Source organism: Oncorhynchus clarkii, chromosome 3 (genome assembly GCF_045791955.1).
Source record: "Oncorhynchus clarkii lewisi isolate Uvic-CL-2024 chromosome 3, UVic_Ocla_1.0, whole genome shotgun sequence".
Taxonomy (NCBI): Eukaryota; Metazoa; Chordata; class Actinopteri; order Salmoniformes; family Salmonidae; genus Oncorhynchus; species Oncorhynchus clarkii.
The window spans coordinates 26,376,121-26,448,209 of NC_092149.1; the positions used below are offsets into that span (position 1 = coordinate 26,376,121).

The 72,089-nt window shown below is 42.3% G+C and overlaps 1 protein-coding gene and 1 pseudogene across 1 annotated transcript in view; both read right to left on the minus strand.

Moving 5' to 3' along the window:
* LOC139405855 (calbindin-like) overlaps window positions 1–6,158 on the minus strand; it is a 25,148-nt gene extending 18,990 nt beyond the window's left edge. Inside the window, exons 1-2 of the mRNA XM_071148291.1 lie at window positions 6,006–6,158; window positions 5,443–5,519 (exon numbers count right to left, since the gene is read on the minus strand). Coding sequence (XP_071004392.1) covers window positions 5,443–5,519; window positions 6,006–6,084 — 156 coding nt within the window. The 5' untranslated portion in view covers window positions 6,085–6,158. The remainder of the gene's footprint in view (window positions 1–5,442; window positions 5,520–6,005) is intronic.
* An 11,414-nt stretch (window positions 6,159–17,572) lies between these two features.
* LOC139385299 (purine nucleoside phosphorylase-like) lies at window positions 17,573–46,358 on the minus strand (annotated as a pseudogene).
* Between the last annotated feature and the right edge of the window lie 25,731 nt (window positions 46,359–72,089).

Genomic DNA, 72,089 nt, shown 5'->3' on the forward strand with positions numbered 1-72,089 from the left:
CCTCCCTGTGGCAACAGAGGAGCGCATTCAGCAGCATGCGACCATGTTGCAACGTCTGGGCACCGCCATGGATTGCGTGCTGCAGACGATGGATCGTTGGGAGAGAGGAGGAGGATTTCCAGCGCCTCCACCAGCGCCACTACCGCCGACCCCACTGTCCACCTCTCCTTCACCTGGTCCCAGCGGGATTCGGCTCGCGCTCCCGAGTGAGTATGATGGGATGGCTGCCGGATGCCATGGGTTCCTAATACAGCTGGAGCTCTACCTGGCGACCGTCCACCCAGCTCCTTTGGGACGTGAGAGCGTGTCCGCCCTCATCTCCTGCCTCTCAGGCAAAGCCCTGGAGTGGGTATGGAGTGAGGGAGACGCGGCGTTGGACCATTTTGCAGAGTTCACGACTGTTCCACCTGAGGCTGGGGACGAGGAGCGCGCAGGATTTTGCATTGGACTTGACCGCCAGCGCGGGATGGAACGACAGGGCCCTGATCAATCACTACCAGTGCAATCTGTGCGAGGACGTCCGTCGGGAGTTGGCCTGCCGAGACACCACCCTCACATTGGACCAGCTGGTGGACCTGTCCATCCGACTGGACAACCTGCTGACTACCCGCGGACATCCGGATCGGGGCCTGTTAGTTCCATCCCCCAGCACCTCCGCTCCGACGCCCATGGAGCTGGGAGGTGCTGCACTTAGGGCGACGGGAGGAGGGGCCATTCCCTGCACCATCTGTGGCCGCAGAGGGCACACTGCTGGTCGGTGCTGGTGGGGTTCGTCAGGGAGTCGAGGCAGCAGGCAGGGCACTCTCGTGTCACCCCAGGTGAGTTGGCACCAGGCTCACCCAGAGCCCCTTGTTGCTCACATGTATGTGTTTATTTCATTTCCTGAGTTTTCCCCGCATTCCCAGCATAAGGCGCTCGTAGATTCAGGCGCAGCTGGGAATTTTATTGACCGTTCATTTGCCCATAGTTTAGGGATCCCCCTTGTTCCTGTGGATATGCCCTTCCCTGTGCACGCCCTAGATAGTCGACCATTAGGGTCAGGGCTGATTAGGGAGGCCACCGCTCTACTAGACGTGGTTACGCAGGAGGGTCACAAGGAGAGAATCAGTCTCTTCCTTATTGATTCTCCTGCGTTTCCCGTGGTGCTGGGCTTACCCTGGTTGGCCTGTCATAACCCCACTATTTTGTGGCAACAGAGGGCTCTCAAGGGGTGGTCACGAGAGTGCTCAGGGAGGTGTGTGGGGGTTTCCATCGGTGCGACTACGGTGGAAAGTCCAGACCAGGTCTCCACCGTGCGCATCCCCTCAGAATATGCCGATTTGGCTCTCACCTTCTAAATTACCACCCCATCGACGGGGGGATTGTGCGATAAAGCTCCTGGTAGACGCAGTACTTCCCAGGAGTCACGTGTATCCCCTGTCACAGGAGGAGACGGCGGCTGGGGCAGGGATACATTCGACCCTCCACTTCACCTGCCTCCTCGAGTTTATTTTTTGTGAAGAAGAAGGATGGGGGTCTGCGCCCATGTATTGACTATCGAGGGATCAATCAAATCACAGTGACATATAGCTACCCGCTGCCTCTCATCGCCAATGTGATCGAGTCAATGCACGGGGCGTGCTTCTTCACAAAATTGGATCGCAGGAGCGCTTACAACCTGGTGCATATCCGGGAGGGGGACGAGTGGAAGACGGCATTTAGTACCACCTCAGGGCACTATGAGTACCTCGTCATGCCGTATGGGTTGATGAATGCTCCATCAGTCTTCCAGGCCTTTGTTGATGAGATTTTCCGGGACCTGCACGGGCAGGGTGTAGTGGTGTATATCGACGACATTCTGATATACTCCGCTACACGCGCCGAGCATGTGTCCCTGGTGCGCAGGGTGCTTGGTCGACTGCTGGAGCATGACCTGTACGTCAAGGATGAGAAATGTCTGTTCTTCCAACATTCAGTCTCCTTCCTAGGGTATCGCATTTCCACTTCAGGGGTGGAGATGGAGAGTGACCGCATTGGAGCCGTGCGTAATTGGCCGACTCCCACTACGGTAAAGGACGTGCAGCGGTTTCTAGGGTTTGCCAAATACTACCGGAGGTTTATCTGGGGTTTTGGTCAGGTAGCAACTCCCATTACCTCACTGCTGAAGGCGGGACTGGTGTGGCTGCAGTGGTCAGCTGAGGCGGACAGGGCTTTTGGTCACCTGAAGGCTCTGTTTACCTCGGCTCCCGTGCTGGCTCATCCGGATCCCTCTTTGGCATTCATAGTGGAGGTGGACGCGTCCGAGGCTGGGATAGGAGCCATGCTCTCTCAACTCTCGGGCACACCACCAAAGCTCCGCCCCTGTGCTTTCTTTTCGAAGAAGCTCAGCGCTGGCGGAGTGAAACTATGATGTGGGGGACCGGGAGCTGTTGGCTGTTGTCAAGGCTCTGAAGGCGTGGAGACATTGGCTTGAGGGGGCTAAACACCCTTTTCTCATCTGGACTGATCACCGCAATCTGGAGTATATCCGGGCTGCGAGGAGACTGAACACTCGCCAGGCGAGGTGGGCCATGGTTTTTACATGTTTTGTTTTCACTCTATCCTACAGACCAGATTCCCAGAATGCTAAGGCAGACATACTGTCCCGGATGTATGACACGGAGGCGCGGTCCACGGATCACACTCCCATACTTCTAGCCTTTTGCCTGGTGGCACCGGTGGTGTGGGAGCTTGCCGCGGACATCGAGCGGGCGTTACGCACAGAGCCCACTCCCCCCCAGTGTCCAGCTGGACGCCTGTATGTTCCGTCTGCTGTCCGCGACCGGTTGATCTATTGGGCCCACACGTCACCCTAGTCTGGTCACCCTGGCATCGGTCGGACGGTGCGTTGCCTTAGTGGGAAGTACTGGTGGTCCACCTTGGCCAAGGACGTGAGGGTTTATGTTTCCTCCTGCTAGGTGTGTGCCCAGTGCAAGGCTCCCTGGCACCTGCCCAGAGGGAAGTTTCAACCCCTACCCGTTCCACAACGGTTGTGGTCGCACCTGTCGGTGGACTTCCTGATGGATCTTCCTCCGTCACAGGGCAACACCACGATCCTGGTCGTTGTGGATCGTTTTTTTAAGTCCTGCCGTTTCCTCCCTTTGCCCGGTCTCCCTACGGCCCTACAGACTGCGGAGGCCCTGTTTACACACGTCTTCTGACACTATGGGGTGCCTGAGGCCATAGTTTCTGATCAGGGTCCCCAATTAACGCCCAGGGTCTGGAGAGCGTTCATGGAACGTCTGGTGGTCTTGGTCAGCCTCACCTCAGGCTTTCACCCCGAAAGTAACGGGCAGGTGGAGAGAGTAAACCAGGATGTGAGTAAACCTGCCCCTGGGCAGAGATGGCCCAAAACTCACTCTGCCACTCCTCCACTAACCTCTCTCTTTTCCAGTGCGTACTGGGGTATCAGCCGGTTCTGGCACCGTGGCATCAGAGCCAGATCGAAGCTCCTGCGGTGGAGGAATGGTTTAAGCGCTCGGAGGAAACCTGGGACGCCGCCCATGCACCTACAACGGTCCGTAAAGACGAACGCCGACCGCCACCGCAGCGAGGCCCCGGTGTTCGCACCGGGGGACCGGGTCTGGCTCTCGACCCGAAACCTGCTCCTCCGCCTGCCCGGCCGGAAGCTGGGTCTGTGGTTTGTGGGGCCATTCAAGGTCCTGAGGAGACTGAACGAGGTGTGCCACAGGTTACAGATTCCCCCAGATTACTATATTATTCCCTTGTTCCATGTGTCTCTCCTCAGGCCGGTGGTGGCTGGTCCACTCCTGGAGTCTGAGGTGCGGGAGGTTCCTCCGCCCCCTCTGGACATCGAGGGTGCCCCGGTATATGCTCTTCGAGCCATCCTGGACTCGAGGCGTCGGGCGAGGGGCCTTCAGTACCTCGTGGAGCGGGAGGGGTACGGTCCGGAGGAGAGATGCTGGGTGCCGGTGGAGGACGTTTTAGACCCTTCGTTGCTGCGGGAGTTCCACCGTCTTCATCCGGATCGCCCTGCGCCTTGTCCTCCGGGTCGTCCCCGAGGTCGGTGTCGGCGTGCTGCTGGAGCCGCGCATCGAGGGGGGGGGGGGGGGGTACTGTTCCAGAACCTGTTCATGGAGTATTTTTAGAATCCAAAATTATACATTAGTTTGCTAGTTCATCTGGTTAGCTATTTTTCAGGTTCATTGACCATGAATATATGGTATAACTTGTTTTCTCAAAATGTTATTAATACAACTCCAATCTGCAGTCGACATCAGGAAATGATTTGAGAGCACTAGTTAGATCCAAAAGAGGTTTGTACGCTTTGACTGAGCCAGACATAAGTTTACCAGGTTTCAGTGAAGCGATTGTATTGGCAGTCCACTACAACATACCAGATAGGTTCTTGATTAGCAAGGGGTAGTCAGTGTATAATTTCATTGTGTATTTTTATAACCTTTATTTAACTAACACAGTTAAGAACAAATTCTTATTTTCAATGACGGCCTGGGAACAGTGGGTTAACTGCCTGTTCAGGGGCAGAACGACAATCTTGTCAGCTCGGGGGTTTGAACTTGCACCCTCCTGGTTACTAGTCCAACGCTCTAACCACTAGGCTACCCTGCCACCCCAAAAACACAGTTTGAGATCATTGTGAGGGGATTTCGCCAGTGGTTGGAAGGGAGAATTGTGCTTCCAGGGAAAATGTTGTCCATGGCTGCAACAGTAACCAAGGGAGGTGGTGCTTAGCGAAGGGTCAATTAAGAACGACCAGTTTCACAATATCACGACAGTACTTTAAAATGGAAGCTCAGTGAAGCATTATATGAAATGCACCATTTCCATCTCTTGAGAAAACCCTATCTTCATTGAACCAACAAGAAATCTAAAATATGCATTTAGTCTCTTCTGTAAATTAAATGTTCTCAATGACATGCCCTGTGCTGCATTTTATAATCCAACCTTTTGATTATTCTAGTAAAAAAAACCATTAAAGATGACTGATTATTATTACACAGCAAATAGCACTAATATGAGTGATGAGGATGTTGACAAGACAACATTATGTCACGGCTGAAACAGACACAAAACTTGTAGGGTGTGCACATAATACCAGCATCAGTGTTAAAACTGCTTGGTGCCTGTAATGTCTGGTGCACTGAGTTCTCTTTCTCCCCACCACACTTACCCCAATCTCTCTCTCTCGCTCTCTCTCACACATTCACACACACACAATGTTTTAACTTGAAAGCTTTCAACTGTGGCACCACCAGTAGCCTAATCACAATGTCTATATGTCTAGCCTACTGTATGGCCTATCTGATGAAAGTAATTCGAATGAGGGTCATACCTAATGCATTTAAAAACTAGATAACAGTTCAGTCTGAGAAGACAATTAGTTGTCAGGCCGACTGCCGGTACATTCAAGTTTTAAAGTTTAAAATAATTCAGTTTACTTACAAGTCCTGCCTGTTTTCGAGCTTGCTGAAGTTCTTTTATAAAACTCTGCAACTCCTTCCCTTCAATATATCCATTACCTGCAAGAAGTAAGCACCAAATCAATCAAAGACATGCGTAAAGTAGCCTACATTAAGTTTAAGAATATAACGCACAGGATCAAATCCATCATTTGCCGTTTCATGACAGCTGTATGACTGAATCATACTTTGACGGAATCATATTTTTAGTGCCTAAACCTATCACAATATTATAATCATATTTTCCAGTCATATATAGTTTTGTAAATATTGATATTTCGCTATAAAATGGTGGTTAATGGTTCTAAATCAATTATTTGTCAATCCAATTTGTCAATGGATAAAGTTGAGAGAACAAATGTCACACAAATGTCAGTCTTGACAGCTAAATCGACTGTTTCATTCAATATAGGCTACTACATATTTTCGAAAACCCGCTAAAAAGCGCAAATGGTCTATGAGGGTCTTTGGCGCAACACTTCCCAAAAATCGTTTTACTTCAGTGCCATCCCAACGAATAATCCACAATCTTAAGGAATAAGTTACCATCGTTATCATAATGGTGAAAAATATCCAGGAACTGTGATGCAGAGATCTCTACTCCTTGCAGGTACGCGTTTGCCATCTCGGGTTACGTTTGGGGACGGGAGCGCGTACCAGATAGCTGCACTGGCCGAGGATCTGCAATGAATTGGACGCTTTGATCAGTCGGTGCCCGGTATTTAAAGGAAGCACTATCACGCTAATCTTTAACTGTCGCCCCTCCGTCCCCGATGTTGGGAAACTAGCCAAACGCGCAAGTCACCTCCTCTCTTCCCGCCGCAGGAATAGAGCGTGCTCAGCAGCACGTTGACGCGCGCCAGGGGGCACGGAGACGTGAGATCCATTTAAATGAGCACCCGCTCTTCGTGCTTTTCATTTCCCCCTCCAGATAAACGCTCTATCCGACAAACGTGTAGAAGTTGTTCAACCAAATACTATCTCACCCCCCCCCCCCCCCCCCCCCCCCCCCCCCCCCCCCTCTTCTTTATTCTGGCATTTAAGGGCCATCCTAGGGCTCTATATGAAATAAAACCCATAAATGGATTATGGAGTAGCAAAATTACATAATCTTCAAAATAAGAAAAAAAGGACAGAAAGGATGCTTTGAAATGCGAATTCCTGGCTTGGACCCTCCATGATAGTTGGGCTGATTCAACTCCCTGTCTAACTATGGAGATTTAGGATTTGGTTTCTTACTTTTACATTTAATTTAGATTTTTTGTTGTACTGGGTGGTGCCACTCATTAGAGAAGACTGTTGACTGCTGCCTCATAATGTGTGTTTACAGGGAAATGGGACACATAGTCCACACAATCAATAACAATTCAGTGCATGAGGTGGCTTTGGGAGATGGGGAAATGGAATAGAATAAAGTGAAGATATTACCTTCAATAAGTTGTTACTTGTGAGTGTGAGTGAGTGTGAGTGAGCGACAACAGAAAGATGGAACTTCAATATGGATGGCGGTGGTCAATGAATGCTATGGAGAGTCATTGTACCCCAGCGTATAAATGCAGCACAGGTCTATGACTTGTATGGCTTCATACAGCATTGTATCACAAAGTTAATTCTATATGAATGCATTATGAAGAGGGTTATGTCTCTTTTTCAGATTGTCCATAGCTTGAATGGGATAGTTGTACACTATAGTACAGTGCCTTCAGAAAGTATTCCTATCCCTTGACTTATTCCACTTTTTGTTACAGCCTGAATTTAACATTGATTAAATATACATTTTTCTCACCCATCTACACAAAAATACCCCACAACGACAAAGTGAAAACATGTTTTTTTTTAAATTGTTGCAAATTATATTGAAAATGAAATACAGAACTATCTAAGTTGCATAAGTATTCACATCCCTGAGTCAATGCTTTGTAGAAGCACCCTTGGCTGTGAGTCTTTCTGGGCAAGACTCTTAAAAGCTTTCCACACCTGAATTTTGCCCATTATTCTTTTCAAAATTCTTCAAGCTCTGTCAAATTGGTTGTTGATCATTGCTAGACAACCATTTTCAGGTCTTGCCATAGATTTTCAAGTAGATTTAAGTCAAAACTATAACTCAGCCACTCAGGGACATTCACTGCCTTCTTGGTAAGCAACTCCCGTGTAGATTTGGCCTTGTGTTTCAGGCTATTGTCCTGCTGAAAGGTGAATTCATCTCCCAGTGTTAAAGTTTTAAAGTCACCATTGGCCTCATGGGGAAATCCCTGAGCGGTTTCATCCTCTCCGGCAACTGAGTTAGAAAGGACACCTGTATCTTTGTAGTGACTGGGTGTATTGATACACCGTCCAAAGTGTAATTAATAACTTCAGCATGCTCAAATTCAATGTCTGTTAAAAACATTTTCTTAACGAAATCAAATTTGATTTATTAGCAGATATTATTACAGGTGTAGGAAAATGCTTGTGTTCTATCAATAGGTGCCCCTATTTGCGAGGCATTGGAAAACCTCACTGGTCTTTGTGGTTGAATCTGTGTTCGAAATTCACTGCTTGACTGAGGAACCTTAGAGATAATTGTATGTGTGGAGTATAGAGATGAGTTAGTCATTCAAAAATCTTTTTAAACACTTTTATTTCACACAGAGTGAGTGCATGCATCTTATTATGTGACTTGTTAAGCACATTTTTACTCCTGATCTTATTTAGGCTTGCCATAACAAAGGAGTTGGATACTTAATGACTCAACACATTTCAGCTTTTCATTTTTAATTAATTTGTAAAAATATTTTAAAAAACTAATTCCACTTTGACATTATGGGGTATTGTGTGTAGGTCAGTGACAAAATAATCACAATTTAATATATTTTTAATTCAGGCTGTAATAGAACAAAATGTGGAAGAAGTCAAAGGGTATGAATACTTTCTGCCAGTTGCTTCAAAGTCCTTTCTGTAAATGAGCAAAATTAATAAAAGGTGTTATGATGATGATGATGATGATGCTTATCATGGTTCAGCTTGTTCCGGTTCCCGGGGCCTCCACTCTCATCACACTGTCTCTTCCCTTTCCCATCAGTCACTGAGACAGGATATGACATTGTCATTCATCATTATAAACTAGGTGGTTCGAGCCCTGAATGCTGACTGGCTGAAGCCGTGATATATCAGACTGTATACCATGGGTACAACAAAACATTTATTTATTACTGCTCTAATTATGTTGGTAACCAGTTTATAAAAGCAATAATGCACCTCGGTGGTTTGTGATATATGGCCAATATACCACAGCTAAGGGCTGTGTCCAGGCACTCCGCGATGCGTCGTGCATAAGAACAGCCCTTAGTCGTGGTATATTGGCCATGTACCACACCTCCTCGGGCCTTATTGCATAATTATAACACCTCTTGTCCATGTGCCTTAACACAGCCTTATGACAGTGCCACACTTTTGGGTAGAAAGATTGTAGATACTTTAGTTAGTTCGAACAAACAGGCATGCACACACACTCTCAAAATGTTCTTCTCCGTTCCCTTGTAAAATGTACTCTTAGCTCTGCCTGCGGTCAGTCTCCAGAGATATGGTCCAGTCTAATCACCCTGTGCTGCGGGTTCCCAGTGTGGGGTCGAGAATCCGCAGGCAGCCAAGGTCGGCGTGTAATAGCACTGCATGGGAACTGGCATAGCTTTTTAAGGAGCGCTTTTACAACAACCCCACCACCACCTATCATAAATGGACCCTATAATGGCACCATGCAGGGTTCCCATTCTGAGGCATCATGAGTGGAGTAATGGGGAAACAGCTCTCCCCTTGGTTCATGGAACAGAGAGCACAGACATGAAGGATGAGGAGGGAGTTCATGTATCATTTAGGTTTTGTCCCCTCCCCCACCCCCACCATGGCAGTGAAAGTAAATGTATTTCTAACATTTAAGCAGGAGCAGGAACCCTGGCTAGCAACTCATTTGCATTTTAAGAAGGAAGCTTTAGGAATATGAACATTTCAGCCAATTTCATATTGTTTTTAAATGATAAGAATGGATTACATTTTCTTGTAATCTAAATTCCATTACTCCACAAGAGTGTGGAAATGTTCATATAATTTTGCTGTGAAGTTTAGAGCTTGCCTAGGACAACCCATATTTTCTTCGAGCTGTAGTGTACAACCATTTAGAAATATTATGAATTGCTTATACTGTATGTCAATTGTATTGCTTTAATTTGTTGGCATTTTCCCCACATTTAATCATTTGTGGAAACAAAACAATAACAGCATTTCCTTTCTCATGATTGGTTCAGGGCCAGAGCTTCTGTCTTGTCTGCTCATGGTTCTCACACTGTATTTGTTTTGTGTTGATATTAGCTCCTATCTTGTTATTACAACACATTCCAGCTACTTACTGCTACTTAGTGTGGCCACATGCACTCTGTCACCCGAGAGTGTAATTGTGCTCCATCTGTTTCTGATGACACCTTGTACCAGACAAACAGAGGACCTGGCTTCAGCCCCATCGCGACCTCTCACCCCTACGGCTCTTCCTCGGATGGTCAACCAATGGGTGTCCAACTATTCTGCTTGACAGTCATAATGTCATAGGTTTGGGCTTTGACTTGATTGGAGGGTTTGGATTCGCTTTCCATTTGTAATCTCTCTCTCCTGTAATATTCCTACTGTTGACTTCAATATATTACAACATGGAACTGTTGTTTATGAGACATGGCTCGAATGGAACATCTACTGTTTTTTTCACTATGAGTTTTAATAGGAATTATGTGTTCACCCTGCCTAAGCTTCTAATTGAACACATGCAATAAAGCATAGCCTTTCTCAGAGAAGGGAGTGAGTAGACTTCATGGTGTAGAAATTTGAATTAAAGTATCAAACTGATATTCATGGTAGATTTTCAATTCCCATCATACCACAATGAAAAAAAACGATTTAATTAACATATGCCTACTAGAGCTACCAGTTACTGGTGCTGACCTCATACATTTTCAATGGTCCTACACACTACGTAAAACCTACCACCCATTTTCAAAACATTTCACAGTTCAGAGCAGTTTGTCACGGAAAATGATTACACAAATTACTCAATTGTCAAAAAGAATGCTATAAAATTATAATAGACCTGCATTGTAACGAGGTTGACATTTAAAGGTAATTTCAGTTTCAGCCTACATATGCAGCGTTTACTACAATGAATGCTGTCTCCGCGAGAAGGGGGTTGTTGTATCCCAATATGACGACCGGAGTATGGGCGTGTGGAAAAGAGTGGGTGTGTCGAAAGGGTGGTGAATTGCGTGTTTTGAAAGTTAAAAAAATATATACTATTTTATATTGAAGTGTTAATAACAGGAAAATGTTACAACATGTTGAGGAGGAGAGGATGGGGAGGGGGGTTTACTGGTGGGTGCGCTGGCAGTATGTGTGTGTTGTTTGTGTATATGTGTGTGACTGCAGCACATTGGCAATATGGTACATGCCCGTGGCAGTCTGTCTCGAGCGTCGCCACATTTCACACAGGGTCATCTGTGAGACAACATGTAGCTAGGGCTAATTATGAAGAATGAATAGCCAGTGAAATGTCACATGTAAACAAACGATCTACATTAAAGAAGCCCCATGTAGCAAGAACATTAGCCTAGTGATTTATCATTTTAAAATGGGGATTTAATGCAAGAATACCCAGAATCATAGCATGATATCCAATGTTTAAATGTTACCCAAATAATATAATGAAATTACTTTGTATGTCAGAATAGCGATGACGAGTCAATGCTTTCATAAGGTTGTCGCACACTATGCTGCATAAATTTACATGGATAATAAATGGAAATTGGTCAAATGGTCTGATTTACCTAAAGTGTGTGCTCTACATAAGCTTGTATATTGACAGACCTCACAGATTATGTGGAGAGTGTAATCTGGTGTTAAGTGCAGTTTGTGCTGATGAGATGCTGTATTCTACAGACCCGCAGTGACACGCCATTACCTCCACACCCTCACCACAACGTGTTCTGCATTCTAAACAAGCATTTTGCTACACCAGCAATAACATCTGCTAAACACGTGTGTGAGACCAATACAATTGGATTTGATTAGAATACATTCCTCTGTATAATAACAAATACATCATTCTGTATCAATGTACTGCATTTGTAGAGGAAAGCTTTACTTCTAATTACTCTGAAAAATGACTTCACTTGAGATATGCACTTGTTAACGAATACTTCATTGACTTGATCGGGATGTGTTATAGGGCTGTTTTACAAAAACTATAACTGTCTTTTTATGCTGAGCTCAGAGAACTTTACACAATCTTGAGGTTCATTCATAGACAACTTCTTTACGTCCCAGTACATATCCCAGTCCACAGTTTATGCAGACAATAAAACACCTGTACTTGTGCTTGCCAACACATTTTGCAGCAGCTGGGGAGTTTCCCAGACTAATCTGTAATTCAACAGTTTTCTAGTTATTGTTCAACTCAGAGAGATACCTAATCTAGTGTCTGGATGGAGTGGAGTGCACTGGCTGTCCAGAAATCCTGACTAACTGTCCCCTTTGAGAATTGTATCTTACGCGCACGGTATAAATCCGAGGCCGCTGAACAGCATTTAGGGCTGCCTGTGACATTCAGTTCCCGTTGGCTCCTCCAGACAATTTGGCACAGACTCCAACCAGAGTAACCAATCCCTCTAGGGGTAACGAAGAAATGGTGGCAACAGCACATTAGAGTCTTAGGGCTCGATTCAATCCGTATCGCAGAAGATCTGCATTGTAACGTGGTTGACATTTAAAGGTAATTTCTGTTTCAGCCTACATATGCTGTGTTTACCATAAATGCTGTCTCCGCGAAAACACAGTAACATGATATTTTGTTTGGGAGTATTGTGCTCCACTCAGCTGAGGAGCTGTTTACTCCGCTCATACAGGAGTAATAAAGTCCTAGTTCGCAAATTTAGTTTAAAAATCAATATATATTTTAAATTAAAATTGAGATTTTCCAGCACTCCTCGTTCCCACGGCTACGGTAACATTGCCTTTAAATGTCAATCGAGTTACAAGGCAGATCTTCCACGCTACGGATTGAACCAAGCCCTTATTCATCCCTCCATGCACCATCCAGCGTTTTTCTTTCTCTTAGAGTACGAGAGGCTTTTTGCTTGACTAAGATTGACTAGCGTCAGGATGCCCTTGGGGGTTAAAGGTCATTCAAGGTTTAACCTCGGCCCATAGATTGGGTCAGCTCAGAGGAGGTGCGAGAGCCCCAGGGAGCTTTGACAAAGTGGCAGCATTTTCCTGTGGAGTCGCACTGGTGAGATGCATTTTCTATTTTGCATAAATCTGGTTGGCCCGTGCTGTGGCTTCACTTGCTGTATGACACTCAGAGGAAAACTGTGGAGGTTACAGCATCTGACACACTTGTTAATATGGCATCATTTTTATTTATTTATTTTATCTTTATTTAACTAGGCAAGTCAGTTAAGAACAAATTCTTATTTTCAATGACAGCCTAGGAACAGTGGGTTAACTGCCTGTTCAGTGGCAGAACGACAGATTTGTACCCAGTCAGCTCGGGGGTTTGAACTTGCAACCTTCTGGTTCCTAGTCCAACGCTCTAACCACATCATCATGTGGTGTTACTTAAGGGAAGGCGCAAACTTCTATTGACAAGACAGGTGAATGGCCATACTAGTAATGGGAATCGTTGTCAGCCATATTGCTTTCCATTTAATGAATCATGACTTCTGCATAATCTTTATAGACCATTATAATATATCCAGTACATATATATGCAATTTAGCAGATGCTTTTATCCAAAGCAACTTAGTCATGCGTGCATATGTTTCACATGTGGCTGGTCCTGGGAAACAAACCCACTACCCTGGTGTTACAAGAGCCCTGCTCTACTAATTGAGCTACAAAGGACCATTGAATGAAATGTAGGGATTTAATCTGATCATAGGCATTGTGGCTTTTAAAGGAAATTTTCCCGCGTTTGCAGGGAACCCATTCACGGTAAACACTGCATATGTTGGTTCAATCGGAAATTGCCTTTCCAAACTCGCAATTGTATTGAATCCCTGCCTAAATGGGATGGCTATAGATACCTAACTAACAGACAGACGTTTGGTTTAAGTTGACTTTTTAGGCTCTGTCTTCTCTGGCACAAATTAGGAAGAGCCTATTTGATTAATTTTATTTATCTGAATGTATTTTGTTGATGTCTGTAAACAGAAAGTCCCCATTGTTTATTTTATTTAACTTGGAAAGTCAGTTAAGAACAAATTCTTATTTACCATGACGGCCTACCCCGGCCAAACCCTAACCTGGACGACACTGGGCCAATTGTGTGGCGCCCTATAGGACTCCCAATCACGGCCGGTTGTGATACAGCCTGGAATCAATTCAGGGTCTGTAGTGACTCCTCTCGCACTGAGATGCAGTGCTTAGACTGCTGCACCACTCAGGAGCCCCTGTATGATTCTGTCTCTGTAACGAAATTCGTCCTCCTCTAACGAGGAGTATGAGAGATCGGACCAATGTGCAGCGTGGTAAGTGTACGTCATTTTTAATGGAAAATCACTGAACACGAAACAGTTCTGTATGGAGAAAACACAGACACAGAAAACAATCACCCACAACTAAAATGGGGAAAACAGGCTAAGTATGATTCTCAATCAGAGACAACGAACGACACCTGCCTCTGATTGAGAACCATACCAGGCCAAACACATAAATACTACATAGAAAAAAGAACATAGACTACCCACCCCAACTCACGCCCTGACCAAACTAACACAAAGACATAAACAAAGACACTAAGATCAGAACGTGACAGACTTGTGGAGTCCCCTTTTAACGTTGAACTGGAAAATTTCACAACTAATTTGAAATGAGGTTGAACCGAGTGCACAACAAAATAATAACAAGCTTGTGATTAGTCAATTAGTCAGTGTAATGTATTCTCTGTGAATTTGTTGTTTTTTCCCCCCTGTTCAGAGCAATATGTTGTTGAAGTTGTTACACAGAACCCAAACCGGCTGCGCGTGTGCGCTATCGTGCATACATTTATTTTGCCCCCCCACACCAAACGCGATCACGACACACAGGTTAAAATATCAAAACAAACTCTGAACCAATGACATTAACTTGGGGACAGATCAAAAATAATTTGTATGGCAATTTAGCTAGTTAGCTTGCACTTGCTAGCTAATTCGTCCTATTTAGCTAGCTTGCTGTTGCTAGCTAATTTGTCCTGGGATATAAACATTTAGTTGTTATTTTACCTAAAATGCACTAGCTCCTCTACTCCGCCAATTAATCCACACATAAAATGGCTAACCGAATCGCTTCTAGTCATCTCTCCTCCTTCCAGGCTTTATCATCTTTGAACTTATATGGTGATTGGCATCTAAACTTTCATAGTATTACCACAACTACCGGCAAAACATTTAGTCTTTCAATCACCCACGTGGGTATAACCAATGAGGAGATGGCACGTGGGTACCTGTTTCTATAAACCAATGAGGAGATGGGAGAGGCAGAACTTTCAGCGTGATCTGCGCCAGAAATAGAAAGGAGTTCTATTTTAGCCCTTAGCATGTTAGCGCACGCGAGCAGTGTGGGTGCAATAATTGAATAACATGGATTTCTACATTTATTTTGCGACGCTCGCACGACGCTCGTCCGGTCTGGTCAGCATGTTAGGACATGTCCCATTCTACATACTGATATTACCAGGTTTTCACCACTAGATAGTACTGTTCCTGCTGTTAGGAACAGCACCATCCTACTCTTCGGAAGTGCACCCCCCTAAACAACAAAATACCCTGTAAGGGGTTTATGGACAAGGAATGATTGCCACATTAGCCTGTTAATAAATTCACTTTCCCTTTGGATTTTAAGGTAATAGTTCTGGTGTAATTACAATAATTTGCTAATTATTCATGTTGCCGATTTTAATGGGGTCTTTTGTAATACTGGAGAACATTTGTATTCCTTGGTAATGACTGGAAGGCAAGGAGGAACCTGGCACTATTCATTCTCATGAGAGGATGACAATCGAAAGGGAAGATTTAGATTGAAAGCCTTGTCCTCCCGGCCTTGTTTTGGCCTTATAACAGAGTTTCTAAATGAACAGGGTGTGAAAAGCCACTGATGTATCTTAATGATGTCTTAAGGATGACAGGAGATTCATATTATGATTAGTTTACTAATAGTGTATTAGCTACTTCATAGTACACTCAGCTAAGCAGGTCCCAGGACTAAATAGTCAACCATACTGCTCCAATATTGTACACTATTGCTCTGCATACACATTTCAATACTCAGAAATGAGGTGGAGATGTGTATTTTAGTTTCCTCTCACAACAATGATTAGATCAATCAGATGTGTTAGTTCAGCCGTATACACAAAGCCACCTGGCCATATAATCTTGTTATTTGTGATCAAAAAGGTCTAAACTGATCCTAGATCACAATCCTACACTTTGTGGATATGGGCCCTGGACTGACTGTAACAACAGAGGCCCTGCATGACCAGAATCAGCCACCCTGGTCTTGTCTATTGTACACAATGAGCGATGATTGTCTCTTCAAGCTTAGCACTGTCTCAGGGGAGGGCTACGTTTCTTCTACTGTCTCCTCTATTACTAGCCAATGTACAAGGTCAGAACTCCTTGAATATCCAATGTGATTATATCCACGTTTACTTTGAGCCTGACCCTGAGTAGGTTTAACCTTGGTTTACCCCATTTTTACACACACAAGTGCACTACATTTGAGTTATTTAGCAGACACTCTTATTCAGAACAATTTACAGGAGCAATTAGGATTAATTGCCTTGCTCAAGGGCACATCAGCAGATTTTTCACCTTGTCGGCTCGGGAACACGAACCAGCTGCCTTTCAGTTACTGGCCCAACGCTCTTATCCCCTAGTCTACGTGCCGCCCTACTAGTCACACGCATGCACTGACGAACACACACAGACACAAATAAACACACTAAAAGTCTGTCTATGATCTACATCTACTGTATGTTTATTTATATATGTATCTATATATTTACAATGGGAAAACAGGGAAAACCTTGTAATGAACAGGGTTCTCTGAACTTATCGCTACGGTGCAGAAGGTACCACTGCACCATATTGGCAGAGGAGTGAAAGATGGCAGTGTTTTCTTATAGATGAATGCACTTCAATTTACTGTAAGGCAAGGCAAGGCAGTGAACAGAGCGTTTGCTTTGGCAAGATACCAAGTTTTCCTGTACATTTTTTCTGTTGCTGTGTAAATTCTTACAACAAACATATTATTTCTACATGAGCTCTCACTGTTTTTGCAGTCATACTAACTCGCAACACAGTAGTCGTTAAGCATGAAAAGTCATTTTTCATCAACTCTATGAAACAGACTCGTGTTATGTGGTAAACACAATGAAGCACAGAAATAATAGTTTGATTCTCGTTCTAAACAGTGAGGGGATAACAAAGAAGAAAGCACTGTATAATCATATTAATCTAGGACGTGTTTTTTCTGTCACTAGCTCTGAATAGCAGGAGGAATTTGAAGAGAAAATAACCACCACCTGTATATTTGTTCAGTTGCATGTCTTTTTGCCCAGTATTTGTCAGGAAATGATCTTTTCTGATTGGAGGCTTTTCACACTTATTTTCGGGAGAAAAACATTTTGTGGAATTAATGTATAATCTCTCTCTCTCTCTCTCTGAATATCCTTAGGTAAGGAAAGGGAAAGGGGGATACCTAGGTTGGGTTAAATGTGGAAGATATTCATGTGTTCAGTTGTACAACTGGTAGTGGCCCCTCTTCAGCTGATGTTAAATAGGATCATTACATATTCTCATGTCAGTGCCCTATCATCAAATAAGCATTTACATTTAACAGACTGGTTCTTGTGTAAAAAACAACAACTTTAGGACATTTTATTAAGCTATTGACTAAACACTTTCATCATGGGTGGTTGATTTTTGTTAAGATTCACAGTGAATGATATGTACGTGTGTATGTGTGCACATGTCAGTGTACATTTCTGTGTGTGTCTGTGTGTGAGAGAGAGTGTGCTTCAACATTAGAGTATGTCTCTCTATCTCCATCCCACTCCCCCTTCAGTTGACGTTGATGCCCTCGTCCAGCTGGTGGGAGCGGGCGATAAGTGTGTTAAGCATCATCTGCAGATGTTCCGCCCTCATCTTGCTGATCTCCAGGACCTCCTAATGGGTCACCTTCTCCTCACGGCTGTAGTCCAGGGAGACCTTCACAATGATAATAAGAATACACTAAGATGCTCCTGTAGCATACTTAATAACTAGTCAACAGATGACAGAATAGATACGCTGAGCTGTTCACAGTGTGTGCAGATAAGGTACATAAAACGATATACAGCAATAAGATGAGTGAGAGACCAAAGACCCTCAGACCACTGAGGCCACTGCTACCTCTAGGATCGTACTCATGCCTAAGGGGGTAGAGGAAAGGGGATGGGGAGAGCAGCCAGGGACACGAGGGTGACGGTGAGGGGCAGAGAGAAAAAAAAAGGCAAAATATCCAACAGGGTTGTGGGTGGCACTGGGTCATGGTTGTGTGTATGTGGATTATACTATTCTGCATCATTAATAACCCCCTCTGTGTACTGTCCCCTGAGCTTTGGTCCCATTCCCTGAGCTTTGGTCCCATTCCCTGAGCTTTGGTCCCATTCCCTGAGCTTTGGTCCCATTCCCAGTATTTAATGGGAACACGGGCCAGATCTTACACATCATTAAAACAATGATAAAAACATGGATACAATTTACACAAGTACATACCGTATGAATACAACGACAAAACATGTTTTACAGGCATAACCAGAAAGCATATGAATTCAAAATTCTTATTAAACCAACATATTAAATAACTCAAACAGAGCCTCCACTAAGCTGAAACTCAAGCAAGGTAAAGAAAAAACACCATATAGAAAATTATGGATTGGCAGAGCTGAACTGGAATAAGAACACACTCACAGGAGTAATAACTCAATAGGTCACCAAAACAAGGAACCAAAATCACTTTTCTTTGTCATCGCTTGGCTACAACAACAACAACAAGCTCTTAAGGTAACAAGTCGTCAAAATCCATGTTCTTACAGGGAGTGGATAATGAAAGAGGTCATGCCTTAGTTCTGCCCACTGTCCATTGTTATGGATATTTGTTTGTGTTGTATTTTGATCTGGGATCAAATCATCAGACCAATTAGCGTCACAGCATGTAGCAGCCTGTTGGTCTATCTGTTGACCTAATCGCTAAGTTAATTAGCATGCGGCGGCTCTGTTAGCAGAGCTAGCGCCATCATTTATTAACGAGCTCAGCAGGGTTTTTTTTACGAGGGAGGTCCAATTAGAGCAGTGTTAATGAACTAGAAAGGGGAAAAGGAGAGTGAGCAAGCCTCGTCTGTGTTTATATCGTTGTTAAACCATGTTGTGGGCTGGTGGTCACTTGGCTCTGATAAAATATCCCCTTCCTGAGAAGATGCTTGATCTTGATCCAGCATTTTGAACCACAAGTTATATTAAATATCTAGCTATTGTCCCTTTAAACTTTAATTGAACATTTCCTAACATTATTTGTAATTTTTCGCTCAAGTCATAACCAGTTCTGGTAATGAAAATCTGTTTGTGGTTGTACCTCGTAGGCCTGTGTTGTCTCCACTCACCCACAGAGTCGCACCCCAAAACCTGCAACATGCGTGTCTCAGCGATGGTCTCGAAGTTGGGCCCGCTCACCATGCAGTACACCCCTTCCCGCACAAAGTTAGTTTAGTCCAGCTCATGACTGATATCCAGAGCTAGCTTCCTCAGGTCGTTACTGTAGGCATCTGACATGCAGGGGAACCGGATCCCAAACCTGGAGCAGAGCACAGCCCAAACAATACTGGCTTATCGATGGGACAAATGGAGGGAATACTATTGCAATGCATCTCTCCTAATCTACCAATAATCTGCTACTATTAATAATATGAATAATACTGTAATATAATACAGTAATATGATAATATACAGAGAATACAGGCAACTGCCAACATAAAGGCAACATAAAGTGTCTTAATAGGGTTTTGGGCCACCACGAGCAGGAACAGCTTCAATGCACTTTGGCATAGATTCTAGAAGTGTCTGAAACTTTATTGGAGGAATGCAACACCATTCTTCCACGAGAAATTCCATCATTTGGTGTTTTGTTGATGGTGGTGGAAAACGCTGTCCCAGGCAATGCTACAGAATTCCCCTTAAGTGTTTTATTGGGTTGAGATCTGGTGACTGAGAACGCCATGACACGCGGTTTACATCGTTTTCATGCTAATCAAACTATCCAGTGACCGACCACTCGTGTCCTGTGGGTGGGGGCCATGTCATCCTATTGGGACAGAGCCACGGTATCCAAAATAATAGTCTGAAAGCATTTTTCTACATGACCCTAAGCATGATTGGATGTTAATTGCTTAATGAACTCAGAAACCACACCTATGTGGAAGCACTTCCTTTCAATATACTTTGTATTCCTGATTTACTCAAGAGTTTCCATTATTTTGGCAGTTACCTGTAGCTCTCTGAGCACAATGCTTGGAAATCACTTTACTAGTCAACATACAGTGTATTTGTCATGAATCTACAACCTCCGAGCTGTAAAGGAAAAATAAGTATTAAAGGTTCCGTGTAATACATGCGGGCAGCAGGTAGCCTAGTGGTTGCAGCGCTGGGCCAGTAACTGAAAGGTTGCTAGATTGAATCTCAGAGTTGACAAGGTAAAAATCTGTTGCTCTGTCCATGAACAAGGCAGTTAACCCACTGTTCCTTGGCAGTCATTGTAAATAAGAATTTGTTCTTAACTGACTTGCCTAGTTAAAATAAATGTGAGCAAGTAGATTACTTGAAGGCTATGTATTGCTTCCTCTTCCTGGGATTATTTCAGTTCTCTCACTGACTGCAACCCTCTCTCTTTCCATCTCTCCTCCCACCTTTGTGCTTCAGACTGTACTACATTTTTCACTCTCCCCCGCCCATTCCACCCACCCCTCTCCCTGTCCCTCTTCCTTGCCTCTCTCCATCTCTCTGCCTGTATCGTTCATCATTGTAGCAGCACAGTGGGTTCTGTGCCCTCCCACAACCCTCTCCCTCTCTCCTTACCTCCCCTCTCTACCCCTATCTTTCTGTCTCGCTGTCTGTGGTTGTACCGTTCATCATTGGGGCCGCACAGAGGGTGCTGGCCGGCGAAGCCTGGCACATTAATGTGGTCCTTAATGAGCATGATGTCGCCCACTTTGAAGTCCGGACACAGGCCTCCTGAGGCGTTAGTCACAATGAGCGTCTCCACGCCCAACAGCTTGAAGATCCCCACTGGGAATGTGACCCGGTGAAGAAGAGTGGGGGATGGAGAATGAGAGGAGAGAAATATAGGTGGGGAGAGAGTCAGAGAGAGAACTCAAGAGAAAGATATGAGTATACAGGAGGGGAGGAGAAAGGAATGGACAAGTCAACAGGAAGGGAGTTAGAGAGAAAGGGAGGGAGAGAAATAGAGAAGAGGGGAAATGACGTGAGAGGTGAAGAGAATGCTACCAACACTTTATTGTACCATTAAGGGGAAGAGGAGAAATGAGACATAAAACGTTTGTATTATTCTCGGACAACTCTTGGACCATTCTTGGTCATCTCCAGCACCAGTAATACACAAGATGTGCATACAATCTGCCACAAGCATGCAGCCACGACTTGTAACTCTGTCTCACACACACTTCTCTTTGGGGGGTCTATGAATTCAGGATCTTGATATAGAAATGCCCAATAAGGTACAGATTTGGATCTTCATTTGATCACTCTGTTGCAGGAGAACTTTCCTGAAATGCAGGAAATTTAAAACTTGTAGTGTATTTCAGTGCAGCAATAAACACATGTTCATTTAAGTTTATTCACCAGAGTGCTGTCCTATTTTTGCTCTTTGCATTCATTATAATCCACATAAGAATTCACATTTCCTGTTGCTGCAGATCCAACATCTGTAAGTCAGACCATTGACAGACACACACGGCACCACTAGTGCAACATCCATGAACAGGGTTTGCGTGTGTGTGAGTGTACAGTGACTCATGAAAATGCACATTTTTGTCAGTTTGCAAGCTAGGAGTGTATACATGTTTACCTGAATTAAACATGCATCCCAATAACACTCAGTATGCTCCAATAACAACCACTATACAATACAGAACTAGCGCCAAGGCTAACTCCAGCTGCATGCTAGCAGTTTGTATGAAAGGCACCACTCACAGAGGGAGAGGAGGTCAGGGAGGGCTAACAAAGCAAGCCAGCTAATTAACCTTGCCATGCATCTCCTACGGACACACTGAGATGAGAGAGATAACAGCTCACACCCTGATTGCAAATCAGGGGGAGGGAGGGAGGGAGAGAGCGCTTGTGTGAGTGTGAGTGCGATTCAACAAAACAAAACCATGTTGCTTTTCTGCTATGTACCAGGCACTTGATGTCAAAACCCACGGATAAAAGTGTATCATAAAAGAAAGTGTATGAAAAGGGAGATATAAAATTGGTAGAAAACGAGTAGCATCACCAGCCTTGATATTGACTGAGTTCTCGCTGCAACATGTCTGCATTTGTTTTGTCTTTACGTAAAGTCTTGTGAGAGTGGTGCGATGTTGGTGTCGGAGGTGTCAGATACAATGACTCATGGATGTGTCCCTGGGCTGATGGAGTGTATGGACACCCTGGTGTCCCTGTCACACATGCTGGACTGCTGTCCGGTAATGTTGGGAAAGAAATGGAGCAGAACAGGGAAGACATGGAGAGGTGTGTGGAGATGAGAGTAGAGAGTGTGAGATTGTGTGGTTGTGGTGGGGGGGAAGAGAAATTAAGAGAGAGAGAGAAAAAAAGGGAGAGAATGAGGGGGCAGATGGCAGGCTGAAACCACAGCTGTATCGGTTGCATGTGCCCGGGTAAATTTAGTAGAAATCAATTTGTCGCCTTGTCTGGTGTACTGAGCCATAGGAAAGCGGGCCAACATCCACTTTAATCACACCTGTTCTTCTCTAACACCTTACACGTTTTGCTGCATGCTCAGTCAGCCCTAGGAAACCTATCTACCATGAGTAGGGTTGCAAAGCTACCGAAATGTTCTGTCATTTTGTTAATAATTAACAGCAAATCTATAGCAATCTATTGTTAACTTTGGTAATTTATACATGAATAACAAAAAAAATGTATTCATATAAACGATTCATTTATTATATCTGTGCTGATATTGTTCATGAGTGTCTAGTAGATAGACCATATGGTTCAAGAGAAAATATCTGAATGAAAAAAGCATCTAATCAACAATGGCATTATTTTCAATTAACTCTGCAACTCTTCCAACTATTGACTTTTTTCACAACTGCAGCCAGCTTGATGGCAAAACATTGACAAGTCTTATAGCAACTTACAGTAGTGAGTGGATCAATTTGAATACTTTTTCGTACTGGTCCCCCATGGGAATCGAATCCACAACCCATGCTCTACCAAATGAGCCACACGGGACACTAAATTCATGGTTTATAGGATAGTGTTTTACAGATTTGTCATTCCATTTTTTTTACAATTGTAAAATTATACGTGATAAGGCCGAACAGGGGCCAGATATTGTTACAGACACCTGTGATAATCTTAAGTACCCAAAAGTGCCACTAGATTTCTTGTGACAGATTACATAAAATCATTAAAAGATACCAAAATTCTGGTAGTTTAATGGTAAACTTCTAAAGTTTCCAATAATATCCCGTCCCTTTGCAACCCTAACTGTGACAGTGCTCACCTATGGGCTGCATCTCAAGAGTGTAAAGTTATTTCCTCTCCTTTGGGTCCTCACCTACATCTACTCTGATCTGAACAGAATTGACAGGTGAAAACAATATTGTGGATGTCAGAATAGAGAAACAGCCCATAGGTGATAAGACATTGATCTAGAGGGCATCATTTGGTCTGTTGTTCTTTCTGTCTCCCTATAAACTGTCACCAAAGCCTCTTGTGGTGTAAGATACTTCTGTATGTCCAATGGTGAGGCTGTAACCTTGCGGTGTGAGATACTTCTGTATGTCCAATGGTGAGGCTGTAACCTTGCGGTGTAAGATACTTCTGTATGTCCAATGGTGAGGCTGTAACCTTGCGGTGTAAGATACTTCTGTATGTCCAATGGTGAGGCTGTAACCTAAGCCCTCCTCTGTGGTCACAGTCAATTGCATTTATGTTCTCTTAACCAAAACAGTGGAAGGAAAGGACTCATGTAACTCTGGAGTGACATAAATACGCAGTGTTACAACTGATTCACTGGTTGATTGGGGCTGTAAGTCGTGACCAAGCAAAAACCTACATATAGGAAGTTGCTACATTGAAATACTTGTATATACAGTGCCTTGCGAAAGTATTCGGCCCCCTTGAACTTTGCGACCTTTTGCCACATTTCAGGCTTCAAACATAAAGATATAAAACTGTATTTTTTTGTGAAGAATCAACAACAAGTGGGAGACAATCATGAAGTGGAACGACATTTATTGGATATTTCAAACTTCTTTAACAAATCAAAAACTGAAAAATTGGGCGTGCAAAATTATTCAGCCCCTTTACTTTCAGTGCAGCAAACTCTCTCCAGAAGTTCAGTGAGGATCTCTGAATGATCCAATGTTGAACTAAATGACTAATGATGATAAATACAATCCACCTGTGTGTAATCATGTCTCCGTATAAATGCACCTGCACTGTGATAGTCTCAGAGGTCTGTTAAAAGCACAGAGAGCATTATGAAGAACAAGGAACACACCAGGCAGGTCCGAGATACTGTTGTGAAGAAGTTTAAAGCCGGATTTGGATACAAAAATATTTCCCAAGCTTTAAACATCCCAAGGAGCACTGTGCATGCGATAATATTGAAATGGAAGGAGTATCAGACCACTGCAAATCTACCAAGACCTGGCCGTCCCTCTAAACTTTCAGCTCATACAAGGAGAAGACTGATCAGAGATGCAGCCAAGAGGCCCATGATCACTCTGGATGAACTGCAGAGATCTACAGCTGAGGTGGGAGACTCTGTCCATAGGACAACAATCAGTCGTATATTGCACAAATCTGGCCTTTATGGAAGAGTGGCAAGAAGAAAGCCATTTCTTAAAGATAACCATAAAAAAGTGTTGTTTAAAGTTTGCCACAAGCCACCTGGGAGACACACCAAACATGTGGAAGAAGGTGCTCTGGTCAGATGAAACCAAAATTGAACTTTTTGGCAACAATGCAAAACGTTATGTTTGGCGTAAAAGCAACACAGCTCATCACACTGAACACACCATCCCTACTGTCAAACATGGTGGTGGCAGCATCATGGTTTGGGCCTGCTTTTCTTCAGCAGGGACAGGGAAGATGGTTAAAATTGATGGTAAGATGGATGGAGCCAAATACAGGACCATTCTGGAAGAAAACCTATTGGAGTCTGCAAAAGACCTGAGACTGGGATGGAGATTATTCTTCCAACAAGACAATGATCCAAAACATAAAGCAAAATCTACAATGGAATGGTTCAAAAATAAACATATCCAGGTGTTAGAATGGCCAAGTCAAAGTCCAGACCTGAATCCAATCAAGAATCTGTGGAAAGAACTGAAAACTGCTGTTCACAAATGCTCTCCATCCAACCTCACTGAGCTCGAGCTGTTTTGCAAGGAGGAATGGGAAAAAATGTCAGTCTTTCGATGTGCAAAACTGATAGAGACATACCCCAAGCGACTTACAGCTGTAATCGCAGCAAAAGGTGGCGCTACAAAGTATTAACTTAAGGGGGCTGAATAATTTTGCACGCCCAATTTCAGTTTTTGATTTGTTAAAAAAGTTTGAAATATCCAATAAATGTCGTTCCACTTCATGATTGTGTCCCACTTGTTGTTGATTCTTCACAAAAAAATACAGTTTTATATCTTTATGTTTGAAGCCTGAAATGTGGCAAAAGGTCACAAAGTTCAAGGGGGCCGAATACTTCCGCAAGGCACTGTACAAATAAGACAAGCGTCACAACACAGGTGAACGGCTGTTGGTACATACCTCTCATCCACTCAACATTTGGTCCAACATCCTTACAAGCTGTTTGAGAAAATTGCTTCATTCTTAAATTACATTACAGTTTCTGAAAAATAGTACATTCCATTGACATTTTGTTCAATTCACACCGAATGACCCAACAATGACCTCATTGCTGCCAGGGATATTTTTAAGAAACAAGGCCCAGATCAATGGCGACCCTGTCCTAAACTTTGTTAAAATATACAGCGTTCTGCAGAGTCAGCAGTTCCCAGGCTGGTTTCAGTTATCGTCTTCCTGCCTACCACTTTCCTGATTGTGACAGAAAGTTAATGGGCCAAGGCCGGCGATGCCAGCCACTCTCTGTTATACAAATAGGAGGAGTGCTCCTTCAGTTAACATGACCTTGTTGAGCCACAATGGAGAGTTTTTAGCATAGCACTCCAAAAGAAAGGACCCATTTCGTTTCACTCTTTTCCTTCTTTATGATGGCTAATATAAGCAAAGCGCACACACTGGTGATGAATATTTCAAAACATCCGGTGTCACCGTAGTGGAAATGTGTAAGGGTTATAGATGAGCAAGGACTGGGTTGAATCCATGGAGGCTATGGATATTGATGGTTAAAATAATCTGATGTTTCCCTGATCTCAAAGGAAAGGGTAGAGCAGCAAGGTAAAAGAGTAGAAAGACTAGTAGTGTATAGCAAATGTCTTAATGTTGGATGTTTAAAATGTAGCTTATATAAACTAATATAGATAACAAATGGGGCCTTTCGTAGCTCAGTTTGTAGGTCAGTTGGTAGAGCGTGCATCTTGTAATATCAGGGTAGTGGGTTTGATTCCTGGGACCACCCATATACGTAAAATGTATGCCTGCATGACTGCAAGTCACTTTGAATAAAAATAATCTGCTAAATGGCATAGATTACCTGTTCATTGGTCAGATACTCTACTTGGACTTACCTTACAGAGTGAATAGCCCTCGTAGAGATGGAATCTTCCTTGCATGAAGATGCAGGACTTGCCTTTTAGAATACCAGACACCCCTCATGACCCAGGACTGCGAAAGACACAGAACACAAGTATATTCTGTCACGGGAGGTTAGTGATACAGCATGTCTCATGTAGGGTTAGAAAATACAAACTGTGAATTCATGTTTTATTGATGTTTAATTTCACAGAAGATGTCCGATTTGTGTTGTTCATACTCCACGCATGAGAGAGTCCTATAGAAGTCAAATACTACTGCTGTATTGAAATATACTCTGCATGGACCACTGTTGTAATGATCGGGCAGTGAGTTGGAAGCAGGGGAAACATTTTAATAAAACAACATAACCAAGAATATGCCACTAACATAAGACAGTACGCCGATACACAAGAACAATACCAACCGGTGAGAGAAAATGGGAGAGTGACATATAAAGGGGAGGAGATGATGAATGTAATGGAGTCCAGGTGTGAATCATAATGATTCACAGGTGTGTGTAATGATGAGTGTCAGGTGTGCTTAATGATGAATCCTGGGACCGGTGGTAAGTATTCTGGCGACGTCGTACAGGAGCAGGAGCAGACGTGACAACTGTGTACTTACATACAATGGGACCTTTCCTCTATATGCTGTAGTAGATATTCAAAATGCATGGGTTATGGAATATGAATAAGATAAGTATGTTTGCATTTGAAAATAAATAATAGAACAGATCCCAAAGCCTATATTTTATCAATAAGGCCAGAGGAAGTGTGCTATATGACCAATATACCACGGCTAAGGGCTGTTCTAAAGCACGACACAATGTGGCGTGCCTGGAAACAGCCATTTGCCATGGTGTATTGGCCATAACCCACCAATCCCTGAGGTGCCTTATTGCTATTATAAACTGGTTACCAATGTAATTAGAACAGTACAAACAAATGTTTTTGCCATACCAGTGTGTGGTTTGAGCTCTGAATGTTGATTGGCTGATAGCCATGGTATATCAGACTGTATCCCTCGGGGATGACAAAACATTTACTTTTACTGCTCTAATTACGTTGGTAACCAGTTTATAATAGCAATAAGGCACCATGGGGGTTTGTGGTATATGGCCAATATATCACAGCTAAGGGCTGTGTCCATTTACTCTGCAATGCGTTGTGCCTAGGAACAGTCCTTAGCCGTGGTATATTGGCCATATACCATACCCCCTCGTGCCTTATTGCTTAAAAATACCACGGCTTTCAGCCAATCAGCATTCATGGCTTGAACCACTCGGTTTATAATCTCCCATAGATCACACATAGGCTATATAAAGTCATTCGGGAAAGTATTCAGACCCCTTGACCTTTTCCACACTTTGTTACATTACAGCCTTATTCTAAAATGTATTAAATTGTTCCCCCCCCCCCTCATTAATCAACACACAATACCCCATAATAACAAATCCAAAACATGTTTTGAAATTTTTGCAAATTCATTACAAATAAAAAAATGTAAATATCACATTTACGTCAGTAGTCAGACCCTTCACTCAGTACTTTGTTGAAGCACCTTTGGTAGCGATTACAGCCTCAAGTCTTCTTGGGTATGACGCTACAAGCTTGGTACACCTATATTTGGGGAGTTTCTCCCATTTATCTCTGCAGATCCTGTCAAGCTCTGTCAGGTTGGATGGGGAGTGTCGCTGCACAGCTATTTTCAGATCTCTCCAGAGATGTTCTATCGGGTTCAAGTCCGGGTTCTGGCTGGGCCACACAAGGACATTCAGAGACTTGTCCTGAAGCCACTCCTGCGTTGTCTTGGATGTGTGCTTAGAATCGTTGTCTTGTTGGAAGGTGAAGTTTTACCCCAGTCTGAGGTCCTGAGTGCTCTTGAACAGGTTTTCATCAAGGATCTCACTGTACTTTGCGCCGTTCATCTTTACCTCAATCCTGGCTAGTCACCCAGTCCCTGCCGCTGAAAAACATCCCTGCAGCATGATGCTGCCACCACTGTGCTTCACCGTAGGGATGGTGTCAGGTTTCATCCAGACGTGACGCTTGGCATTCAGGACAAAATATTAAAACTTGGTTTCATCAGACCAGAGAGTTCTTTAGGTGCCTCTTTAGGGGCCTCTTGGTAACTCCAAGCGGGCTGTCATGTGCCTTTTAGTGAGGAGTGGCTTCCGTCTGGCCGCTCTACCATAAAGGCCTGATTGGTGGAGTGCTGCAGAGATGGTTGTCCTTCTGGAAGGTTCTCCCATCTCCACATAGGAACTCTGGAACTCTGTCAGAGTGACCATTGGGTTCTTGGTCACCTCCCTGACCAAGGCCCTTCTCCCCCAATTTCTCAGTTTGGCCAGGTGGCCAGCTCTAGGAAGAGTCTTGATGGAGGCCACTGTGTTCTTGGGGGATCTTCAATGCTGCAGACATTTTTTGGTACCGTTCCCCAGATAGCTTCAACCTCATGGCTTGGTTTTTGCTCTGACATGCACTGTCAACTGTGGGACCTTATATAGACCAGTGTGTGCCTTTACAAATCATGTCCAATCAATTGAATTTACCACAGATGGACTCCAATCAAGTTGTAGAAACATCTCAAGGATGATCAATGGAAACAGGATGCACCTGAGCTCAATTTCAAATCTCATAGCAATCAGTCTGAGTATTTCTGTAAATAAGGTATCTGTTTTTATTCTGAATAAATTAGCAAAAATGGCTAAAACCCGTTTTTGCTTTGTCATGATGGAGTATTGTGTATAGATTGATCAGGAAAACATTTAATTTACTCCATTTTAGAATAAGGCCTGAACGCAACAAAATGTGGATAAAGTCAAGGGTTCTGAATGCTACCCGAATGCACTGCAGTACTCAGTAGAGCATGCAGTGTAGGAACAGTATCTGTGCTATTGAAATAAAAGTGTAAGTCATCCGCTGACAAATGTCAACTGTCATTGTCTGTTTAGTACCCTTCTTTATAGTGGGAATGATGGCTGAGACTACAGCAGAGTTGTGCTCGGTGGTATGGAGATTATGTTAATTTGATCCTGAGTTAAATCAGGAGGCAATTTGTGGAAAAGTGCTGCGTAGTGAGATAGGACCTGAATAATTACAACATTGTTTAGAGAAGTGACTTTCTTCTCCTCCGTCAGAGGTTGACGGATGGCCGAGGGAAGTTTAGGTGGAGGATGGTGTCAGTTATTACTCTGTCCATTGAAGTTACTTCAGAATCCATTCCATTGCTGCATTAACTTGGTTATGTGAGCCTTTACTTGGAAGCTGCTATGTATTCTGTTGTGTGGATTTGATTACATCTGACCCTATGTTTTTACAGGTTATTGGATAGCCACATTTTCTTTGATTTGTTTGCTGATACAGGTTCACACAGCATAGCACCTGTTCACAGGCAAACACCAATATTTGTATTGTCTAAAATCACACTCATTTGGAATGTTTACAAATCATTTTGCTCTCCTTTTAATTTACCTAAAAACAAGAAGTCTAGTGCTGCACTGAACATTGATTAGTGTTTTCAATGGGCTTCTTCTCTCTGACAAGCTTAAATTAACCAGAAGACAATTGGAAAGACTGCAACACAAACCAAACCTGAAGTGAAGATAATAAAACAAATGTCAGCTCTGTCTAATGATGATTGTCAAATAATGTTATTTCTAGGCTTCCCATTTGTTTATTTATGATGCTATTGTTGTCCAAAACACAACAAAAACTTTTCTGCAAAGCCAAAGACCCACCTTCCTCTCATAATAATAGGAAAGTGAACATTTGAGTGCTTATGCAGACGTTTTATATTCACCTCCACATGATGAATGTTTAAATATGTCCATGAGATCCTAATAAGAATTCCATGTGGAAGATATTAGGGCCTATTTTTACTCCAGTTCTAATATTTTATTCATGGGGCGTAGTTATTCATTCTTGGTTCATATTCCCGATAGCTGGTTATGATTTGTTAAGCCAAGCAACATTTTGACAAACACACACAGAAATCCCAAATGCATTTCAGTAAGTAAATAATAAACTACTTAGCTGCAATGGTGTGTCAACGGAATCATTGAGGGAAAATGTAAATTCCTCTGCTGTGCAGGCATAATTAAGAGCACTACTCAGGTTCACCTGATGTTTGGGAGAATCAATGAACAAGCTAATTGGGGTGAAGTGATGTTTACAGAGAGGCGTTGCCTATTAAATTTGTCAAAGGGGGGGAGGGGAGGGGAGGGGAGGGGGGGGTATAGATTAACAGTTTATACCGAGCAAACAATTTCTGGACTGTTAGTATGTTTTGCCGGGACATTTTAAAAACAGTGGATTTAAACCAAATTAAGACATTAAGAACATTCACTGTTTGCTGAGTTTAGACTACATTATACTATCATTAGTCTCATATCAATATTATCATGACACATTATATGTTCGTGACAGTGATGTCCTCTCACCTGTGCTGACCGGGAAGTTGGGGATATCTGCGTAAGGGAAGATCTGTTTGTTGGTAACACCATCAGCGAGCAGGCCCAGGCCAAAGCTACACACCACTGCGATCTTAGGCCTGTGTCTCGTCCGGCTCAGAAGCCATTCTGTCATCTGATTGTGTCATCTGATTGTAGTCTTCAAAAGAGCAACAGCTAGGAGAGATGACACTCAGGTAATTATTTTTAAATAGACTGCCTGACTACACACCATGCAGAGCAGGTGGCCCACGGGCCAAAACAGGCCCGCAAATGTGTGTTTTTTGGGGGGATTGAACTTTTTCGTTAAAAAAAAGAGTGTAAAATCACCAGGAATTCAGCTAAATATGTGTTTAATTTAGGAAATCTGTTCCCAAGCGTTCCCACAAATAAAAAAAGAGATGTGATCGTGTCTCCATGCAATCAAGGCATGAAATGATTGTTATTTTCAAAGAAACATTTATTTTTGGGCTTAGTTGTGGTTCATTTGCAGTGTATAAATTATTATAATTATGTCCTGGCCCCCCAACCATCCACTCCGATAAAAATCGGAGCCACCCGGCTGAATCTGGTTGCCTACCCCTGATAGGCTATGTGCATTTTTTTGCCATATTGTCTAACACTTTCTATATCCTTTTCAGAACAAGTCCCTATGTGGTAGTGACAAGCAGTCAATTCTGAATTGGGCAATTAACTGAATTAGGGAATGGAGTTAGGTATTACTGAACTTTATAATTGGTTAGATACGAATAAAACACACTTGCAATAGACGAAGAAGATACTGAGTGTATCCTTCTAGGAACAATATTCTTTATCATCAAAAAGGATGCAAGGAAGACGAGAACATATGTACTTAGATCTTTGTTTACAGTGCCTTCAGAAAGTATTCACACCCCTTGACTTATTCCACATTTTGTTGTGTTACAGCCTAAATTCAAAATGGATTCAATAGATTTTTTTCTCACCCATCTGCACACAATACCCCATAATGACATAGTGAAAACACATATTAAGAAATGTTTGCACATTTATTGAAAATTACATACAGAAATATCTCATTTACATAAATATTCACACCCCTGAGTAAAATACTTTATAGAAGCACTGTTGGCAGCAATTACAGCTGTGAGTCTTGGATTGTGCAACAATTACTCATTATTCTTTTCAAAATTCAAATTGGTTGATGATCATTGCTAAACAACCATTTTCAGGTCTTGCCATAGATTTTCAAGAAGATTAAACTTAAAACTGTAACTCAGCCACTCAGGGACATTCACTGTCTTCTTGGTAAGCAGCTCCAGTGTAGATTTGACCTTGTGTTTTAGGTTATTGTCCCGGTGAAAGGTGAATTAATTTCCCAGTACCTGGTGGAAAGCAGACTGAACCAGGTTTCCCTCTAGAATTTTGTCAGTGCTTAGCTCCCATTCCATTTTTTATCAGGAAAACTCCCATCGTTAATGATTAAAAGCATACCCATAACATGATGCAGTCATCACTATGCTTGAAAATATGGAGAGTGGTACTCAGTAATGTGCTGTATTGGATTTGCCTCAAACATAACACTTTGTATTCAGGACAATAAGTGAATTGCTTTGCAATATTTTTTGCAGTATTTCTTTAGTGCCTTGTTGCAAACAGGATGCATGTTTTGGAATATTCTTATTATGTACAGCAGGGGTGTCAAAGTCAAATGGACGGAGGGCCAAATAAAAAAATCAGCTACAAGACGAGGGCCGGACTGTTCGAATGTTCATTGAAAAATTTTTAAATGACGCATATAGTCTAGTGAACCTAATTGAACCTACTGAAAACCTAACAAATATATTACAATATGATCAGATAAATAAAGCAATATTTTCTTATGGCTCTGTCAGTAATCTTTAATTTTCAACAGACACAAAAGACAAATTTCCTTTATATAAATATCCCCATAACGTGAACATTAAATGAAAGAAACCGGTATTCAAGGCACCATCAGTAGACTATATTTTCTATTTTAGCAAAAGTGGGCTAAATTTACTTCAAAGAAAAAACAATAATAGCAATTTTCTATCATCCACTCAACTGAAATATTTTTAAAATATAATTGGATTGAAATACAAAAAAATAAAGTGCAAAAATCTATTAATCAAAAACAACACTTTGTTTAAGGAGAAGTAACATGCAGTGAAAACAAATATTAAATTTTAACTTTTAAACTTGAACTGAGTAAAAACTCTAAATATGTGATTGCACAGTAATGTTCACTTGTTTGAGGTTGAGGGTGATACTTGGTGGTGTCCCATCTTTTCCACAAGTTCATCAATGTTCGGGGTAAGGCTCTGAGCTGAAGAAATCCTCAGAATTGAGTGGAGGTGTTCAGCAGTAAGTCGACTTCTGTGTGATGTTTTGTTCAGGTTCATCAAAGAAAACAGTTGTTCACACAGGTATGTGCTGCCAAACATAGACAACGTTTGAGCAGCCTGGATGCGCAGCTGGGGCATTGTGCCGGGGAGGAAACGGGCGAACTCCGCAGCACCCACTGCCGCATATTTTGCCCTCAGTGCATCATTGCATTGGAGGTCAATCAACTCCATTTGGAGGTTTGGTGGTGAGCTTTCCACGTCAACAGCAAATGGGTTACCGAGCAGTTCCAACCTGCTTTTTTGTGCTTCAAAGTCAGCAAATCGGCGTCGAAAGTCAGCGGCAAGCATACCTATTTTATCAGCCAACTGTGTGCTCGGGAACGCACTGGTAGAGAGCTTCTCTTTCATGGTCTGGCAGCTGGGAAAGTGGCTCAAATTTTCTTTCCGCATCTGCGTCTCCCACAGAGTCAGTTTGGTTTTAAATGCCTTCACTGTACTGTACATATCAGAGATGACACGATCCCGACCCTGCAGCTGCAAGTTTATTGCATTCAGATGACTCGTAATGTCACACAGAAAAGCCATTTCACACAGAAACATTTCGTCTCGGAGTTGTGTTGTGTCTTTCCCTTTGCTGTCCAAGAACAGACAAATCTCCTCACGAAGCTCGAAACATCTTTGAAGCACCTTTCCCTGGCTTAGCCATCGCACCTCTGTGTGATAAGGCAAATCACCATGCTCCGTTTCTAACTCCGTCAGAAATGCCTTGAACTGGCGGTGATTCAAACCTTTGGCTCTGATAAAGTTAACTGTGCGCGTGATGATGCTCATTACATGCTCCATTTTCAAGGCTTTACCGCACAACGCTTCCTGGTGTATGATACAATGATAAGCTGTCAGCTCACCTGTCGCGTTTTCCTCTTGCATCTTTTCCCGTATCTTCGCCACCAGTCCGCTCCTGTGTCCACACATCGCAGGTGCTCCGTCGGTTGTCAAACCCACGAGTTTTTCCCAAGGCAGCTCCATCTCATTTACACATCTTGACACCTCTTCATACAAATCATGCCCCGTAGTTGTGCCATGCATAGGACGTAAAGCCAAAAACTCCTCTGTCACGCTTAGGTTGGAGTCCACTCCGCGGATGAAAATTGACAACTGGGCAATGTCAGAAATGTCGGTGCTCTCATCCACAGCCAAGGAATATGCAATAAAATCTTTTCCCTTTTTCACAAGCTGCTCTTTTAGATTGATGGACAACTGGTCTACTCTCTCGGCAATGGTGTTTCTGCTCAGACTCACATTTAAAAAGAGTTGCCTTTTTTCTGGGCAAACTTCGTCACAAACTTTAATCATGCAGTTTTTGATGAAATCCCCCTCCGTAAATGGCCGGGCTGATTTAGCGATCTCTTCTGCCAAAATAAAACTGGCCTTGACAGCAGCCTGGCCTTGTGATTTGGCTTTTTTGAACAGAGCCTGTCGAGATTTGAGGCCTCGTTTTAATTCCTCTGCCTTTTGTAGCCTTTGTTCCATGTCCATATTCTTGTTTTTGTCCGCGTGTTTCGTTTCATAATGTCGTCTCAGATTATACTCTTTCAGTACCGCCACACTTTCTCCACACAGAAGACACACAGGTTTTCCAGCTACCTTCGTGAACATATACTCCGACTCCCACCTTGTTTGAAACCCCCGGTTCTCAGTATCCACCTTCCGTTTTGCCATTTTTGATGGGTATCTGAAAGTTAATTTTACTGTGATGCTGACGACTGCTGTGCCAATAAATATTGAAATGAAGCAGCCTACTGCTCGGTGCGTCACCTTTGCATTGTGGGAAATGTAGTATTGGTGCGTGTAAAAGATCTGCGGGCTGCCGGCTTGCTGCGGGCCGGTTCTAATAATAAATCAAGATCATCCCAGGGGCCGTAAAAAACCTTCTTGCGGGCCGGATGTGGCCCGCGGGCCTTGACTCTGACATATGTGATGTACAGGCTTCCTCATTTTCCCTCTGTCATTTAGGTTAGTGTTGTGGAGTAACTACAATGTTGTTGATCCATCCTCAGTTTTCTCCTATCACAGCTATTAAACGTTGGAATTGTTTTAAAGTCACCACTGGCCTCATGGGGAAATCCCTGAGCGGTTTCCTTCCTCTCCGGCAACTTAGGAAGTACGATTGTATCTTTGTAGTGACTGGGTGTATTGATACAGCATCCAAAGTGCCATTGTTTAAAGTGCCACTTTAAACAATGCTACTTAATATAATGTTTACATACCCTACATTATTTATCTCATATGTATACGTATATACTGTACTCTATATCATCTACTGCATCTTTATGTAATACATGTATCACTAGCCACTTTAAACTATGCCACTTTGTTTACATACTCATCTCATATGTATATACTGTACTCGATACCATCTACTGCATCTTGCCTATGCCGCTCTGTACCATCAGTCATTCATATATCTTTATGTACATATTCTTTATCCCTTTACACTTGTGTGTGTATAAGGTAGTAGTTTTGGAATTTTTAGCTAGATTACTCGTTGGTTATTACTGCATTGTCGGAACTAGAAGCACAAGCATTTCGCTACACTCGCATTTACATCTGCTAACCATGTGTATGTGACAAATAAAATTTGATTTGATTTGATAATAACTTCACCATGCTCAAAGGGATACTCAATGTCTGCTTTTTTTTTACCCATCTACCAATAGGTGACCTTCTTTGCGAGAAATCGGAAAATCTTCCTGGTCTTTGTGGTTGAATCTGTGTTTGAAATTCTTGATTGAGGGACCCTACAGATAATTGTATGTGTCGGGTACAGAGAGGAGGTAGTCATTGAAAAATCATATTAAACACTATTATTGCACACAGAGTGAGTCCATGCAACTTATTTGTGACTTGCTAAGCAAATGTTTACTCCTGAACATATTTAGGCTTGCCATAACATAGCGGTTGAATACTTATTGACTCAAGACATTTCAGCTTTTCATTTTTAATGGATTTGTAAAAATGTCTAAAAACACTATTCCACATTGAAATTTTGGGATATTGTTCAATACTCAATTGAATCAATTTAAAATTTCTGAAGGCACTGTATATCCAAAGTATATACATGTTTTATTGTGTAAGACAACTTGTAGGAAGTCTTGGTAAAGATTTTATAGTGTTAAAAAATATTATCTTTTGACATGGGACATAACATCTAAATAAGAGAAAGTACCTATTACATTTCACACAAACGTTATGAATGCTGAAGTTTATATCAAATTAGAAATTCAAATTCAACTTAGCCTCTTGTATTCACTGAGCGCACATCATGTGACCTGACTTGTAAGTTGTTCTGATATAGGCCCCCTCTGAATGTATGAACAAAACAGTGTATTTATTGAAAAGCAAGAATTAATACTATAATACCCTGCTAACCTGTAGTCTATGACTCCCTGTGCCTGTTTATTCCTCTCAGATTCACATAAAGCCTTTGTAACTGCTAGTTTGTTTGTTTGAAACAAACATGTTGAATGTATGTGTCACGACTTCCGCCGAAGTCCGTCCCTCTCCTTGTTCGGGCAGCGTTCGGCGGTCGACGTCACCGACCTTCTAGCCATCGCTGATCCATTTTTCATTTTCCATTGGTTTTGTCTTGTTTTCCCATCACACCTGGTTCCAATCCCATCAATTACATGTTGTGTATTTAACCCTCTGTTTCCCCTCATGTCCTTGTCGGTGATTGTTTGTTGTATGTTTGGTGCAAGTTATGTTCTGGTGTGCGACGGGTTTTGCACCCCCTTATTTTACTTTGTATATTTTGGTTTTCTGAGTTTTTGTATATTCATTAAACTGCTCCGTTTATACCAAGTTCACTCTCCTGCGCCTGACTTCCCTGCCACTAGCGCGCGCCCATCACAGTATGTAACAAATCCATTTTTGTTTCATCATTTATGGGAAACAAATCGAGATGTGTGTATTCACTGTCATCCCTGGATCAAAGTTGTGTTTATGCTAAACCAATCCATTTAACTGGAAATATTGTCTGATGTGTGAAATATGATGAAGAAAGTAACATTTACCATTTTGTACTTACTTTAGTATGTATGACCCATAAACAGGTATGGCAGGTGCAGTCTGGTGGGGAGTTTAGAGTTAATCAAAGCTGGCGACGATAGAGTTAAGAGATAGTGCCACTCAACCTAGTGTGTGGAAACTTTTCTTTGAGGTGGGAGATAGTGTGGGGTATATTCTTTGGGATTCCTGGAGAGAAAAAAACATGCCGAGTCACATGGAGATGTCTCCCACATCCTCGTGGGATGCAAAGGTCCGATGTGACAAGGATGCATGCAAATAATTACAGGGTTTCCTTTGAAGTCACGTTCATAGTGAAAGTCAATTTGTTTAAATCGGAAATTACCTTACTACAATATTCATTAACAAATATTAAGTATATATCTCTAACTTATTTGATATCAGTTTAAGCGATATCACTAATAGGTTGTTTATTACAGCATAGGATTATGAATTGTTATTTGTGAAATGGGGCAAAACCATATTAATTCAGGTGGCCAAAGGTGGGTTGGTGGGGCCTCTCTGGTTAAATGTCTAGTGTCCGTCACCATATGCCACTATCATCCTAGTCAGCTGTTGTCTGTGACCCTTGACCTTTCATTCTGCTAACACTTCCATGTCTTCAGACACATCCGGCTCCCATCCACACATAGCATGGACTTTTCAAGAGAGAGAGAGAGGTGTGCACATAGCACTCAAACATTTTTTGACTAGATAGTGTTGATGCCCTGAGTTCAAGGTAAAAACCAGTCAATGAGTAACATTAGCTTACGTAATGTTATTTGATGCACTTTTACATGAGGGATACTAAGGAAGTGTACAAATCTACAGCATTAAGGTACAGACACATTTTCAAAACGTTAAGATGTTTAATTATTGCGTAGAAAGGTATGGGTTCAGCAAAAACGTGTGTAAAGTATTTAGTAAATCATTAGTTATAAAGAATGCTAAACAGCTAGTGGCAGGAGTAGGTATTGTAGGGGATTTATATAGATCAGGACGTATCATCTAGAGACATTGAATTAGACAGTTTGCCTTGCTGGGATATGAAAGGAGTACACTGATATGGTTATTACTGTCATTAACATACCTTTAATTACTTCTCCCTGTAGGTTGAGGTCGACTTTAGTACTGTGCCAGATGTGGTCTATGGAGGGGAATACAGATAGCTGATTATCCTGATGAAAACCCAACAGATGCTGTGTGTGTGTGTGTATTTGTGTGTGTGTGTGCATGCCTTGTTGTGCGTTGTGTATGATTTTTGGATGAGCCGTGGGATAACCTAACTCTACTCTCAAGGACGATTGCGTTGTCACAATGTGTTCTCTACCCAGCTCACTCTAAGCTTCTCTCTAAGCTCTCTCAAATAGTTTCATCTTCATGGAATTTCATACTATGCTTTATTTGAATTAAAGATAGATGTGTAGAAATCTGACAATTATTTTTCTTCATCCCTAATCTCAAACGCAGAACAAAATCTTGTGTAATTGTGTCAGATGCCCTTTGATTGGTCTACATGGACAAGTTCTGGCCTAGTTTAGATCTTATCTGTCAGAAAGATATCAGTTTCTCTGTGGATGGTTTGTCCTCTGACAATTCAACTGTAAATTTCGGTGTTCCTCAAAGCTCCGTTTTAGGACCACTATTGTTTTCACTATATATTTTACCTCTTGGTGATGTCATTCGGAAACATAATGTTAACTTTCACTGCTATGCGGATGACACAGCTGTACATCTTGATGAAACATGGTGAAGCCCCAAAATTGCCCTCCTTGGAAGGCTGTTTCAGACATAAGGAAGTGGATGGCTGCGAAAGAGATGCTTGTTCTAGGTCCCAAAAAACAAAGATCTTCTGTTGAATCTGACAATTAATCTTGATGGTTGTACAGGCGTCTCAAATAAAACTGAAGGACCTCGGCGTTACTCTGGACCATGATCTCTCTTGACGAACATATCAAGACTGTTTCAAGGACAGCGTTTTTCCATCTAAGTAACATTGCAAAGATCAGAAGCTTTCTGTCCAAAAATGATGCAGAAAAATTAATCCATACTTTTGTCACTTCTAGGTTACACTACTGCAATGCTCTACTTTCCGGCTACCCGGATAAAGCACTAAATAAACTTCAGTTAGTGCTAAACACGGCTGATAGAATCTTGACAAGAACCAAAATATTTGATTATATTACCCCAGTGCTAGCACTCTCTACACTTCCTATTAAGGCAAGGGCTGATTTCAAGGTTTTACTGCTAACCTTCAAAGTATTACATGGGCTTGCTCCTACCCATCTTTCCGATTTGGCGTACCTACATGTACGCTGTGGTCACAAGACGCAGGCCTCCTTACTGTCTCTAGAATATCTAAACAAACAGCTGGAAGCAGGGCTTTCTCCTGTAGAGCTCCATTTTTATGGAATGGTCTGCCTATCCATGTGAGACGCAGACTCGGTCTTAACCTTTAAGTCTTTATTGAAGACTCATCTCTTCAGTAGGTCCTATGATTGAGTGTAGTCTGGCCCAGGAGTGTGAAGGTGAATGGAAAGGCACTGGCACAATGAACCGCCCTTGCTGTCTCTGCCTGGCCGGTTCCCCTCTCTCCGCTGGGATTCTCTGCCTCTAACCCTATTACAGGGGCTGAGTCACTGACTTACTGGGGCTCTTCCATGCCGTCCCTAGGAGGGGTATGTCACTTGAGTGGGTTGAGTCACTGACATGATCTTCCTGTCCGGATTGGCGCCCCCCTTTGGGTTGTGCCGTGGCAGAGATCTTTGTGGGCTATACTCTGCCTTGTCTCAGGATGGTAAGTTGGTGGTTGAAGATATCCTTCTAGTGGTGTGGGGGCTGTGCTTTGGCAAAGTGGGTGGTGTTATATATCCTGCCTGTTTGGCCTTGTCCGGGGGTATCGTCGGATGGGGCCACAGTGTCTCCCGCCCCCTCCTGTCTCAGCCTCCAGCATTTATGCTGCAGTAGTTTGTGTCGGGGGCTAGGATCAGTCTGTTGTATCTGGAGTATTTCTCCTGTCTTATCCGGTGTCCTGTGTGAATTTAAGTATATTATCCCTCTCTCCCTCCCTCAGCCCCAGGACCATGCCTCAGGACTACCTGGCCGTGCTGCCGCTCCAGTTTCAACTGTTCTGCCTGCGGCTATTGAACCCTGACCTGTTCACCGGATGTGTTACCTGCCACAGACCTGCTGTTTTCAACTCTGAATGAATGAGACAGCAAGAGCGGTAGAGATACTCTGAATGATTGGCTATGAAAAGCCTACTGACATTTACTCCTGAGGTGCTGACCTGTTGCACCCTCGACAACCACTGTGATTATTATTATTATTATTTGACCCTGCTGGTCATCTATGAACATTTGAACAGCTTGGCCATGTTGTTATCTCCACCCGGCACAGCCAGAAGAGGACTGGCCACCCCTCACCGTGCTTCTACACCTGCATTGCTTGCTGTTTGGGGTTTTAGGCTGGGTTTCTGTACAGCACTTTGTGATATCAGCTGATGTAAGAAGGACTTAATAAATACATTTGTTTGATTGATTTCTTGAAATCCCCACCCCCAAATTAAGCACCACCCAAAACTGATACGTCCAAATAACTAGTGCCAGAAAACCAAAGCACCGGAACTACTGTTGCTCGTTATTCATCTCATCCTTCCTTTTGACAAATGTTAAGATATCAGTTATGTCACATAGTCTGTCCACGAGAGATTGATTCTTCCTTAATTTGTTGAACTATGGAAAATTCTAGGCGAAAACCCTGGCGTCTCGCCCAGTAAAATATTTAGTGCTCCTAATGATGATCAACCCAAGTTCTCAATTGAAGATTGTTAGGCTACGTTTACACATGAAGACCAATTCTGATCTTTTGCCCAATTATGGGCAAAAGATCTGATCTAAATGGTCAAAATACTAATTTGTGACAAAAATATCAATTTGTCTGCCTGTGTAAGGCTGCGTTTACATAGGCAGCTCAATTCTGATCCATTTATCACCAATTGGTCTTTTGACCTATCAGATCAGCTCTGAAAAATATTTGATGTGAAAAGATCTAATGTGATTGGTCAAAAGACCAAATTGTGGAGAAGAAAATATCATAATTGGGCTGCCTGTGTAAACACAGCCTATATGCAGATCTAGTTGAAAGAGTACTGTATATCATGACAAGCAAAAACAAGAGGATTACATGATGGAAGATCACAGATTCACGTCTTAGGTCATTGTGGACCGATAGGCTACGTTTCTCATTCAATTTGTATTAGAACCTATTTTCCACTACTGGTCAACTCAATTGTGCTGATTGCAGATTAATTGATTAGATAAGAGTAGTATCCTCTTAATGGGCTATGATCACACAAGTTGGTACTGGTTACTGTGGTGGTAATACAGGGACATAATCTGTAATTTGCTCAGTCAGACTGGCAATGGGTTTAAACTAAAGCCTATGAAACCATCACATTGCACTTGGCTGGACAATGTCCAATCCTGGAGTCACCTCAGTGTGAGACAGGAGACCAGACAACAAATAGCTGTCCTGATCCTAGAGACACCTCCAAGGCTGGGTGGTTGGGGAGAGGTAGGGGCGTCTCAGGGAACTCCCACTTAATGTGCGTCATTTTACCAAAACACACATGGAATGCTTGGGGATGAGATTGGCGCAGCCTTTAGCCGGAGCAAGGAGTCTGGGTAGCCAGGCAAAGTCGAATCCTGGATCTTCAATCAGACAATATTCTTGGCAAAGCCAAAGAACACAATGATGTTACGTGATACCACCAATGTTCATAATGCTAAACAAACCATATCTACATGGCAATAATTATTATTGCAAAATAACTTTGGAAAAACTTCCAAATATTGTCAAATATTGTAGTGCTTTAAACAGGGTAGATGGAATTCCTTGATTATTGTGGTTTGGGTAGAGCAGGTAACCTAGTGGTTAGAGCATTAGGCCAGTCACCGAAAGGTCACTAGTTTGCATCCCTGAGCGGACAAGGTGAAAAATCTGTCTGTGGCCTTGAGTAAGACACTTAACGCTAATTGCTTCAGGGTCGCCATTGATAATGACCGACTCTGGCCTTGACCTTACTCTCAGGGGGAGTTGAGATAAGCAAAAAACACATTTCCAATACACAATTGTACATCTGTGAAATAGGACAACTATAAGCACTCACCAAATTATTATTCTAGTCAGTCTTTCCAAATCCCACCATCACACAGATAAAATCTAACCTTGCTACTGCCAACAACCCCTTAGTCTTGGACCTTATCTTAGTATCAGCTTTACTGCCCTGGAGAAGGACATGGACATCCTTATGTCTACAGTACAAAATGAACTCCTGCCAACTTTTATATTGCCACCATTTACAATTGGACTGAAAGTAACTGTCCAGTGAAAATTCCACATTAAAAAGCTCATAATCTGCTAACCCATACCCAAATAATGTTATTGACTTGTCAACAACTGGCCAAAAGCATAAATTAGAGAAAAAAACACTTAAAAAATCCTTCCTTAAACTCTGTTTAAAAAATGCTTGCCATTTCCTCATAGAGGATGATATCATGCTTTTGGCTAAGCCACTCATTGGCTCCTTAGCTGAGCCGGCCAATCATCTGTTTACTTGTCATGAATATTTGATTGACCGGTATATGGTCACACAATTCTGTTGTTGGGTTATGCCCACACCACACACTGAAAAGCTGCTTTTTAACATATTTAACTATGATTTTTTGGAAGGAATACTATTTCACAAATATTGTAATTAGTTATAGATTATATTTCATAGAGATCTGGAAACACTGGACAGCTACTTGAAGAGCCAGTTTTATGGCACAAATATCTCTTCTATTTGTTTCTTTAGCTCTCTCCACTCTACACCAGTCAGTAGTGACTGAGTGCCCAGTTAAAGCTAATTAGACAAGGCAGATTGATCCTCGCCAGCATGGTGAACTCATCTCAAACCATAATTAGTGACTTGACCTATGCCATTACGCAGAGGGCAAAGGTTAATGATGCATTCAAAAGTGGGCGACTCGATGAGGAATCCATACTCTAAGTAAAAGGCCATACCTGTCGCCACGAGGGTGGCTCGATAGAGATGCAGGTGTGCAAAATGCCACTGACGGAGTACTTTTCTGCATTAAAGACAAAAGTAAACACTGCCAATTTGGTCACAGGAAATGAAATCAATATGTAATCATGGTTGTGAGGTAGGGGGTTTCACAGTAGTACATACAGTAAACTGGTGAGGCAACTGCCTTATGATTTGGACAAAAGCTGCTACAGAAAGAAGCAGAGCACCTGAAATTGAGAGAGTTAGCTGCTTTCTTCAGTTGCTTCTTCTAAATATCTAAGTATAATATACTGAACAAAATTTTTTACATGCAACAATTTAAACGATTTTACTGAGTTACAGTCCCCAGTCCAGAGCGTCCGGCGACGGTCCCCAGTCCAGAGCTTATAAGGAAATCAGTCAATTGAAATTAATTCATTAGGCCCTAATCTATGGATTTCACATGACTGGGCTGGGGCAGAGCCATGGGTAGGCCTAAGAGGGCATATGCCCACCCACTGGGGAGCCAGTCCCAGCCAATCAGAATGACTTTTTCCCCACAAAAGGGCTTTATTGGACGTACAGCCAAATTCTCTTAAACAACTTTGGAGGCGGCTTAAGCTAGAGATACAGTTGAAGTCGGAAGTTTACATACACCTTAGCCAAATACATTTAAACTCAGTTTTTCCACAATTCCTGAAATTGAATCCTAGTAAAAATTCCCTGCCTTAGGTCAGCTAGGATAACCACTTTATTTTAAGAATGTGAAATGTCAGAATAATAGCAGAGAAAACAATTTATTTCAGCTTTTATTTCTTTCATCACATTCCCAGTGGGTCAGAAGTTTACATGCACTCAATTAGTATTTGGTAGCCAGCTCCTGACAGAGCTGGTGTAACTGAGTCAGGTTTGTAGGCCTCCTTGCTCGCATATGCTTTTTCAGTTCTGCCCACAAATTTTGTATAGGATTGAGGTCAGGGCTTTGTGATGGCCACTCCAATACCTTGGCTTTGTTGTCCTCAAGCCTTAAGCCAACTTCAGAAGTATGCTTGGGGTCATTGTCCATTTGGAAGACCCATTTGCAAACAAGCTCTAACTTCCTGACTGATATCTTGAGATGTTGCTTCAATATATCCACATAATTTTCCTACCTCATGATGCCATCTTTTTTGTTAAGTGCATCAGTCCCTCCTGTAGTAAAGCACCCCCACAACATGATGCTGCCACCCCCATGCTTCACGGTTGGGATGGTGTTCTTCGGCTTGCAGGCCTCCCCCTTTTTCCTCCAAACATAACGATGGTCATTATGGCCAAACAGTTCTATTTTTGTTTCAGCAGACCAGAGGACATTTCTCCAAAAAGTTTGATCTTTGTCCCCATGTGCAGTTGCAAATCGTAGTCTGGCTTTTTATGCCGGTTTTGGAGCAGTGGCTTCTTCCTTGCTGAGCGGCCTTTCAGGTTATGTAGATATAAGACTCGTTTTACTGTGGATATAGATACTTTTGTACCTGTTTCCTCCAGCATCTCACAAGGTCCTTTGCTGTTATTCTGGGATTGATTTGCACTTTTCGCACCAAAGTACATTCATCTCTAGGAGACAGAACGCATCTCCTTCCTGAGCGGTATGACGGCTGCGTGGTCTGATGGTGTTTATACTTGGTAACTATTGTTTGTACAGATGACCGTGGTATCTTCTGGCATTTGGAAATTGCTCCCAAGAATGAACCAGTCTTGTGGAGGGATACAATTTTTTTGTTCTGAGGTCTCGGCTAATTTGTTTTGATTTTCCCATGATGTCAAGCAAAGAGGCACTGAGTTTGAAGGTAGGCCTTGAAATACATCCACATGTACACCTCCAATTGACTCAAATTATATTAATTAGCCTATCAGAAGCTTCTAAGTCCATGACATAATTTTCCAAGCTGTTTAAAGGCATAGTCAACTTAGTGTATGTAAACTTCTGACCCACTGGAATTGTGATACAGTGAATTATAAGTGAAATAATCTGTCTGTAAACAATTGTTGGAAAAATTACTTGTGTCATGTTGTATGTGCTTAATGAGCTTCCTTATTTAAAGTATGTGTACCCTCCCTTGTTTTGTGCGGGATTGTCTTTGTGTTACATGTGTGCGTTTAGGTAGAGGTGTGTAATTTTCAGGACTTGGCACCCTGTGTTTTTGGGTAGTCACATTTACTGTCCGCGTCCTGTGTTTTTGGGCTTGTCTATTTTTGTGCCATTTTAAAGAGCACTTTTTCCCAGTGGAACTCTCTGCGCCTGATTCCTTCCTCATCCACCTAGTCCCGCGTGACAGCTGACTGCAGGAATGAGGTTCCGTGAACCATCGCCGGAAGCTCCGGACCGTGAACTGTCGCCAGAAACTCTGGACTGGGGACCGTCGCCGGAAGCTCTGGACTGGGGACCGTCGCCGGAAGCTCTGGACTGGGGACCGTCGCCGGAAGCTCTGGACTGGGGACCGTCGCCGGAAGCTCTGGACTGGGGACCGTCGTCGGAAGCTCTGGTTTGGGGACCGTCGTCGGACGCTCTGGACTGGGGACCGTCGCCGGACGCTCTGGACTGGGGACCGTCGCCGGAAGCTCTGGACTGGGGACCGTCGCCGGACGCTCTGGACTGGGGACCGTCGCCAGAAACTCTGGACTGGGGACCGTCGCCGGAAGCTCTGGACTGGGGACCGTCACCGGAAGCTCTGGACTCGGGACCGTCGCCGGAAGCTCTGGACTGGGGAGGCGCACTGGAGGCCTGATGCGTGGGGCCGGCACAGGTGGCACCGGACTGGTGACACGCACCTCAGGGCGAGTGCGGGGAGCAGGCACAGGACGCACCGGACTGGGAAGGTGCACTGGAGGCCTAGTGCGTGGAGCCGGCACAGATGGCGCCAGGCTGGTGATGCACTTCAGGGCAAGTGTGGGATATTCTGTCATGTTCGCTGGAATAATTATCGGACCAAGATGCAGCGCGATATGGTTTCCACATATTATTTATTAGAAACGCACAAAACAACAAAGACAGAACGAAACAAACAACGAACCGTAACTAAGAGGTCTAACATACACTAACTCAAAACAATATCCCATAAAACACAGGTGGAAAAAATGCTGCTTAAATATGATCCCCAATTAGAGACAACGATAGCCAGCTGCCTCTAATTGGGAATCATACCAAACACCAACATAGAAAAACTAAACTAGTATCCCACATAGAAAATAATAACTAGAAAACCCCCCAGTCACGCCCTGACCTACTATACCATAGAAAAACAAAGGCTCTCTATGGTCAGGGCGTGACATATCCAAACCTCGGTAGGAAGATTCTTTCACCCCACTCATGCATCAGTTTCCTGGTATGGCCATTCACTCCTCATCTTTCATCACTGGTTAGGGTACTGTTAGTCTCTTTCAGCCTCATGAGCTCTGAGATGACTGGATCCTCTCATAATAACATAAAAATGGACCACATACTGTACATAGGTTATACCATATTTACGCATGATGCCTTACAATGTCCTGTAATGTATAAAAAAGTATTTATCAAATGACAGAGACCTGCTAAGCCATATTGAGGAGGGTACAGTAACAAATGATATTGTGTTCAGAGAAAGGTGACTCAGACTCATATTAAGCATATCTAGGGTGAAATATCTATAACCATTGATTTCCTTGCTGAGGGAGACAGATTGGAAACCCAGATACTAGACTCTGAAGTGATATCGCAATAAAAAGTTATTTACAAGAAGAGAGATTTAGCTGAATATGATGGCCAAGTTTTTCTCTCTTCAAGTTGTATGCTGTGACAAATGTGCTTGAATGTGTTTGTCACAGCGACTTCACTCTTCAATCAGTAATGCAAGAGTGAAAATAGGATTAATTTCAGTCCAGTATTCTACAGACAAAAAACAATCAGATACGGAATATCTGGTTTAATGTCATAGAACGAAAATTGTGAGTGTGTAGGTTTGTGTGTGTGTGTGTGTGTGTGTGTGTGTGTGTGCGCTTGAGAAATACATTTTTCTTGGAAGTTGTTTAATGTCATAGAATGAGAATTTCCTCCGAAACGGCTTAATGATCCTTGAATGGAATTTTCTGCTGGTATATCACGTAACTTTTTGTCTCAACGAAATGTCTATGTCTCAGGGGAAATTGCCTCCTTATATCAGAAATAAAAAGAATGCTTGAAATGAGAGACTCTAACTCAAGATGGGATTATATATAATACTTCAGATGGATATGCTGGGAATCACTTTGGACTGCTTGAGTTCATACTTCTTTACAGGTATTATAAATGTATTTGTTTTGAACAAGTAATACATCATTTTTGCAGCTTCACCAACGAATAGTTCTAATGAATGCAACAATACATAACATGCCAAGTTAGACTTAACAAGGAAAGCTGAACCTCAAGGAAGTGTGTTGATTTAGCTGATAATTACATTGTGACGGTCTGCAGAATTCAAGTCTACAATGTCCCTTCCAACATGACACCATCCAATCAACAGGAGCTGATTGGGCAGCAGAAGGGAATTAATCTGGACCACATTCTCACGTGAGAGACATGTTCTGATGTCACTGATGAGGGTGGTGACACACTGACAAGGGCTCCACTTGAAGAGCTAAATACACAACGAGGGAGCTTGAAAGAGCCATAAAAGAGACAACAATGTGTGGAATTGAAATGGTTAAATAATGGATCACACACTTCTGTAATTGTATCCATAAAGCAAGGGCGTTCAGTAGCACTTTTTGTAATCAATCACTTTATTCACAACTTTGGTAACCATGTGTCCATTTTGGTCATTTATCCATCTTGTGAACAGAAGACAAGACAATATACGAGGTACAGTATGATTTACTCTCAACATAAGGTATATGTACGATATGTTAACATTAGGTCATGACAATAATGGTATATTTCCTGTTCCTCAGGGTGTAACAATTAGTACTGCAAACAGCGGCAGCCCCCAAGCAGGCGGGGTTATTGATCACTACGGTGTCGCCCCGGGGCACTCACTTCTGTTATCAAGAAGTGCTTTGAGAGGCTAGTTAAGGATCGCACCCTAGACCCACTACAATTTGCCTTAATAGATCCACGGACAACGCAATCGCCATTGCACTGCACACTGCCCTATCCTACCTGGACAAGAGGAATACCTATGTGAGAATGCTGTTCATCAACTACAGCTCAGCCTTCAACACCATAGTGACCTCCAAGCTCATCTCTAAGATCAGGGCCCAGGGTTTGAAGCCCTCCCTGTGCAACTGGGTCCTAGACTTACTGACAGGCTGACCTCAGGTGGTGAATATACAGCCCTCTTCTGTACTCTCTGTTCACTCATGACTGTGTGGCTATGCACATCCCCAGCTCAATCCTCAAGTTTGCTGAAGACAACAGTGACAGTAATTACCAGCAATGACGCTACAGCCTACAGCACATATGTCAGAGTCAAGGCCCGCGGGCCACATCCGGCCCGCAAGAAGGTTTTTTACGGCCCCTGGGATGATCTTGATTTATTATTAGAACCGGCCCGCAGCAAGCCGGCAGCCCGCAGATCTTTTACACGCACCAATACTACATTTCCCACAATGCAAAGGTGACGCACCGAGCAGTAGGCTGCTTCATTTCAATATTTATTGGCACAGCAGTCGTCAGCATCACAGTAAAATTAACTTTCAGATACCCATCAAAAATGGCAAAACGGAAGGTGGATACTGAGAACCGGGGGTTTCAAACAAGGTGGGAGTCGGAGTATATGTTCACGAAGGTAGCTGGAAAACCTGTGTGTCTTCTGTGTGGAGAAAGTGTGGCGGTACTGAAAGAGTATAATCTGAGACGACATTATGAAACGAAACACGCGGACAAAAACAAGAATATGGACATGGAACAAAGGCTACAAAAGGCAGAGGAATTAAAACGAGGCCTCAAATCTCGACAGGCTCTGTTCAAAAAAGCCAAATCACAAGGCCAGGCTGCTGTCAAGGCCAGTTTTATTTTGGCAGAAGAGATCGCTAAATCAGCCCGGCCATTTACGGAGGGGGATTTCATCAAAAACTGCATGATTAAAGTTTGTGACGAAGTTTGCCCAGAAAAAAGGCAACTCTTTTTAAATGTGAGTCTGAGCAGAAACACCATTGCCGAGAGAGTAGACCAGTTGTCCATCAATCTAAAAGAGCAGCTTGTGAAAAAGGGAAAAGATTTTATTGCATATTCCTTGGCTGTGGATGAGAGCACCGACATTTCTGACATTGCCCAGTTGTCAATTTTCATCCGCGGAGTGGACTCCAACCTAAGCGTGACAGAGGAGTTTTTGGCTTTACGTCCTATGCATGGCACAACTACGGGGCATGATTTGTATGAAGAGGTGTCAAGATGTGTAAATGAGATGGAGCTGCCTTGGGAAAAACTCGTGGGTTTGACAACCGACGGAGCACCTGCGATGTGTGGACACAGGAGCGGACTGGTGGCGAAGATACGGGAAAAGATGCAAGAGGAAAACGCGACAGGTGAGCTGACAGCTTATCATTGTATCATACACCAGGAAGCGTTGTGCGGTAAAGCCTTGAAAATGGAGCATGTAATGAGCATCATCACGCGCACAGTTAACTTTATCAGAGCCAAAGGTTTGAATCACCGCCAGTTCAAGGCATTTCTGACGGAGTTAGAAACGGAGCATGGTGATTTGCCTTATCACACAGAGGTGCGATGGCTAAGCCAGGGAAAGGTGCTTCAAAGATGTTTCGAGCTTCGTGAGGAGATTTGTCTGTTCTTGGACAGCAAAGGGAAAGACACAACACAACTCCGAGACGAAATGTTTCTGTGTGAAATGGCTTTTCTGTGTGACATTACGAGTCATCTGAATGCAATAAACTTGCAGCTGCAGGGTCGGGATCGTGTCATCTCTGATATGTACAGTACAGTGAAGGCATTTAAAACCAAACTGACTCTGTGGGAGACGCAGATGCGGAAAGAAAATTTGAGCCACTTTCCCAGCTGCCAGACCATGAAAGAGAAGCTCTCTACCAGTGCGTTCCCGAGCACACAGTTGGCTGATAAAATAGGTATGCTTGCCGCTGACTTTCGACGCCGATTTGCTGACTTTGAAGCACAAAAAAGCAGGTTGGAACTGCTCGGTAACCCATTTGCTGTTGACGTGGAAAGCTCACCACCAAACCTCCAAATGGAGTTGATTGACCTCCAATGCAATGATGCACTGAGGGCAAAATATGCGGCAGTGGGTGCTGCGGAGTTCGCCCGTTTCCTCCCCGGCACAATGCCCCAGCTGCGCATCCAGGCTGCTCAAACGTTGTCTATGTTTGGCAGCACATACCTGTGTGAACAACTGTTTTCTTTGATGAACCTGAACAAAACATCACACAGAAGTCGACTTACTGCTGAACACCTCCACTCAATTCTGAGGATTTCTTCAGCTCAGAGCCTTACCCCGAACATTGATGAACTTGTGGAAAAGATGGGACACCACCAAGTATCACCCTCAACCTCAAACAAGTGAACATTACTGTGCAATCACATATTTAGAGTTTTTACTCAGTTCAAGTTTAAAAGTTAAAATTTAATATTTGTTTTCACTGCATGTTACTTCTCCTTAAACAAAGTGTTGTTTTTGATTAATAGATTTTTGCACTTTATTTTTTTGTATTTCAATCCAATTATATTTTAAAAATATTTCAGTTGAGTGGATGATAGAAAATTGCTATTATTGTTTTTTCTTTGAAGTAAATTTAGCCCACTTTTGCTAAAATAGAAAATATAGTCTACTGATGGTGCCTTGAATACCGGTTTCTTTCATTTAATGTTCATGTTATGGGGATATTTATATAAAGGAAATTTGTCTTTTGTGTCTGTTGAAAATTAAAGATTACTGACAGAGCCATAAGAAAATATTGCTTTATTTATCTGATCATATTGTAATATATTTGTTAGGTTTTCAGTAGGTTCAATTAGGTTCACTAGACTATATGCGTCATTTAAAATTTTTTCAATGAACATTCGAACAGTCCGGCCCTCGTCTTGTAGCTGATTTTTTTATTTGGCCCTCCGTCCATTTGACTTTGACACCCCTGGCCTACAGGGATGAATTGAGTGACCTGGCGGAGTGGTGCCAGGAAAATAACCCCCAATGTCAACAAAATTAAGGAGCTGATTGTGGACTACAGGAAACAGCAGAGAGAGCATGCCCCCCCCCCATCCAGATCAAAAGGTTCAAGTTCACTGAGGACCTGAAATGGCGCAACAGTGTCTCTTCAACCTCAGGAGGCTGAAGAAATTTGGCTTGGCCCCTAAGACCTTCTACATCTACCATCGAGAGTATTCTGTTGCGCCTGGTACAGCAACTACACCGCCCGCAACCGCAGAGCTCTCCAAAGGGTGCTGTGGTCAGCCCAACATATCACCAGGAGCACATTGCCTGCCCTCCAGGACATCTACAGCACCCGGTGTCACAGAAAAGCCAAGAAGATAATCAAGGACCTCAGCCACCCGAGCCACGGCCTTCTCACCTTGCTTCCATCTAGAAGCCTGCATCAAAGCTGGGACTGAGAGACTGATGAACATCTTCCAGGCCATCAGACTGATAAACAGTCATCACCTGATGTCCTCCGTCCAGTACCTTACCCTGAACCTTAGATCATGTCACTAGCCAGCTACCACCCAGTACTCTACCCTGTACCTTAGAGACTGCTGCCCTATGTAAAAGTGCATTCGGAAAGACCCATTCCCGTGTTCGGCCCTCCTTTTCCTGTTGTCCTCGATCATCTCCTTTGTCTTGTTACAATGAGGGAGAGATTGTCGCCCTGGCACCACACTGCCAGGTCTCTGACCTCCTCCATATAGGCTGTCTCATCGTTGTCGGTGATCAGGCCTACCACCGTTGTTTAATCAGCAAACTTAATGGTGTTGGAGGTGTGCTTGGCCACGCAGTCGTGGGTGAACAGGGATTACAGGAGGGGACTCACGACACCCTGAGGGGGGCCCGTGTTGAGGATCAGCGTGGCAGATGTGTTCTTTTCTACCCTTACCACCTGGGGGCGGCCTGTCAGGAAGTCCAGGGTCCAGTTGCAGAGGAAGGTGTTTAGTCCCAGGGTCCTTAGCTTAGTGATGAACTTTGTGGGCACTATGGTGTTGAACATATCCTTCCTGTTTGGCCCTGTCCGGGGGTATCATCGGATGGGGCCACAGTGTCTCCTGACCCCTCCTGTCTTAGCCTCCAGTATTTATGCTGCAGTAGTTTATGTGTCGGGGGGCTAGGGTCAGTTTGTTATATCTGGAGTACTTCTCCTGTCTTATCCAGTGTCCTGTGTGAATTTAAGAATGCTCTCTCTAATTCTCTCTTTCTTTCTCTCTCTCGGAGGACCTGAGCCCTAGGACCATGCCTCAGGACTACCTGGAATGATGACTCCTTGCTGTCCCCAGTCCACCTGGCTGTGCTGCTGCTCCTGTTTCAACTGTTCTGCCTACGGCTATGGAACCCTGACCTGTTCACCGGACGTGCTACCTGTCCCAGACCTGCTGTTTTCAACTCTCTAGAGACAGCAGGAGCGGTAGAGATACTCTTAATGATCGGCTATGAAAAGCCAACTGACATTTACTCCTGAAGTGCTGACTTTCTGCACCCTCGACAACTACTGTGATTATTATTATTTGACCATGCTGGTCATTTATGAACATTTGAAGATCTTGTTCTGATTTAAACTCTGTTATAATCTCTACCCGGCACAGCCAGAAGAGGACTGGCCACCCCACATAGCCTGGTTCCTCTAGGTTTCTTCCTAGGTTTTGGCCTTTATAGGGAGTTTTTCCTAGCCACCGTGCTTCTACACCTGCATTGCTTGCTATTTGGGGTTTTAGGCTGGGTTTCTGTACAGCACTTTGAGATATCAGCTGATGTAAGAAGGGCTATATCAATACATTTTATTTGATTTGAATGCTGTAGTTAATGAACAGCATTCTCACATAGGTGTTTCTTTTATCCAGGTGGGAAAGGGCAGTGTGGAGTGCGATTGAGATTGCTTCATCTGTGAGTCTGTTGGGGCGGTATGCGAATTGGAGTGGGTCTAGGGTTTCCAGGATGATGGTGTTGATGTGAGCCATGACCTGCCTTTCAAAGCACTTCATGGCTACATACGTAAGTGTCAAGGGGTGGTAGTCATTTACGTAGGTTACCTTCACTTTCTTGGGCACAGGGTCTATGGTGGTCTGCTTGAAACATACAGTATAGATGTTACAGACTCTGCTTGAAACATATAGATGTTACAGACTCAATCAGGGAAAGGTTGAAAATATTAGTGAAGACTCTTGCCAGTTGGTCCGCGCATGCTCTGAGTACATGTCCTGGTAATCTGTCTGGCCCCATGGCCTTGTGCATGTTGACTTGTTTAAAGGTCTTGCTCACATTGGCTACTGAGAGCGTGATCACACAGTCGTCCAGAGCAGCTGATGCTCTCATGCATGCTTCAGTGTTGCTTGCCTCGAAGCAAGTATTAAAGCCAGTAAGCCCGTCTGGTAGGCTCCCATCACAGGGTAGCTTGTGGCTGAGTTTCCATTTGTATTCTGCCACATCCGACGAACATCAGTGCCGGTGTAGTAGGATTCAATCTTAGCCCTGTATTTACGCTTTTTCTGTTTGATGGTTCGTCAGAGGGCATAGCGGGATTTCTTATAAGCATCCGGATTCGTTCAGGGTTGTTGTCCTGTTGGAAGGTGAACCTTGAACCTTGAAAGTGGCAATGGTTAGTTCTAGTCTGGCAGCTTAGTCTCCTATTCAGAGGCCCCCTACTTTTGTTAGTGTCTTATTGGTCTAGGTCACGCCAAATACTTATCACCACATCTCGTTCAGCCTATCAGCAGCCTTGATTCCCGGGACTTCAGTTTCAGTTGGTCTATGACCCAAGCTCGCTGTGTGGTCAGACACGTGCTTACCCCAGCCTGATGAGCACTTCCACAGTTTCCCCTCCTGCTGAACTTTTATGTATGTCTGATATTTAATTGTGCATGCATCAAAACGAACACATAGTCAATGTCAGTTCTCACTGGACATGATTCTCAGTTATCTGAACCATGAGTGGTCAGATGTCTGTGTGTGTAAATGTGGATGTCGTCTTCCATTAAACTCCCCTTAACCTGGACATCCGCCTCATCCTTGTTCTGACTGGACATTGTTGTGGTTGCTATTGGCCTTAAGCTGTAGCAGGCTACTAAATGTGAATTAATAGAGAGGGGTTAGTTTGACAATAGATGGTCTTAGGTCTCAGCTCCTACTCCATGTAAACACACTACATCTCAGCTCCTACTCCATGTAAACACACTACATCTCAGCTCCTACTCCATGTAAACACACTACATCTCAGCTCCTACTCCATGTAAACACACTACATCCTTTCATTGGAACTTGAAGAAAACTAAATAAAACTAAATGGAATGTTAATACATGGCTCCTATTAATAGGGTTTGTGTTTGTTCAAAATCATTTCTGACTTAATGGACGACTAAATTCTAAGACTGAGTTGATAAATGCTTCCAATTCCATTATTTCATCTGTAATTGAAGTCTGAAGTGATTTATACTTAGGAAGCTCATAATACTGCTACATAAACGCATGAGAGGATATTTCTAAGGACCAAATTGAGTGTCTATAAATACAATCTTGCAGGACTAAAATAATACATTTCTAATAAGGAAATAATTACTGTTAATTGGAAAATTAACAAGCTATCAGTCTCACTGCAAAATTAGACGTTTGTCCACATTTCTCCAAACGTCAAATTTCGATGTTGCTCCAAATGTCAAATTTCAAAGTGTTTTTGACACCCTGGGTTGCTTCTCCTGCTCAGCAACATTCTGTTTCTCCAAATGTCAAATTTCAAAGTTAAGGGGTAAGGTTTTGGATAGGGTTAAGTTTGGGCATTCATTCTTAATGGTTAAGTTAAGGGTTAAATAAAAAGCAAGTGTCTACCACAGGGATTGAACACGTGACCTTCGGATGCGGAGTCAAGCCTACTTGCTGGTAATAATGCTCACTGGTGGAAGGTTTTGAAGGCATTTCTTGACATCCTCAGGACATGGACAGACGTCCAATTTCTGAAGACCAGAGTGATCTGGCTGAAATAAAATATAAGATAACAATGTTGGGCGCAACAGGTGCTAAACTTATAGCCTTCATTTTTACATTTCTTCTCACTTCTGACTCAAAGGATAAGGTCCCCCTACAGCTAGATATGGAGGGGTACAGAGAGATTGATTGAGCTTGATATAACATTAATGCATTTGTAATAGCAGCAATCATCCTTAAGAGTCTATCCCCAAGACAGTAGACCTCTGTGTTTACATCACATGCACTATCAATCATTTTACACATATTATTTAGATACTGACCGTTCACATTTGGTGGCCTATAACAACACTTCAAAAGAAAATACTTTAGATGTGCCAAGAAAACCTGCAACCACAACACTTCAATAACACTTGACAGAAGATCTTATCTGAGCATGACAAGTATATAGCTCTGAATATATACAGCAACACCTCCCCCATAAGCATTTCTGTCTCTATAGTTGTTATATCCTTGTATCGCTACTGCTGTATCATCAAATTAATTATCTAAGTGAGTCTCAGAAATGGCTAATATATGAATGTTTGATGTTAGCAACTTATTGATTTCATTAACCATATTTCTAAAGCTACATATATTAAGAGATATACATAATACTGAAAGGAGCAAACAAAGCAAGAGAACAAATATATACAGTTGAGGTCGGAAGTTTACATACACCTTAGCCAAATACATTTAAACTCAGTTTTTCACAATGCCTGACATTTAATCCTAGTAAAAAATCCCTTTCTTAGGTCAGTTAGGATCACCACTTTATTTTAAGAATGTAAAATGTCAATAATAGCAGAGAGAATCATTATTTCAGATTGTATTTATTTTATCACATTCCCAGTGGGTCAGAAGTTTACATACACTCAATTAGTATTTGGTAGCATTGCCTTTAAATTGTTTAACTTGGGTCAAAAGTTTCAGGTAGCCTTCCACAAGTTTCCCACAATGAGATGGATGAATTTTGGCCCATTCCTCCTGACAGAGCTGGTGTAACTGAGTCATCAGACCAGAGGACATTTCTCCAAAAAGTATGATCTTTGTCCCCATGTGCAGTTGCAAATCGTAGTCTGGCTTTTTTATGGCGGTTTTGGGGCAGTGGCTTCTTCCTTGCTGAGCGGCCTTTCAGGATATGTTGATATAGGACTTGTTTAACTGTGGATATAGATACTTTTGTACCCGTTTCCTCCAGCATCTCACAAGGTTCTTTGCTGTTATTCTGGGATTGATTTGCACTTTTCGCACCAAAGTACGTTCATCTCTTCCGGAGCGGTATGACGACTGCGTGGTCCTATGGGGTTTATACTTGCGTACTATTGTTTGTACAGATTAACGTTCAGCCGTTTGGAAATTGCTCCCAAGGATGAACCAGACTTGTGGAGGTCTTACATTTCTTTGATTTTCCCCATGATGTCATGCAAAGAGGCACTGAGGTTGAAGGTAGGCCTTGAAATACATCCACAGGTACACCTCCAATTGACTCAAATGATGTCAATATGCATATCAGAAGCTTCTAAAGCCATGACATAATTTTCTGGAATTTTCCAAGCTGTTTAAAGGCACAGTCAACTTAGTGTATGTAAACTTCTGACCCACTGGAATTGTGATACAGGGAATTCTAAGTGAAATAATTTGTCTGTAAACAATTATTGGAAAAATTACTTGTGTCATGCACAAAGTAGATGTCCTAACCGACTTGTCAAAACTATAGTTTGTTTCCAAGAAATTCGTGGAGTGGTTGAAAAACAAGTTTTAATGACTCGAACTTAAGTGTTTGTAAACTTCAAACTTCAACTGTAGATTCAGCAAACCATTAATCAATTGGTGTGTGTGTGTGCTGTGGGGTTGAAGCTACGAACCCATAGGCTTGTCTCTCTCATCCCTTCCAAGCTTCTGGGAGGGAGGGTGGACAATGAGCCTGTCATAGCGGATGTAAGCAATGTCCCCATGCACTCTGGCAACTTTCATGGCTGGGATAAGTTCTTTCCTCTTCTAGTACCCTCCCCCCCAACAGCTTAGACTTTTAAAGGTTTTGAACGCATACGTTTCATATCCGCTAGCGGCACGTTAATTTATAATTGACGGATGGGCAGGATTCATTTGGTTTTGGTCAGCCTTATTAGTAATTCATATGGTTAATCAATCAGTCAAGTCTAATGAGTTTTTATGTAGTATAAGGTGTCAGATTCCAGTTCATGTTTTATGTCCACAGCATACTACAGTATAATCTGATGTCACCTGCTATACACAGGTCACATAAATGTGCATTTAGCAGAACATGCATTTCAGTGAGTCATTCTATAAACCTCCAGTACCATAACCTCTGGAAGCATGATCAGTGCCTCATGTCGTAACCCATCCATTGTAGGATTACATTATACAGAATGGACCTATTCTCTGTCTTGTCATAAACAGTATAACTTGGTGCATATACAGTACAATTGTGCCAAGGCCAGGAGTCAGGTTCCCCAAAAGCATTAACTTTTTTCAATTTAAATTCCGAAGTAAAAAGTAGCTTACTGTAGAAATTACAGCATTTCATTTGTGCTCTTTAGAAGTCACATGATGGTACTTCCCATTCACTCTTTATATTGTTGTAAATATACCCGAAGGACATCATGTCAGTAAATCTACCCTGGATTTAAAATAATTATCCCACCACAGAAGCACCTTATGGCATTTTGTGACTACGTAGGAGTCATTGATGAATTCCCAAAGTTCCAGAGGCAGGTTTTCAGCTCAAGCCCACAAAATTGTGCATGGCAAACACCTGTTAGCAACTTCTGAAAAAAACAAACCAACCAACAGATAAACAGATTAATGTCTACGTCTGACAAGCAGTCAAAGGTTAATAGTGGTGGTGTACATTGGCAACAATTGTAGCATTGCGTAATTCATGCAGGATTATTTGACCTTATCTGGATAGGAGCTTTGCATGCCTTTCCATATTTTTGGAACTCATTACATGCCCATTAGTGGGCAAACCCGTCGGGAGGAGAGACATCAGGGCCCATTCAGTGTGGGTGCCTTTTGTTCCTCCAAATGTCAAGCGCTTAAACCAGCAAGCTGTCACTGCTGTGGATCCTTTCCATGGGAGGATAGGCGGAGGTCAGATAGTAACTTAAAAGCGAGGGAGACAGGAGCCAGACAAGATCACATAGGAGGTGAAGACACTCAGGAGGTCTCAGGCAATCTTTCTTAACGTGACGAGGAAATTGGCAACGGTAAATAGATATATGAATCTACTTCTCCTCCACCTCATACCCTCCCAAGCCATTCTCTGTCCGATGTGCATGCAATACAAACTACAGTTAAAGGTAGACTCGGCTAAATGGCGTTGCCACGAGCTGCACCACAGATATTGAGATGCAAGACTTCACTCTCGCAGTCACTCAAAACAAATGGGTGGCAGGCGTTGGGTCACTTAGTTATATAGCCCGTGTACTGTATATAATCAAGTTATCATTACTCCTTGTGTATTTATTCCTTGCATTATTAATTTTCTTTTATTTACCATTTTTTTCTCCCTCTGCATTGTTGGGAAGGGCCTGTAAAGTAAGCATTTCACTGTCAGTCTACACCAGTTGTTTTTTTACTAAGCATGTGACAAATAACATTTGATTTGATTGATTTGTTGGGTTGTTTTCTTTAAAAACTGCTGGGTTATTGATGCTGCGTCAAATCAAAACAAATCAAATTGTATGTGTCACATGCTTCATTAACAACAGGTGTTGACTAACAGTGAAACGCTTACTTACGGGTCCTTCCCCAACAATGCTGGGTTATTGAGATATGACTCACTGGGTCAGTTCAGAAGACTGGTGGCTTGACTTAGTAGGGGTGTGGCTTTCAGCTAGTTCCTGTTCATATGTCTGCTGTATATTTCTGACATTGACTTTTTCGTAAAATAAATAAAATGTTTTCTTTTTTTGCATTTTCATTGTTGGACATAAAAGGCTAACACCAGGAAATCGGCTCCAAATGATTTTCATTTAGGAATTTTGTTCCTAAGTATTCCCACATGCTATAGAGACGTGATCGTATATACAAACGTAAGCAAGATTTGAAATAATACTTTAGTCAAATATTATATCTGTTTGGGCTTCTTGCAGTCAATTTGCAGTCTACAAATGACTTGTAATTATGTTCCACCCCCCTGACCAACCGCTCAATAAAAATGTTTTGCCCGCGGCTGAATCTACAGTAGTTGATGATACCTGTTATAGAAGAATATGTCAAATACAACAACAAAGAATTATTAGAATTTGTAGTACTGTATGTAAACTACACATGAACAGGAATTACATTTACTCACACGGGTAGCCAATAAGATATATCTGAAAGCCATGCCCCTAATAACTCACGCCTCCTGAAAATAACCTAAGGATTACATTAAAATGACCCAGCTCCTAGGTCAACCCAGCATGAGCATAAAAATAAATAAATCTAATCAATAACAAAGTTGTACACTGCCTCAGGAGCTTCATCTTTGTTTCTGCCAGCATGTATTTGGAATGACAACATGTACCACATTTCAGCAGAAAGAAATCCACTGACCTTCGTCCCTCGATGTCCAACTGCCTGGTCATAGCCTCCCATCCGGTGATTTGTCCTTCACTTTGGTCTGACGCACAGAAACAACACAATATGGAGTATGTTTAAATCACAATCCAGAAAAGCCCTGACACATTACAAACACAGTGCCTAACAAATTGATTAAATGGTCCTTTTCAATGAACAAATCTGTAGTTTTTGAAGGAAAAGCTATAGAAAAATGGTTTCCATACGTTTATTAACGCCTGGAGTGCAGATGTGCATGAAGTGATGGTGTTGATGTTTTAACTGCTACTGGCATGGCTTCTATTTTATTGCCCTGGAGCGCTTATTAAAATGAGGCTTTGGAGTATCATTAAAGTTGTGTGTGTATTTCTGTGTGTGTGTGTGTGTGTGTGTGTGTTAGAGAAATGTGTGTGTGTAACAGAGAGGGAGAAAGAAAGAGCGAGTGCCTCTGATGTCATCACATTATTGCCTTTGGAAAATAAAACCTTTCACTGAGAGCCTCCGGCTGTAAAATGATTCAGTTGTTTCATCAGCTGAGGGGGAGCTTGACAGGCTGACAGGACATAGCAGAAGCCCCATGGTTTACTATCAGAATGGAAACATGCCACGAACATATTAGGTCACACAACGGAACTTAAAAACATAGAATTTCATATCAGGAGAATTGTATTCAAAAACTAGGTGGTTGGCCCTGAGGACCTAAATGTATTTGCTGGAATTCATTTCTGTCATTTTTGGTGTGGTTTAGTTGATTGCTGAAAAAGTTTACATTATCCAACTCAATTCAACAAACCATTAAGGTCATGTCCAATATCAAACCCTTACACTCACCCCCCAAAAAACAAGGTTGGATCTGAGAACATTATGATAGCAGGATGTTGTAACGGTAGCGAAATGTGCACAAACCACAAATGTAATCTTGTAGTTCCTGTGGTGTAGAAGCTTTAATAGATAGTGTGTAGTAATACCCTGCACTTGCATGACACACAGCCAGTCTGATGCCTACATATGATGGCTGTAATGCATCACATCACAGACCATGTCTATGAAACCACCCACTGTGAGACAGTTGACCTTCCTGTCCTCTCCCTGCACCGCACTAAAGTATACGACATCCTGTCATTGACATGGCTGTATTTCATCACATATCCCATATTTGTGTGAATCACATTCCATTTAACAGGCTTGACCATCTATAGGATACTCCCTTCCATTCAGGAGGCAGGAATATGGGCCAAAGTTAGGTCAGGTTTGGCTAGTTCTATTTCCTCAGCTTTCTTTAGTTTTAAAGGGTGATTGCATGAATTCATGTTATAAATCTTGGAAGATTGTAAAAGCTGACAATCACTCACTGCCTGCCTGCCTCTCTCTCTCCCTCTGTAGTTTGTAATGTGCTGGCATTGAGGAGTAAATGAAAACAGCAAACACAATGGGAGGAACGTCATCGAGTAAAACGAGTCGGTAATTACCTTCTCTGTTCACCAGCGGGAAGCTGTTTTGAGGGACATAAATTATTCCAACTCTGCTTCAGCTTTCATTTACCACTCATTGTTAAAGGAAGATAATGGTTTACTACAGAGTTAAGGACATTCTGCTGATTTCCAATATAGAACTCAGCAGAGAGTGAATTAAAGAGTAATCTATGATGGTGATGATAATGCTTCACTGGCAGGGTAGTACTAATGCCTACTTAGGGCCATGAACAAAACAATACAACCTTAGACTTACTTTACATTTCTCTCAATAAGATTAAAAAAGACATTGACAAACAATAGTACATGTATTTTAATTCAAATTAGATGTTCAACGCCAGTGGACTTTATTTTAATTAAACAAACATCCCATTGAAAAAGCATGGTGCTTTTTTTTATTTTTATCATCATTAGTCATTTAGGTCAACATTGGATCATTCAGAGATCCTCACCGAACTTCTGGAAAGAGTTTGCTGCACTGAAAGTAAAGGGGCTGAATAATTTTGCACGCCCAATTTTTCAGTTTTTGATTTGTTAAAAAAGTTTGAAATATCCAATAAATGTCGTTCCACTTCATGATTGTGTCCCACTTGTTGTTGATTCTTCACAGAAAAATACAGTTTTATATCTTTATGTTTGAAGCCTGAAATGTGGCAAAAGGTCGCAAAGTTCAAGGGGGCCGAATACTTTCGCAAGGCACTGGGTATTCCCCTGCTTGAACAAAAGGCACATCTCCAATCGGTATTCTCATCTAGTTCAACAGAATCAGATTAAAAATATAAAAAATTATTGGTCTCTTGCCAAATTTCCTTACCATTTTGCTGTTCTACTTAGCCGTGAACTCCTAAAACAGTGGCCAAGGTCAAAAAGTTCCATCCCCAAAACCATGTGTCGAATTTTCATCAGGCAAATAAAACAGCTGCCGAACAAAGTCCCTGCAGACCAATGATGTATATAAAGCTGGATTGGTTAAAGTATGTATTGGCCATGCTATGTACTAGCCAGTGAGAGGCTTTGAAGCCACCTGTCGGACATATTGGTACTCCCAAGAAGGATCAGTCCTCCATAGGAATGACTGGAATTCTAAAGTATTTCAATTAAATGTTCGACAAAATGACATTTAAATATTTTTTTTTGTGGTAGTGGAGACAGTAACATCAGAACTTTCATAAAAATTATACTTTAAGAAATTTTAAAATATATGTTTTCCGTTTATTTTTAGCTCACAATATAATTAATACACTATGGTGTCTGTAATAGAATAAACATGGTAAAAACAAATGTAGACAGTAGCTATGTTTCCATGAACTTGTCCAGTGATTTTCTTTTTTTACATTTAGAAAGTATACATTGAAATAAGATGCAATTATCTGCATGGGTACATTTCCATTTAGCTATCTTGTGTTGATAAAAAGAGCTGGACATAATGACATCACACACACAAAAAAAATAAGAAGTTTTAGTGTTTTCCAATACCCTTTTAGGCAAATTCCACATTAGTTTCTCAATCACTTTGGCTCATTTTTTGGAACACAGTCTTAACATTCTCTAAACTGTAAGTGCAATTGTCACAACTATTTTATGGGACATCACAACTCTATTGCATGTCTGAAAAAAATGTAGTAACTCACCAAAAACATTTAATTTCATGCGTCAAATTCTTGTGTCAGTAAATTGGCCAATGTCAACAAAATGAATTCCTTTGTCATCTGGTCAAAATGTTTAGATGTTTTTTCACCATGGCAGTCAACCGTGGAAATGTTTGCTATATATGTCATTTTTTTCTACTTTCTTGTTGACACTGCTTACTGTACTATACCAGAAGGCCAGTTTTGTCTAGCTGAATCGTATTGTGTATCACAATGAATTAAGATACCGATTTGAACAGTAGGTAAAAGTTTACTGGGAAAAGTCAATACTGTAGTACACAGAAAAGGGATGTGCATATTTGTATGTATACAGTACATTTATTTTTGTAGCAATGTGTTACATGTAAACAGAAAATTTGCATGTCCATTTTTACATATTTCTTACATGTAAAGTCAAATAGTGAACAGAAAATTTGCCACAAAATGACACGCAAAAACAAAAAAAATGCAACAATGGTAAAACCTGTGGCAGTTCTATAAAAAAACAACTATAACTCCTCACAGTACATAACACTACAAATTCCCATCTTCTTGGTGGACATCCTGTCACTCTTGTTGGACTGGCCAGAGATTTGTCAACATCAAATCTGATGGTTTCCCTTGCGATGCAACGGGGGAGAAATCTCCTTGAGTGATGCAACGATGTCACGTTCGTCATACGAAGGAGACCAAGGTGCAGCGCGGAATGCGTACATTCTTCTTTATTTAACGAATGAACACTGAACAAAATAATTAAACGAACCGTGAAGCTAATATGAGTAGTGCAGACAAGCAACTAAACATAGAACAAGAACCCACAAACACAAAAGGGAAAATGGCCACCTAAATGTAATCCCCAATCAGAGACAACGATAAACAGCTGCCTCTGATTGGGAACCATATCAGGCCACCATAGACATAAATACCTAGACCTACAAAACCCTAGACAATACAAAAACTAGCATACCCACCCTCGTCACACCCTGACCTAACCAAAATATAAAGAAAACATAGATATTAAAGGTCAGAGTGACAGTACCCCCCCCCCCCCCCCCCTCCCCCAAAGGTGCGGACTCCTGGCCGCAAACCTGAACCTATAGGGGAGGGTCCGGGTGGGCATCTACCCTCGGTGGCGGTTCCGGTTCTGGACGTAGCCACCCCTCCTTACCCTGATCCCTCCGCCTTTGTAAAACCGGACAGTGGATCGTCGCCGGAAGCGCCGGACTGGGTACCGTGGCCGGAAGTGTCGGACTGGGTACCGTCGCCGGAAGCTCCGGACTGCGGAGGCGCACTGGAGGCCTGGTGCGTGGTGCCGGCATTGGTGGTACCGGGCTGGGGACTAACACCTCAGGGCGAGTGCGGGGAGCAGGCACAGAACGTACTGGACTGTGGAGGTGCACTGGAGATCTGGAGCGTAGAGCTGGCACAATGCACCCTGGCTGGATGCTCACTTGAGCCCGGCAAGTTCGGGGCACTAGCACAGGACACACTGGGCTGTGCAGACGCACCGGAGACACAGTGCGCAGAGCCAGCGCAGGATATCCTGGTCTAAGGAGCTGTACTGGAGACCAGGAGCGCTGAGCTGGCACCATCCGTTCTGGCTGGATGCCCAGTCTAGCCCGGCAAATGCTAGGAGCTGGAATAGAGCGCACCGGGCTATGAATGCGAACTGGAGAAACCGTGTGCATCTCTGCATAACACGGTGCCTAACCAGTCACAGGCTCCCCACGGTAAGCACGAGGAGTTGGCTCAGGTCTCCAACCTGACTCAGCCAATCTCCTCGTGTGCCCCCCCAAAAAAATTATTGGGGCTGCCACTCGTGCTTGCCTCGTTTGTATTTCTCCCCGTAATATCGCAGTTACACTTTCGCTGCCTCTATCTCTTCCTTCGGAAGGCGATACACCCCAGCCTGCATCCAGGGTCCTGCTCCATCCAGAATCTCCTCCCATGTCCATTTCTCCATAAAATGCTGCTCCTCCTTACCACGCTGCTTAGTCCTTTTGTGGTGGGTTCTTCTGTCACGTTCGTCATACGAAGGAGACCAAGGTGCAGCGTGGAATGCGTACATTCTTCTTTATTTAACGAATGAACACTGAACAAACAAAATGTGACGCTAATATGAGTAGTGAAGACAAGCAACTAAACATAGAACAAGAACCCACAAACACAAAAGGGAAAATGCCCACCTAAATATAATCCCCAATCAGAGACAACGATAAACAGCTGCCTCTGATTGGGAACCATATCAGGCCACCATAAATACCTAGACCTACAAAACACCTAGACCTACAAAACCCCTAGACATACAAAAACCCTAGACAATACAAAAACTAGCATACCCACCCTCATCACACCCTGACCTAACCAAAATATAAAGAAAACAGAGATATTAAAGGTCAGAGCGTGACATATGTCCTTACAAGCAGCATTCATGGCATCTAACCAGAGACACCTGATCTTGTGCCCAATAGTCATATACCTTCACCTCTATGCTGAAAAAAAAAACTATTCTATCAGATTCAGGAATGGGGAGGATGGTGGAAGGAACTCCATTGTTATCCTTTCATGCACAGAAAACCATTCCCTAACAATGTTGGTTCGGTGGAAGCTGTCATTATCCCACACAATTACATAATTTGGCAAATCTGGTCTAACTAAACCTCTTTTGTGTTCTGGTATTAGGTCTCCGTAAAGTGTATTTAGGAAGGCCTCGAGAAGTTGGGTGTTATAGGGCCCAATGTGTGGAATATGTGTGCTCACACCATTCTCAGAAACGGCAGCACACATTGTAATATTGTCCCCATGTTGGCCTGGTGTGGCAATTGTGGCTCGGTGTCCAATGAGATTGCGGCCACGTCTTTTGTCTTTGGCCGGACTGAACCCAGCCTCGTCCACAAAAACAGGAATGTGGGTCATTTCATGTCCTTTCAGCTCCATTATTCTCTATATAGTAACACAGAAACAAAATATAAAGTTACTTATACGTAGCCTATTCTAGAATCAGACAGTTTAGTAAAGTAGAAATGTTTTCTGTTCTTATGGATATCTACAACTTCAAGAAGTATATACAGGCCTCATTGAAGTACAGTAAAACTCTATATTGTAAACTACAATATACCATGTGCACACCAATGGTTTACCTGGACATACTGGTACCACAGCTCCTTCACTCTGCCACTATTCCTCTCAAATGGCACCTTGTAGAGTTGTTACATAGTCTGTCTATAGTAGAAATGCTGACAATTAATAGTTGCAAAGATATTGTTGTCATTTATGATGTCTCCTATATCTTCCATTTCCATAATTTTGCAACATTGCTTTTGTCAAATAAACCTGAGTCAATGGAAACCTGCCTAGTAGTAAAATAATTTCTATAGCTTCCAAAATATTTTTTACAACGGTGGGGAAGTGTCAAGATGGAAGCGCAGTGGCTTCAAAACCAGATCCCCAGTCAGTCATCTAGTGTATATATAAATCATTGCTGCAGATGGTTGCAGTTGTTTTTGCAAGAACCACAGGAGTATAGACCTGTCCTTCAATGGGTGCGTTCTAGTGGATCACTTTTGTCACTTTTTGCCATCATTGGTCACCGACTTCCAAAGTGTGTTGCATTATGAAGATAAATATTGTCCAACTTGCGCCTACATGACGGCTGCATGAACTTTACAAACAAAACATGTGATCAAAGGTCATGAAGTTTTGATTGCAGTTGACTGCAAGTTTCTGCAGTTGCTCTTCACCAACTTCATCCTGCAGCCATCACCTGCATTGTGGGAGGCTCAATTGTCAAACCAATAATAAGGGTGTTTTTGTTTGACCAAAGAAGTGACTGAAACAGCAACCAACTATGTGCGACTCATGTATACAATCGACAAATTAATGTGATATTTGAGGCTCTCTCTAACCAATTAATAGTATATATATATATATATATATATATATATATATATATATATATATATATATACATACATACATACATACATACATACACACACACATGCATACATACATATATATAAATAGTACAATATAATTACAGTTTGTGAGTGTGCGATATGGGTGTTGGAAACAGGTTTATTTTGACATTACACTGAGCCATGTTCCACTCAGCCTTTCTGTTGGAAAACCACATCAGTGTCCGACTTTCAGCAGTTGCAGATGCACCTCACTCGATTTCACTCCTCGACTTGCGTCTGCAGTCGGTTGCTTCAGCCGTACCCCTCAAACGAGCCCATTAGCATTAGCTGAGTCTGCACGTAAATGACTTACTGGCATCTTTCTCAAAGTCAAAGGGTCTTGAGCTATTAGCAAAACTCCAGGTGGCTGAGTTGATGCCTGAGACTGCAGTTTGAATTGTTATTGTTCCGTGATGTTAAAGTAGCAAACCGACCCCAGAGCAGAAGTACTTGGTGGAAACATTTTAATCAAGAAGAATATTGTGATTTTGATTCCTGCTGCATATTTTGCTGTTATGCCAAGGATTTTTCAGACAATTAAAGTATGTTGACCTTTATAAAGTGCATGAGGTTGGTTCACTGTTTGGCTCCAAATGAATAATTGGAATACTTGACTTGTGGAATGTGGGAAAAAATGTGGAATATTCATGAAAGGTCACTGGTTCAAACACCTGAGCTAACAAATCTGTTTATGTGCTCTTGAGCAAGGCACTTAAGCCTGATTTGCTACTACTATGGCTGACCCTGTAAAACAACACTTTTCACTGCAACTATCTGGTGTAGGAGACAATAAAACATATTTAGGCAATGGCTTGACTGAGGCTCTCTGAGGGGATTTGGACTTTGGGCGGCTTTAACTTTGAGAAACTTAAAGATTTGGCAGCCATGTTGTAGACACAGACACACACAAAAACACAGTATCACACAAACACACATAGAAATGTCATTATGTCAACATGTGCTTCACACACTCAGTGTCATCTGTGAATTAAAGCCCTCTTCCAAGGCAAGTCTGTCCATCGCTACATCCTTTCCCGTCTCTGTCTCATTGATGGCATATCAGCTCGAGCAGGATGAGAGGCTACCAAACTCTCAATCACAGACATAGGGCCCAATTTAATCAAAGCTGACTCAGCATTGTGTATGGGATATCTTTGTTGACACAACTGATTTATCTGCAAGGGGAGTCTACTGGCTATGTTTACAAAGCCAAAACCCTTCTAATGTTGTGTTTGACTTCAGGAAATATTTAGTCTCCCACTAGGCACAAACTGGTTGAATCAACTTTGTTTCAACGTAATTTGTCATCGTATTGTGACGGGTATCTACGTGGAAAATACATTTGATTTGAAAAAAGTAATCAACGTAAACTGTTTTTTGACGGCATAATTTCAACCATAGGATTAGGTCACCATGGTAACCAATAATAGACAAACCTTGTCTAAATGATGTTGAATTTGTACCATCTGTAACGCTCGTCTGTGGTGGAAGAAGGTGAGGACCAAAGCGCAGCGTGGTAAGTGTTGATGTTTTTTAATAAAGTAATGAACACTGAACAAAACAATAAATGTGAAGTAATCAAACTGAAACAGTCCCGTATGGCACCAACACTAACACGGAAAATAAACATCCACAACTCAAAAGTGAAACCAGGCTCCCTAAGTATGATTCTCAATCAGGAACAACGATTGACAGCTGCCTCTGATTGAGAACCATACCAGGACGAACACAGCGATCCCAAATCAATAGAAAAAAGAACATAGACAACCCACCTAACTCACGCCCTGACCATACTAAAACAAAGACATAATAAAAGAACTAAGGTCAGAACGGGACACCATCCAAATGGAATCTACAGGTTAATAGTAATATGTTGGATTAAAGTCTCCATCTCTACCAAAAATAAAAGTTAAAGAATAGTATTAAATCAAACAAAACTATATTTAAAGATTTGATTTAGTCCTGTTCTTTAACTTAGATTTTTGGTTGAAATGGAGATGTGAATCCAACATATCAGTTATTCATTTGTAGACAAACTGGAATTAAAGCCAGACTCAGAGGCAGATGGAGCAATCCAAGCAGAAGATAATCTCCTTCAAAAGTTTATATGTGGTTGCGTTGACAACCAAAAACAATTCAATATTGCTGTTGCAACATGGTTAATAGCCTATTAAAGATCGACTCTCAAACTTTTGTATAATTTCAGCCAGTAGTTTTGAAAGTGGTGTGTACTGTGTCATCCATTTTCTGTGATGTGTAAGGAATTTTGTAATTTGTGTGATATCATATGAATCGTATGATATATGCTACGAATCCAATTTGTGCAATATGTAAAAAAAATGTTTTGCTCAAGATCCCGGAGTGCACCTTTAATTTGAGGACAAGTTAAAAAAAATGACATGTTAGATTCATGTCTCCATCTCAACTAAGATGGAATTATTCAAGCAGTAGATACATTGCCTTTAAATGTTTATATTTTGTTGTGTTGTCAACCAAACACAATTCAATATTACTTCTGTAAAATTGTAAATAGCCTAAAGTTAAGGCTAATTTACAAACAAATGTAACAGTATTTATTCGACCTTAAAATGAGTAACACAACCATGACCACATTTTAGGTTACTGTAACAATAAATGTCTTCTTATGTAATCATAGAAAGTATGCATGTGCAGGGTCGCATGTCTGTGGAAATCTTCACAATTTCTATAATAATCTGCACATAATCTCAAATGGCATTGTAGACTTGCACCATGTACTTTAATGTAATCTCAACTAACCGCAATCCAGGTCATTTGGTTGTGCTATTAGATGAAGCACAGTGATAACATATTCCATTGTGGTATAAATAAACAAAATATCTGGCATTATATTCCAATTTTAACTTTGGTGTGCTTTTAAATAGTTGAAAGCACAGTTGTAAGACATTGGGAATTCAACAAACATTTGGCTGTCTTTGAGTGGGTGAAAATAGGGAGGAATGTCATTTGTTTTGAATTATTATTTAACCTTTATTTAACTAGGCAAGTCAATTAAGAACAAATTCTTATTTACAATGACGGCGTATTGGGGAACAGTGGGTTAACTGTCTTGTTCAGGGGCAGAATGACAGATTTTTACTTTGTCAGCTCGGGGATTCAATCCAGCAACCTTTCAGTTACTGGCCCAACGCTCTAACCGCTAGGCTACCTGCCACCCCATTGTCCAAAGTATCTACCAAATATGACCCAATTCTCCACATTGAAATGACTCAAATGACACAGTACTACTATATAAATGCTGCAGTACAGGATTTACAGCCACAGGGAGACACAACCCTGAATAGAGCCTAGGACCGAATGCTCATCAGTGAGAGAAATAATTGACTTGCATTTACACGAGAGAGGACAATTAGACACTCACTTGTACACCTGAAAAGCAGCATCCCTTAAAAAAATGAATTATCAATTGATGTCAAATCTAATTTTAAAGGTTGGGTACACAGTTTTGCATGTCTTGAATGCAATTTTATATTTGACCTCTCTGTAACGCTTCCCTTGCATGTCATTTGAACTGCCAACTTGAGTCCTTGGATTTTTGTATGGTAACGTTATGCATGAAGGCACCATTTATTTGTCATCCAGCCATTTTGCATAAATATAACATTTTAAAATGTCCTAAGTCAGCTGTTTTAGTGTAAATGTGAATGGATCCATCATTGTTGCTGTTCCATTAACAATCAGTGATTAAAACATAGCTTTTGGATTTAACTCATAACAATCAGTGATTATAACATAGCTCTTGGGTTTACCTAAAACCCTGCGATGTAGTCATTGTTGCTTTTTATTCTGTATCCATTTCGGCACTGTGTTCAGCAAGCCGTCTCCCTCAGGCCACACGTCACTGAGGCCAAACTCAAGGAGAAATCCATTGTTCTCCCTCTCTTTCTCGCTCTACCCCTCTCTGACACAGTCAAGGTCTTTATTTAGAAACTGAATTACTGTGAGGAATCAGTGCCAAACGGCAGGACGCAATGGTGTGTCGATACTAGCACTGGGAAGTAGAAACACAGAGGTAGTGTGTGTGTGTGTGTGTGTGTGTATTAGAGTAATGTTAGAGATGGTGACATCAACAAATGAAGAGAGTGTGCCATGCTGCATATAGAGTGGGGCAGAGTATAATTAGGGAAGAAATAGAACATAGAAAGGGGAGCATATGGAGACTGATAGGAAATAGAAAGGGGATCATATGGAGACTGATAGGAAATAGAAAGGGGAGCATATGGAGACTGATAGGAAATCCCCACCAGATATAAAGGAAAAAAAGAGGGTTGAGAAGTTCAGGTAACTATTTAATCTAATGTAAGGTAAAAGTGAGGTCAGAGGTCATAGGTGAGGTATGGGAGTGGGTTTGATGAAAAGGTGGAAGACGATTGTGTGTGTGTGTGTGCGCTTGGGGGAGTGGTAAATATAAATTAAATTGGTGTATGTGTGAGAGAGTTTACGTGTTTGTTTGTGTGTTTGCGCCTACCTGCATGCTAGTGCGTGTCTACGTGAATATCCTGCATCAATGTTGCTACTAATCCATGCGATCCATAACGGGCGTGGTCCCAAACGAAAACAACCACGACCTAGAGCGATTACACCGATGATTGAGTTAAATACTCTATAAACTACACACGCTGAAAACAAACAAAACTTCTGAAGCACAGCACACACAATCAAACTGTCGCGCCACCAAAGAGCCCCTCCCCAAAGAGCTGAATGAGCTCTCTTCATTTCTTCCTTCCTTACTGCTCATGCGCTCTTAAAGTGGCAGTGCACGGTGAAGGCTCCGTGCAGATTTTGCCACACTCCTCCCCCCATTAAAAAACAATGCCTGTAGAAACAGAGAGGATGCAGGCTTTGACAGGTTCATGTTCCTGCTACACAAAACCAGGGAAGTCCTCCTCAT